The 72089-nt window shown below is 37.5% G+C and overlaps 1 protein-coding gene, 2 long non-coding RNA genes and 1 pseudogene across 3 annotated transcripts; all 4 read left to right on the forward strand.

Moving 5' to 3' along the window:
- Positions 1-10444: 10444 nt before the first annotated feature.
- On the forward strand, positions 10445-12071 carry LOC124315025 (annotated as a pseudogene).
- A 335-nt stretch (positions 12072-12406) lies between these two features.
- On the forward strand, positions 12407-13277 carry LOC124315101 (kelch-like protein 30). Its single transcript, XM_046780539.1, has 3 exons — positions 12407-12790; positions 12854-12969; positions 13053-13277. The coding sequence occupies exons 1-3, from the start codon at positions 12568-12570 to the stop codon at positions 13275-13277; spliced, it is 564 nt and encodes a 187-aa protein (XP_046636495.1). The 5' UTR covers positions 12407-12567.
- Positions 13278-38799: 25522 nt separating this feature from the next.
- On the forward strand, positions 38800-39435 carry LOC124338544. The gene is made up of 2 exons (XR_006917872.1): positions 38800-38859; positions 38925-39435. It is a non-coding gene; the product is annotated as an uncharacterized LOC124338544 (long non-coding RNA).
- An 11572-nt stretch (positions 39436-51007) lies between these two features.
- Positions 51008-51568, forward strand: LOC124329843. The gene is made up of 2 exons (XR_006916829.1): positions 51008-51094; positions 51167-51568. It is a non-coding gene; the product is annotated as an uncharacterized LOC124329843 (long non-coding RNA).
- The last annotated feature ends 20521 nt before the right edge of the window (positions 51569-72089 follow it).

The raw sequence follows: 72089 nt of genomic DNA on the forward strand, positions 1-72089 counted from the left end.
AGTACTATACTCTGTACAATGTCGTCGAATAAAAACTTGGATTATTGATTTTTAACATTGAGCCCTAACCAACGATTCTTGCGCGAAATTTTTTAAATGAGGAGAGAAACCAAGGAAACGCTCTCAAACTTAATTCTACAGCTCAAAAAACCAAAGCCATACAGCTCGGTCAAATCATCCAGCCCTGAGTTAATGCAGGGACATCAATCGGCGAGCTGTTATTTTACAAATCATCTATGTTGCTGAAATTTACGGAGAAAGCTGCGGAAACATTAACGCAAATTTGAGTTAACTTTCAGATTACACAGCACGTGCGGTATGTTATAATAGAATTGAAATAGGACATTAGTATATACTTTGCATTCGTCAGCAAGTTAACAATCATGGTCAATAAGTTTCTGATCGTGTTCCTGGTGAACCCTTGTCATACCATTTTATATTAGCCAGTCTGCCGTATATGTTAGGTCATAGGTATAGTCAAGTAAAAACAAAAATGACATCAAAAACTTTTTCTTGATGAAAATATCAAAATAATACGATAGTATGTGTGCAGTTCTTTTGGAAGCTTCTGTACTTTCCCATTAAGTCATAGCGATATAAATTTTTATTTTTCGTGGAATTTTAGTTTTGCTAGACAAATTTTAGAATGCAAGAACATAAGAAAAATAACGCTTCTTTATACGTTCGGGTGAGACTAATTTAATTTTACTTACTGTTCAAAGTTTATTTTATTGTTTCTATAATGAATTGAAGCTGATGATTTGCAAACAGGAAAATTAACATTCTTTGCGCCAGCTGGTCCACTTAGATCCTAATAATGTTCAGAGTAAAGGACCAAAAACCCGTAAAGACACAATTAATGAATATTGAAGAAAAACATCACCTTGATGCAAGGAAGGCAAAAATAGTAACAAACTCGAGCGTAGCCCTCTTTCCTTTTTGCTGGACCCTCCTAAGTGCAGGCCTATGTGACGTAACCAAGAGACAAAAAATTCAACTCATATGATTTCTTTTTCATCGACATCAACATCCTCTTCTTCCTCACTAGCTTGTTCGCATCTTCATCATCAACACCCACTTCTTCCTCACATTCTTCTTTATCAAATTTTCCATTCACCCGTGAGATGTAATCTTGGAATTGTATTTCTACCAAATATTGTTTTGTATTGGTGAAATTTAAAAAACAAATAAAACCTGTAGTCAGCTGGACACATCGTTGTTAGAACTTTGAAACATATTTTCAAATCTTCAATCGCCGAATCAAGGGTTTTTTACAATTGCTATATCGGATGACTGCATAAGAGCTTCGTAAAGGTTTTGCTTAGCAGTAGAATATTTTCGATTTTCCTGGAAAAATACAAAATCAAATAATAATTAGTAAAAAATTCTTAGTAAAAGTAACAAATATTACCTTTGATAAATCTGTTTCGTTTTTTTTCAGTCTCATCCCAATATAACTGAATCCCACGCTGGTCAGTATAGCTATCTTCTTCATCTTTTTCCTCTTCTTCATCGACATCGACATCCTTTTCTCCCATACTAGCTTTTTCATCTTAACCATCAACACCCACTTCTTTCTCACATTCTTCTCCATCCAATCTGCCATTCACCCGTGAGATAATCTTGAAATTGTATCACAACCAAATATTGGTTTGTATGTTTGCGAAATTGTTAAAAAAATTTAAAACCTGCTATCACCTGGACACATCGTTGTTAGAACTTTGAAACATCTTTTCAAATCATCAATCGCTGAATCAATGTTTTTCTATACAATTGCTGTATCAGATAACTGCATGAAAGCTTCGTAAAGGTTTTGCTTAGCAGAATAATCTGTTTCGACTTTCATGGAAAAATACAAAATCAAAAAATAATTAGTTAACATGTTTTAGTAGAAGTAACAAAAATTACCTTTGATAAATATTTTTGCTCTCTTAGTCTCATTCCAATCCAAATGAATCCAACATTGGTCTGTATAGCTATCATCTTATAATCTTCTTCCTCATCTTCATCGACATCAACATCTTTTTCTTCCTCACTAGCTTGTTCATCTTCATCACCAACATTCGCTTTTTCCTCACATTCTTCTTCATCCAATCTTCATTCACCTGTGAGATGTGATTTTGGAATTGTATCACAACTGAATATTGTTTTGTATCTGCTCTTTGGTGGTGCCTCAATTAATCAAATATAATTTGACTTTCAGGCGCAAAAGTCATCAGATTATTCCAAAAGAACCGAATATGATAATCTTGATTATCATAGAATTTGCGAGAATTTGGACTATCCTATGGAAAAATCCAAGACAATCATTATTTGTAAAACTTTAATTGAAATAAATCATATACTTTTAGTAAATCATTATTTTATTATACTACGATGTAATATCTCGAATGATCATATCAGATATTGCATGGAATTTTTTCCAAATTAAAAATTAAGAGGCCATTAATTATTCAAGTTGTTTATAAATTTCGTGCTACTACAATTAATGATTTAATGATATCATTTGTCATTCTAACAGGTAATAAAGTGTGATTATAAAGATGTAACACTAAAATGGCAATGTAATACAAAAAGGCAGAAGCAATTAATTATAATTGTTTAAAATAAACTTATTGCTATCACGATTTCATCGAACTGGGAGAAAACAGCTCATTTTCACAGCCAAAGGAGCATATCGTGCCTTATGGATACCGAGCTGACGATTGCAAATCAATAAAGCCACTGCTATTGATGTGGTTATTATCAAACTCAATAGCCAGATCGTGTCTTGTTTTTCCAACAAAAAATGAAATTTGCATTTGGATTTGCGAAAACTTTTGGCGTGTCAAACAACGTTTGACAATCAAATCATCTGACGCTATGATCGTCGTCGGACCCAGGATCGTAATTCCGCAATCCAAGCTCGTGATCATTTTGCGCGGTTTGTAAAAACTGCAAAGAAGTGCGAATAAATTCACTAACTTGCACGGTGTCGAGTTTACTGGCCCAATGTATCCATTCATATCATTTTAACGCAACAAGGAGATTCCAAATTTTCACCAGACACAAAATGAACCCGACGTTCAAAAGACTTACAGGTGGAACACTTCAACAGGAAGACAAAATCTTTAGCTTCTTTTGTTGTTTGCCGTACTTTATTCAGCACCTTCTGTCGTTACACCGAGTTCAATGAAATATTTATTGTAATCTGACCAGCCGCCGCTGATTATCGTGCGCTCAGAGTGAATTTGCCAACCGAAGCGAATTTATTTTTCAGAAAGCTGGACACAATAATTTTTATATGCACAGCATGATTTATTTCCCCTTGATACTGCCATTCACCCGTGTCAGTAAGTCGTTATTTTTTCTTTTCTCTACTCTTATGTCAAGTTCAAATTGGTTGTCCAGATTATAAAACGCTTTGTAAAATGTTGTTTTCTGTTCGTGAAAAAGGCGTGTTATGACGCCATCTGACAACGGTTTACCCACTCCAGACCTAATCTAGAAAGCTTAACCTTACCTTTGACTATCATATAACTTCAGGAAGCCGAAAGGGTCAGGCTTATTCTTGAAGCCGTTTTGCTTCCCTTTCTCTATTTAAGGGCCCCGCCCGGGTAACCCCACAGAAACTAGTTCATTGTATACTGGCGATACTTAAAAAATTGGTTTTTCTTCAAAGATTCTATCGATATACATTAGTTCACCATCTGATTCCAGTTTTAATTATGCATTCAAGGATATAGTAAACGAGTCAGCTAAAGCGTTGACTGAGGATCTAGATGCTTAAATTCGATTCCCATGATAAGAAACGATGCTTTTTGACTCCGGCCCTACTAAACTTCTTTTAAACACGCAAAACTTGAAAGTTTCCTCCTGGAATTATACCACAGTCTTAAATCATACAATATGAAGCCAATAACCTGTAAGGACTCACGCGTTCCAGGCAGTATAAAAGCCCATTGTTTCCCTCCAAAAGGCAGTCTGCTCCGGACTCGCCTCTGGTTATATCCCTCTTAACTATTTATCTGTGGTCTATTGTGAAGTGTATGCTTTTACTGTATGTCTAGTGTTTAAGTGTAATACATAAGCGTCATCCTCTGATGATTACTTGTGTGTTCATTTAAGATAAAGGAAGTAAGGTCTCGAACGACCCTAACAAACCATTTCATATGGACTGTTATTTTTCTAGCAAGATAATATACATTTGAGAATCGGCTTTTCTCCATGATGCGTAAATGTTATGCAATTACTGGTAGTTCCTCCACGTAGCACAAAAGGAATTTTCTTTAATTTCTTTAATTGTCCTGTAAATTTTCCAAACATTTTATTTATGCCTTATCTCTTGGTTTGGTATTTGTACAGACTCTCCTTCAACAGCTCCGGACCATCAAATAAATTGATAGTGAATTGTCTTTCCATAAATTACCTTTCCAGGTATTGAAGAATAAGCGCATAAAAATTTGATCTGGTGCAGCTGCTGCTGTTGTTGTTGCTGCTGCAGTTGGATTATGGTCGGCGCCGATTGTTGTTGCTGCTGCTGTTGCGTCATAGGATCGTCACGAACATAGATGGTGTAGTCGCGACGATTATTCCTATCACGAAACAGTTGGTAGGACTTGGCCAACTCCATATCCAACGCGGTTAGTGGAACAAATCCAGGTGTGCCAGATGCTAGCTCACCTGGATTTTCCAACTTGACGATCGCTTGGTTGGGTATAAGTAAAGGCCCTCCTTCACCAGCTCCAAGAACATCCAATAGATTGATAATCAATGGATTTAGATTTCTAAAATATAGGCCTAAAACAGATGTTTATTTTAAAAGTTTTAATAATTATATTTTAAAAAATTACCTTTCCAAGTACTGAAGAATAAGCGCATCACAATTGCAGTTCTGCAACTCTTCCCATAAATTGTAGCCTAGTTCTCGTTGCTGGGATAATTTACCCATTTCAACAAATATTCTAGTTTCCCAGCAGCGTTATATCTGTAAAAGAAAATAATATTTAAAATTATTTTGCCACTGCCATCACACACCCCGTTATATAATCCCCCGTCATACTAGGTATCCCAACTACGGTCGTGTGTGATTGGCAAATCAGAAAATTTTTCCCAAAATAAAACAAAAAGGGAGTGAGCGAGAGAGAGAGGGAGAAAATACAGTCGCTCGTTTCACTGGCAATATAAAAAGAAGAAAAAAAAGTAGGAGAGGTGCCGTGCCGAGCAGTGCCGTGCGTGTTGCAACGGACAGGGGGGTTTGCTGGTAGACATGTAGGGGGGGGGGGGGGTAGGTGCGCTAACACAATACACACAAATTGCGTTTAGCTCCTATGGACGAGCTTAGTCGGTGAGTGAGAAAAAAAGAAGAGCACCAAAATGAAAGAAAAAAAGAAAAAAAAACGAACGAACGACGTCCAGTTCGATGGAACACATCACGCTGTTCGTTCTCTCTTGCCTCTCTTGCAATTCAAAAAAAACCTGGCCAGCCATGACTTGTATGGATATATACTGCTGTCCCGTGCTTCCATCCCCCCCTTTGAAAACAGAAAGAAAAAAAAAACTTTACGTGTAGTAGCTGCTCGGCACGAATATGACTGGCGAATGGCAATAACGCCGCAAAAGCCAGGTTCAATCGACCTCACCTCCCCTTAAAACTCTATGGTGGTAGTAGTACTACTACTACTACACTCTCTACGGTGTAGGAGGTATAGGAGCTACTACTACCGGGTAGTGTGTTCAAATATCTAAAAAAATAGGGAGGGGAGAAGAAATTTACTCCAACTTTTCCGTCCCTAGGACGTAAAAATTGGATGCCGATTTTACGACATAATAAAGAAATCCAATTGATATTCTCACATTAGTTCCAAAAAAAGACGAAAAAGTTTGGATAAAGGTAAAACAACTGCATATCCTATAGATTAAGCGTGCTTGCAGGGATAAATGCTATATGGATCTGAAGCTGCCTTAGGATCTAGGTCTGGATTTGAAAATAGATAAAGAAGTTTTTTTGTCTACTATATTTTTAAATATGAGACAGTTGTTAAGTAGGTAGAATATTAGGCATACACAGAAAAAACCTATATTCGTGATCATCGACAATTTTGGGGTCTATTTCATTTGTCATCAGGAAATAACAGCAAATCATCCCAAATCGAATATTTTTCCCAAAACTAGCTATAATAGTAAAGAAAAAACTCGATTTTGACAAATTTTGATTTGGTTTAAAACTACTTCATCAACCCAAAATTTCATGCATTTATTACGATAACTGTGTGGATATTGAAGAAAAATTCAAAATTATATTCAAAAGTGAAAATCTAACATATTTTCTTATCATGTTGGAGAATTTTCCTCTCACAATGCGCAAGATCATTGTGAATTAGTGTGGGAAAACTTTTTTTGCAATAAAAATAAAATATTGCTTTTATGTCTGATAGTTTGCAGAGGTAATGAAGAAACAACCAATAATACTACACAGTCTACCCTAGTAGTGTATCCCTAAAACTTTTCCATAAATCGTGCTAGAGCCCTTATCTCTTTATACTTATAAAGTTCCTTATGGTTGTGGATGAGTGTGAAATTATCTATTTTACATTAAAACAAAAAAATACTCTTTTTATATATTATCTTTCATGGTGTAAAAGAAAAAAAAATATTGCCCAAATGTGTATCCTTAAAAAAAATTCAGCTCTCGGCCTCATCTCATATCATCGCATTTTGGTTCAATCTATTGCATCAATGGATGTTAAGCTGTATCTGCATCTTGATCTGGGTCTAAAACTGACTCTGGATAGGTCATTGCCCATAATTTAGGTTTAAAAATAAGGCAGTTAATTGTTTAAATAGCAATATTAGGGTTATGTTCAAAAGAACCAGATATTCGTGATTCCCCCGTCAAATTTGGGCCCTTTTGACAAAGACCGACAAGAAATTGTAAGAATACTGATGGCCGACTTGACTAACAAAACTGGAAACATATGTATGTCTCATCTGATGTAAAAGACGGAACACATCAGGATTTTAGAGTTTTTTTCACTGCCTTGCACTGATCAGGCCTGGAGTGTCTTCACACTCCACTTTCATAATAACAAAACAGGAGGTTTCTTTGATTAAATACTAAGAACAGTGAAAAAATAGGTTGCCGTCAAAAAGAAAACGGACACCAAGCAACAAATGTGATAAAAATACGAGAGCCATAACCAGCGAAACCTACTCATGGAAGAAGATATAGCTTTTTTTGTTTACTTTTATTAGAACTTTTCCACTAAATAATTTGTGTTTCTTTTCAGATTCACTGGCTTAAACTCATCCCGCAACCCAAAAAATAGAGGAATGATAATGCAGTACATGTCAATTACATTTGCTTGCCGTCAGACTGTGATTGAAGGTGAATTGACCAATTACTCTAATCGTGGAGAAATTCCCTTATTTTGTTGACTTAAAAAATGTAGCTCTGATAAAGTTGTTTTTCTTTTTAATCGTCTGATTTTTTATGTTTTGTTTGTGTTATAATCAGATATTCACCCATTTTGTATCCAATTATTCAATGGTTCAAAATTCAAAGAAAACTTCGTCGTTAAATTGGGATACAAAATTGAACGATTAGCAAAACGTGACAAAGTCGAGCTCCTAGTTAAGTCTTCACATCGTACATTTTTTACTTTCATATTGCAAGTTACATCCGTGTTTATGCATTTAAGTAATTTTTGAGGGTGCTTTAATTGGCTGATGATGGCCTTCCTTCTTCTTCCCGCAATAAAGAAAATCCAACCTATTCCCCTACATAAAGGAAGAAACCCAAATCCCCTAGATTTCTTTATTTTGTTAATGTATTTGAGTAAACTATTTTTTCTGTGAGTATACTGAAGCCCATTTTATTATTTTCTAAAAAAAAATTTAGAAAAAATTTAGACTTGAGTTTGACCTTGAAAGAATGAGATTTTCACATTTCATCCACGTCGTTAATTTTCCAAACAAGTTTACTGTCCATACCAATGGAATTCTGAAGGGCAATCCTTTTTTACCAAATAGGCAAATACGAAATAGTTATAGTTATAGTCTACATAAATCACAACAAATTCTTAGATCATATTTGATATTGATGGTTTAAACATTTTTAATGGGTTGTCAGCCAGTTAAACCTGAATGATGACATTAAGTAAAAAGATAATTTTTACAGCAACAAGGAGATAGCCAAAAAACGCTGCTGCATGAAGGGTATAAATGAATAGGCGCAAGAGCATAGAACTGTCTGTAAGAGAAAGAAATGATTAGGCCAGGCTCAACTTTAAAGTTAAAATTATTAAAATACTCATTGGATTACTGATCCTGCTCTTCTCGGAAATCTCTAGTCCCAAGTACATGGCAAATTCATGTCTAGTACTAAAGAGACACCACTGCAATAATAAAAAAGTAAGTAATTGGAGGAAACCGCAATAACAAAAGCAGCAGCAACTGTTACTCGGCTTATCTTCCAATGTTGAGCAATCGTTTCGTCAGCAACCAGTCCCACCAGGTCATTTCATTTTAATAGATTTTTCAAAGGACTAGACTTAGCCCACAGCAACAACCTTCCTATCCCATTTGCGTTCAACGACCTACCAACAAATTCTAAACTAATAACTGCAGTCATGAATATTTGCTTGCTTGCCTGCTGGAATGGACTAAGGTATGTACAATAGGCACCAAAAGTGTCCGGACACCCGAGAGAACCTTACGGGAAACCGCTGTTTTCGCAAGGCGAAAAAGTTTCTGTAGGTTCTTCTGCTGCCGGGTCTACGGAATTGATTACTCTTCCCCCAGTCCCTACTAAACCCCTTTGTTTCAGAAAAAAGTGGGGGAGAGTAAGCAATTCCGTAGACCCGCCAGCAGTGCACGGCTCTCAGAAGTGGATTTTCATCATCCTTTCACGACCTTTTTCCCTTGGTACTGGTCACTGATGAGAGGAGACTTTGGCTTTCAGTGCTCACCACGGACGTGATTTTCATCAAGTCTAGTTATTACAAAAAGTTTACAAATGAACATCAATATTGCGATTAGAAAAAAAACAGCTTTATCAAATGTAAAACTTACTTGAACTATTGAAAAATTCAGTTTCGGCTACAGGGCCCTCGAATGTTACCCTGTAACCCTCCAAAGGGCGAGATTTGTACCTGACATCCGAAACTTTGAGTTTTATTGTGCCTAAAAAAATTGAAAAAAAATTAATTTTTTCAATTTCTTATTTTAATTTAATTAATTGAAAAATTTACCTTTTGCTGCTGTTGTGCAATTTGTGGAATTCAAGTTTTGTCTGGAAGTTGTGTGTTTTGGCGAAATATATAAGCTCGCACTTTTCCACATTGATAAAGGATCTTGTACATCCTAAGGTAGGCATCTATTACTGCCTTTTCCTTGATTTGATCAATCGATGTCACCTTATATGCTGTAGAACAAAAAAAGAAAGAAATTATTACAAAAAACATAAAACAAGCAAAAAAAATTAAGACTTACTTAATCCAAAATTTCCACCAGTAGGAGGAAGCAGAAATCGTTTCCTATTTTAAAACGTATCTCCGTTTTCTTCCAGCCTTTGTTTTTTATATAGTTATCCAGGGTCGGCTGTACTACGTGAGGGTATACCCCACCCCCTGGAAGTAGGGCTTTTCGGATGGAATTTGATATGCAGCAAAATTATTTCCAGGAAGGAAGTTCCTAAATATATATGACTAGAATGATATATGACTGACAGAATGATGATATGACTAGAAATATGTATGACTAAATACGTATGACTAGAATGACGTAATGACTAGAACCGGAGAATATAAAAAAATCATACCAAGACATTATGTCCTCGCGGAACAGAAACGAGATATACCAACGGAGACACACTTCTTTCGCCTCTTCGATGGTATTCCTAAGTGCAGATTAATTTTTTAATTCATCACCTATGAAATTAAAAATAATTAAAGTAAATTAAATCTAAAAAAATTGAACGTAAAAATACCATAAATTTGAAGTATAACACGTTGATTTACATTTTCATAACGCTGATGGAATTTATATGAAGTTCCCAGATGCTGTGTAAAAAACACAAAAAGCTTTTGGCTGTATGTGTTTCCTCCCCTGGACATTTCGCTTGTAGAAAAATCAACAAACTGTCGAATGAAAATTAAAAATTGAAAGTCACGTTACCGTGTTTTTTTACAAGAAGTCAAAGAAAATTAAATTAAATAAAAATTAAATTCAAGAAAATTTTTTTCAGGTCGACAATAATAGAAAGGAAAAGGGGGCTTCATGGGGTGACCAGGTGAGCTGCAAGGGCTTATAAGGTCAGCAGGGCATGACGGGTGCAGTTGTAGGAGGGACAGAAACGACGGGGCTCACGACATTCTTGACCACTGGGGAAACGCCTAGACGTCTATAGGCGTGTGTTTGGCCGAGCGACTAGGGGACGAAGAAATTACCACCCAGTTGGTTTGGAATGGATGTGGTAGCTGTGGAGGATGGGAATACGCAGGAAGAACTCGTCAGGCGGAGTAAAATCGACCACCTGTGTGTACATAGTTGTTCGGAGGGAAATGTATAACAATTGGATTCAGAAATGACTTGGAATTGGGCGCTGAATTCAGAATTGGGCAAATCGTCGATATTTTAACAGTAAAACTAAATTGTAAATTTCATTTTTTTTTAAATTAACAAATTTGCCACAAATCCATATTGAAACTTTTATTTTCAATAAATCTAGTGACTGCAAAAGAATTGACAGAAACGAACATCAGCACCGGAAATTTGTCAACGGAACTAAAAGGTGGACTAAATCGAAAATATAATAGTAAAACGGAAGTGGCAAAACTAAAAGAATTTTTAAGTTACAATTAATTTGTTTGTATAGTTGCATCTTTTATTTAATGGAATGAAATGGTTCAGCAACTTTAAGTCATTCGAAAGGCATACTAAAGTCTAAATTGAACTCATTTGCAGCAACACAAAAGGAGATGGAGGCCACCAAAAGGGCATTGCAATAAACTAGGATCGAACTGCGTGACACGAACTCCATCGTCAATGATCTGTCGGAGAAATTAAACGGTAAAATTCTGATAAAGAAAAGGATAAGTTGAAGAGAGATTCGACGAAATCATTTTGATTTTCTTTCCACAGCCAGAACTATGGCAATAGCTGACATTGGTAAAATGCCTACCTCTTGTGAAGATCTTAATCGCATGGGACACGAAATCAGCGGAATCTTTTTGGTGAAAGGATCGAAAAAGATGGGAGCGGTGTATTGCAACTTTGACTTTTAAAGTGGAAATTGTTAGAAATTTCATTCCAACCTATAACGTTAACTAATCAATTAATTTTCAATTGACAGACAAGCAAAAATGGATCGGATACGCTGACGTCAAATCCCATCCCGTCCATTTCTACGTCCAGAGGAATTCAACATTTGAAACCAATGGGACCCCAGTCCCGTTCGATTTGGCGTGGGTGAATGAAGGAAACGCCATGAATTTAACTTCGGTAGTTTTCACGGCACCGCGTACGGGAACTTATTTCTTTTTCTTCACGGGAGTGGCGACATTTCCAGTTTCGGCAGGTCGTGCTCAGCTTGGTCTTCACCTGAACGGAGGTGAAATCAGAAAGAGTGTGATTGAAAAGGCAAATGTCCTCCTTCGTCAGTGGAGTGTCTTGTCACTCCAGTCAACGCTGAGCTTGAAATCGGGTGATCAAGTTTGGGTGCAGATGGATGTCACATCGTGGTTGTACATGTACGACAGCAGTGACCATCTGACACATTTCACTGGGTTCGTGTTGGACGAGGAAATTGTAGAGTCCATTTGAGAATTTTTCGTTTTTGTTTTTAATAGTTCTAAAAGCGCAAAATGGGAATAAACTAATACTGACTCGCAAATTCATTTTCTTAATAGAAAAATGCGAGGTATAGTTAAGGGAAAAGAAGAAAATGAATTTTACTCATTTAATTTTGGGATGGGATATTCTCTCCAAAACGTTTGCCTATTTTTCTAGTAGCTATAATGGATTGAAAAATCAATCACTTCTTTGTTTAAGAATGGGATTTTTTTTCTACTGCATGTGCATAGCATTTGTAGTTGAGTATTCGTGCAGAAAAATTCACGGCTTTTTTTTCAAAAATAAACGAAAGAAAATGAAAACTCGTGTTGATTGCCAGATCTAAGAATTTTTTTTAATTGCTTATCGCCTGTAGAAATTAATACGAAAATAAGTTATGTGGAAAAACATTTTATTTCTACGAAAATAACAAGATTATTAATGTGTCTTGCGGAGTCAATGTCAACACATGAGACATGACAACCGAGACCGAGCGTAGTCTGCTCTTGCATTCAAAAGTAAAACAAAACCTTTCACTTTCTTTTACAAATCCGTAGGGTGTTTATCTATGCAGTGAAGCATTTGACGGCGGACTTATATATTTTATATAACTCAACAAATTTATCAAAGATTAACGAGACATTCAAATCTTAGCATTTCTTCAATTCTACAAATCTCTGTCAAGTTCCTCAACTGGAATTGACTAACAAACTGACAAAGACAAGACAAATCAGTACAATTTACCAATTTAACAACATGACTGACAGTCAAACACGGCAGATTGAATTAAGTGGGGACATTACAACAAATGAAAATGAACCCACAAAACAAGTCACTGATACTGCTCCTGATGTTGTGCTGCTTTGTGAAGGGGAAAGAATCTCATGTCATAGAGCTGTTTTGGCCAAAGAAAGTTCTTATTTCAGTGCTATGTTCAGCTCAAGTTTTGCAGAAAAAGATGAACGGTCCATCACTATTAAGATGTGTAGAAGCAACAACATGCCATTCCAATACCGCTTGTCAATTACTATTATTTTTTTTTAGGATGTAGATGGTTTTATGCTTCGTATACTTGTAGATTTATCCTACGGCTATCCATTGCAGCTGGAAGATGAGAAAAGGATGCTTAAACTTCTTGAGACAGCTTCAATGCTGCAGGTATTAATGCATAGGCTTAATACTGCTTATTGTGAATCCTTTCAAATATTATGGTGTATTGATTTGCTTTTATCCATTAACAGTTTCTTGAAGTTCAGACCATGTGTGTGCAATTCTTACTCCATACTTTGAACGAATCAAATGCCCTAGAGCTCTTTGTATTGGGTGACATGATTGGAGTACCTGAACTTGAAGTGAACACTTTTTATGGTGTCATCCTGGGACTGGGCATCGTTCTTTTAATCATCATTGCAGTTGTGGCCGTTTACGTTCAACGACAAGTTAAGAAAAACCGATCTTCTAAATAGATGTAATGCATGTTTGTTGCTATGTCGTTAATGTTTGATCAGAGATACATATTTATCGAGGCCCTGATACTGATACGAAAAAGAAACTTAAAATTTCTTTAGCGTTTCCCATTTTGAAATTGAAATGCGTGAAAACAACAACCATTTTTATGTAAACAGCACAAATTGGATAGATAAAATCTTTGTCGGAGGCTATTTTAAAATTGAACCAGAAGAGGAGGTCTAAAGTTCTAGAATAATAGGTACACTTTTGTTCGGGATTTGACCTGGAAATTGAGTCCAGAAGGGATAATTGTTAATTCGTTTAGTGATAATTTGAAGGCGGAAAATTCCGAATCGAAGAGCATGGTTGACAACTGCACCGGATGATTGGATGCATGTGATGCGCGAACATGTTACCCAGCATGTACTCTACGCATGCCAACGACTTAAACTTTGATTTGCCTTGTAATCCATACTATGCTGCTCATTTGACAATCACGTTGTTAGTCTCAGAAACGGAGAGTATGGTTCCATCAATAAATCCTTATCGGGCTATAGGCTAAGAGATGGCCAACTTTTTTAGAGACGAACAAATGCCTGGCGAATGGTCTTGCGTGATGCACGAAAAAAGAGAGACATACGAACCGTGAATTAATTCCTCATCTCCGAAAATTAAAGGTGCATTATAATTAGATTGAAAACAATTTCCTACTTCTTCTTTTACCTCTTTGGGCATGACTGTGACTGTGACAGCTAGACGGCCCCTTATACTCCTCTAATACTCCAAATACAAATTTTACCTGCAGCAAGCGCTGTTTTAGATGTCCGTAATTCCTGGGCAACATTTACATTTTACAAAACGGAATTAGTACTCAATACTCATTAATCAAGTTGTATTTAACAAGTTGTATCTGAATTGGGAGTTAGAGTAGGTTTTATGAAAAGTAGAGGTATGAAAAACAGTTAGAGTAGGTATTATGAAAATAGAAGAAAAATAGGGAACGAGAGAGACAATAAAGCCAACTAAGTTGAAGGAGGCCATGGATGATGAAGCGATAAGATGACGGATAATTGCGTTATGGTGGGAGACATAAAACTTCACACACAAACTAGATAAAGAAAAGTAGAAGAAGAAATGTCTACACCTCCTTGACACAACAACGACAATCGGCAATGCTTGTCGAAAAAGTTAGTTTTCAGGTGTTGTCTTTTGCTTTTTCCTTGCTTGATGTGTTCGTATTAGTCTTGTTCCTGAATCTAAATTATAAAATATAAAAAAAAATGAGAACTTTTAAGAAAATATTTAGGAAATGTAGTTACCTTGTGACATTCCAATGTATCCCTCAATGGTTGCTTCTGTCGTATCTCGGAATCCCACAAAGTCAGTTCGCACAAGGGGTTCAGTTGTTTCTATGAAATCTTCACCCGTGAATAATGTAAAATTAGGCACAACACCTTCACTGTTCGTTACATAAACACCATTTGTCATAAAAACAACGGATGATGGCATAATCCCTCCCCTTTCTAAATTCCTGAAATTTCTGTACTGTAATTATTTAAAGAATTACATTAATTAAAGTTATAAACAAAAATAAATTATTATTTTTAATTTACAAGATTTGCCACCTTCCCAGTAAGCTCACCGGGCGAATTCGTCATATATCCAAACATAGACGTGGATGTTCTATGATAAAAGAAGATGTCAGATATGTGACTAGCAGGAATTCGTTCTTCATGATGTTTCTTGCGCACATGTGTGTCACTGTCTTCAAGTAGGGATAAAGAAGAGCCATTATGGCCTATTTGCGCAACGATGTGAATATCGTAATCCAATCCCGTTTTCATCTTCAGGAAATCCAAAATTTTTCTAGGAAACATAAATAGGATAAAATTAAAAATCTATGGTTAAAGAATAGATTTTATTATGCAAATTTTTATAATTTTCCCCTATTTATTTAAAACGAATCCGCCCATTCACTAGCCGGAATTGTCGTCTAACCGCTACATTTTTTTATGGCTCCGCCTGCCATTACGGGCTATTTCGACAAAGACGACAACGACAGACCTGACGACGGGCAAGTAGGGCTGGAAGACGAGGACAAGCAAATTTTGCTGGAAATCTTTAGCCACCATCCGTCTTATGCGAGTCAGGCTGGTCTGATGTACCGTCGACTCTTCTCCGCCACCTCGAGCGACGACGAGGTGGACGTGGATGAGGAGGACATGAACAACAAAACTAGGGCGATTTGGAGAGCGAAATGGATTTGGATCAAGTGGTCTACATTCTCATTCAGTCGAAAACCTCCAACGAAGTTAGAGAGAGACGGACGGACCCACACATACTGGGCGAATTTCTTCTCCCCCCCACCCACCATGGGATTTTTTCAATTTGTTTTCTTATTCTTTTTTTCTTTGATTGTTTTCTAGATGTCCAATTGGGAAATGGACCAAAATTGGACAAATAGGAAATGAATGATTGAATTTTTGGCATGAATAATTTCCTGCTTGTTGTGTGTTTTGGCAGGTGCAAGATGTTACTATGGGCTGCATCTAGCACTTTGTGCGCAAACTTTTGGCCGTCCGAGTGTTGCCCGCCCTCCTTGATAGGCCGCGTCTCATATAAATCCCCAGTTTGTAAGAATGTCCTTTCCTTTTCTTCTTTTTCCCCTTCCTTCTTTAGAAAATAAAAATAAGAAGACCCCAAAAAATCGGAATGCTATCAACCCCGCCGTCCGCCCAGGGGGAAATGCTTGTAAATGTCGTTTGAAATGTCGTGAGAAATGCGCAAAGCTATGCACTTTGCCAGTCTCGTCAGAGGGGTGGGTCGATGGAATGAAAAATGAAAAGAGGGACGATTAAGAGCAGCAACCAGTGGGTGAGAGAGAGAGTGAGACCTGACATCTACGAATAGAGAAATCAGTACCGCAGTCATTTTTTTGTAGGGACCGGGCAGCAGCGGCCGAAAAAAGAACGATCAACAAGAATGACAAAAAAGACGAGCAACATCAACGCCACAACAACAATGCAAAGTGGAGTTGAATGCCCAAAAATTCCGCACGTACACAAAAACAGAAAACTTGTCTCTAAGATTGTTGTGTCGTTGGCCATAGATCAATTAAATTGCAACGAATTTGTACAAATAGCGAGAAATAGTGACAAGTGGCGCCAATCGACCACACCCAAAAAAACCGAAAGAAGAAAACAGAAAATTAATTTACCTTTGATTTTCTTTGAAGCATATCCTCATGTCGTCATATATTTTCTGCTTAATTTCTCGACCATTGGAGGAACGTGAGACGAGAACCACTACGAAAATCGGTCTGGTTGAAATTATTGGGCTCAGTTGCAAATTCCATTGATTTCTACGTTGAGTCATAGGTGGTCCAGTGCGTTCACAGGGATCACACTCGAGTGTATCCATTTTGAGGGAGTGTACTGATCCTTGATGTCCAGGATTCTGACAATTCAATCCAGGTTCTTCGGCATTTACGTTTATTTTCGGTATCATGCCATTTGTTACTTCCGTGTAACCACTATTTTTTTTCGGCAAACGGTGCAGAACTCCATCGTCATCTTGCACTGAAAAATTTAAAAAAAAATAAGAAATATATGCTGTAATGATGCAGCGTCGGAAACAATAAATTTAAAAGAAATGATTGTCAAAGAGAATGATGTATTAGCTTTGATGATGTAAATTAGCTTGAAAAATAAAAACTGTTGACAGTTCCATTTTTTGTGCGTTGCCGACAGAAAGGGGGCACATTGTGCAGCGCGGAATGCAAGACAAGTAGTAAACAACCAATTACAAAGACTCTGCATCAAAGACTTTATTTTTATAATATCCCTTTTCTAACACGATTGAATCATAATGGCTAACGGGTCAATACTAATCCGAGAGTTCAGAGGAGTTTTTACTCATTATTATTCAAGATAATTTTATAACAAAAAAGAACCTCGCCAGTCATGAACGTATTGGATTTGCTCGTCTTTGTCCATTGCACAGCAGATATCCAGTGATTTGGTTTTACGCCATTGCTGATGTAAATTTTTTATTATATTAAAAAAAGGAAAACTTTATGTTAGTTTGCAGAGGTTCATAGACTAATAATAATATGAGATTCCCCCTCGCCCTGCCGAAAATTCTATTTCCATATATATTACTTCTATCAAAGGCATTTGGTTGGATAGAAGGGCGAAAGATTTGTGAGGATAGATTAGAAAGGCGCTTTGTGAAAAAGATGTGTTATATAGAACGGCGCCGGCAAATGAGTGCACACGACTTTTTTCCGCTCTCGCCTCCGTTATTTCGCGCCCAGCCTATAGATCTGCTGGGATATTTATTATACCTTATCGTTGCAACGAAAGAAGAAGAAAAAGGTTTTTTTTAGGTTTTGTGGGAGTGTCTTAAAGGCATCGTGTAAAATTTTCTCCTCGATTTTTTATTATTTAAATAAACAGTAATATTTTGTTGAGGAATGGGTGGGGTGGGGGCACTGCCTGATAGAAAAGTGGGCGTAACCGACGAGTGGAAACAAAAAATTGAGCGGGAATGAGCTTGAACAAACATCATTCATATGACTTGGCAACATTGCTCCCAAATCACAGCAGACAATCAACAGCATAGACTTAGAGTGTGTGTGATGTTCAAGTGCCTTGTTATAAAAATAAGAGAAATTGTGAGCTGTGAACTTCTTAGTTGTTTGACAGCTCTGTCCCAAGTGTAGACAGAAGTTAGTTGCTAACAGACAAAATAATTTCTATCATATTTGTTTTCAATTGTAAATAAGTTCTTTCTTTTGTACAGACATAATGGCCACCTATAATGGCCATGCTGATTCCAGAATTGATCACAATGATCGCTATTTCAAATACTTAGTGGTGGACCAAAATGACTCCATTGACTCAACCACCCAAGCTGAGTGGGCCCAGAAAAAACTGATATGGATCCCCCACGACCACTTTGGATTTGTCTCAGCTTCAATCAAAGGAGAAAGAGGAGACGAGTTTGAAATGGAAGTCATGGCAACTGGAGAACGCTGCCATGTGCCAATGGAAAGCTTGCAAAATATGAATCCACCCAAATTCAACAAGGTGGAAGACATGGCCGAGCTGACTTTCCAGAATGAGGCCTCAATCCTCTACAACATCGAGGAACGCTATCACTCTAGACTAATCTACGTAAGCATACCAATTAATTTAAACGCATCAGTTCTGCTAACTCTTTAGTTGATTCTCAAGCTCTGTACATATAACATTTAAGAACAAATCAATCTAGACGCACTGTAAGATTTCATTCATTCACTTCTCTTTGAAAGTAAATTTTTTTTTCTGCATGGAGAGACAATCGAATATACTCTACACACAAACAAGTGTAAAATAATGTAAACAATTAAAAAAGATGAAAAAGAAAAGAAGAGTAAAAAATGAATTTTGTGTCAGTGTCTGTGTATCCATGAGAGCAATTCTTGTTGTGGTAATGACCTCTAGTGGTTGTGCTTTCATCACAGAGAGAGAAAATCTCATGACCTTCGTTCATCATCACGGCAAACAAAAATTTTATTTTTCTACCAAAGATAAACTAAAAACAAATTTTTTTTTAAATAAAGCTAATTGGGAAATATTACTTGTTACCCGAATTATTAATCACATTTATCTTAAAATTTCTTGGTTTTTATATACAGACATACTCTGGCCCGTTTTGCGTGGTAGTCAACCCCTACAAGAAACTGCCCATCTACAAGGAGAAGATCATTAATTTGTACAAGGACAAGAATCGAAACGAAATGCCTCCACATGTCTTCGCCATCACCGATACGGTTTTGTTGAGGAATGAAAATGACTTACATATCTTGTCGAATTTAACAGCCATGGAACTTTGGTTATCACTTTCTGTATTTACTAATGCTCGATTCAACAAGTCGAGCCCTGTGGTACTAGCTACTGAAGTTTTTCTCTCAACTTGTTTTGCTGCAGGATTGCAAATTCTTTTCCAGTGCTTTTCCATTATTCACAAACGAAAATACAAACGCAATGTTGTAAACACGGAGAAAATAGGAATTTCACGTGGCATTAATTATTTCTCGCACGCACTACTAACACTGAGGCAAAACTGATCCACACTCGAGGAAATGTATGAAAACTTTCATGCCCATCCCCCTTTTTCTTCATTATTGGCGCCAAAAATGACGTTCTTCACCGTGTTGCCATATATCTTCTATTCACTTTGATTAGTTTTTATTCCTTCATTTGTCTCACCATTCCAACACTCTACTTCTCCACACACCCGCCGTGGCGCTTATCTTGTTTTATGTTTTTCTTAGTATATTCACATATGGGCAGAGGTGGCTCATTTAAACTATTCATTTAGTAGATATTGCACCTTTTATTCTTTAATTCTTGTTAACAACATGTTTTTCTGTGGGATACGCTTTGCTGTGGGATACGCTTTGTTGTGGGATACGCTTTGTTGTGGGATACGTTTTGCTGTCATTTTATATAGGAAAGCGTGTTTGACATGTGTTTGATAATGTGATGATATCACATTTATTTATATTTGTGGGATACGCTTTGCTGTCCTGTATACCTGTCCTGTATACCTGTCCTGTATACCAAAGCGTATGGAATACGCCTCGCTACAGCTCAGCCTCTTACTTCCCGAGCACAAAACCTCGAGACCTTCACAAGTTTTGTCAAAGAAAAATGAACGCCAAAAATAAGAAATATACAACTGAATTCTGCAGCAGGCACCATTTCCTTCATAAATACTTAAAAATAGTATTTCCCAACAACGTTGCTACTCAAACATTTAAAAAAACGAAAACCACGCACAAGTCTGTGCAGGAAGGCTTTAAAATCTAAAAATTGAGTTTCTGTTATGTTTCTCCGTAACGCGCAAACTCACGAAGCAAGAGAGCAGAGTGCACGCATAACAGCACATAATATAGGCTACCCTCCCGCCAGATTCATCCTCTTCGGACGAGGAAAGTGAAAGAGGAACGTCCGTTTTCTTTAGGAGTGCAAGGAGTTGAGTCGATACTCACTATCCAAATTAAAACCAAAGTCATTAACGAACTGATCAATGACCAATAGAAAGTAAAATACAAATTTTGAAATGAACTTTAGTGTCAGCAGCAGCAGTGGTCGAGAGGATATTGTTCTCACCGAGACTGGCCAAGTGTTTAATCCAATCGACATAGACACTATCTTGTTCGTCGGATACATCGTCTGCTGTTGCATCGGAATTCCACTCAACATGTCCATCGCAATCACAATCATCCGCTTTCGTCGGTTTCACAGAAAGCCCCGAAACATTTTCCTGCTGGGCATCATCTTCTCCTACCTCGCCTTTTTCATTCCGGCCGTCATTAAATTAATTTACTCCGGATTCTACCCGGATGAATCCCTGTGCCGGATCTACGTTTCCGTCGTCGGTGTGCCGCAAGGATTACTTTCGGTCAACATGCTCCTAGCCCTGGCCGACCGATACTTAGCTATTAATCACCCCTTGTTGCATCGAGAAAAGATGACGGTCCGTTTCGCTACTATCGCCATTCTCCTCAGCTCAATATCCACCGTGTTCTGTCTAAAATTTGTCTACATCGCCGGATTGGCTCCTCTCCGTTGCGAGGTGTGGCTCGTTCACGCCAAAATCATTTTGCTGATCCTGACTCTTCTCTTCCTATTGTGAACCGCATTGAATTTCATCGTTTATCGACAGACAAAAATTTTACTCTCCGAGTCTCGGATGATTTGCCCGTCGGCTGACGACGGTCGCCACCACATCGTCACAGTTGATGGCCAACAAATCGAGTGGATTGAACTGGCCACTATCGCCAATGAATCTTCAAACACGGGAATGTCAACTTCCGTTACGAACGATAATTCAACCACCACGACCGCTAGGTCGATATCCATTCACGTGAACCGACGAAAATTCGGTCAAATGGAAATCGAAGCAACTTGCACTTTGATCACGGGAGTCACTTCGCTCGTCGTCACGTCTTTACCGCCGACCGTTTTCGTGTCTTCTTTTCTGGCCTGTCGAATCATCAGCCAGACCGACTGCAGTCATTTCAACTGGCTGGCGCCGTACATGATCGAACTGGGTCTCATCAACATCGTTTTCAGCCCGTTGATATTTATTAAAAGAAAAGTTTACTGGGGGGGGGGGCCGTGCTGTGACAACCCGCGAGTGTAAACAACAACTCTTTCCAGCGCGGGAAAGAGTGATGTGACGACAAATCCTATCCCGCTATATCTCATCAACTATCAAACAATCAAACAGGAAACAAAACCGAATTGATTTCGTTTTCTTAAAATAATGATTTCCCTTTTGAATTTTCACAAGAGTTTTGGCTGCGTGTGTTCCGTTACTACGGAAAGTGTTCTCGTAATTAAATGTACTTGAGAAACGGTAAAGTTATCAGCACATATAAAAAATCACGAAGAGATTAAAATCAACTGCACAGATTATCAAACATTTTTAGAAAATTACGGATCATCGTTTGCTGAATAATTGACACTACAGGAAACAAAGTTCCATCCTATATAAGTAATTGAAAACGATCGCCGCCGAGGAAATAATAATCTCTCACGTAGACAGGATTACAAAAATAAAAATTCAATGCAATTTTCGTTGCTAATAAGGCAGGAATGATAAAACGCAACAAGTGTCGGGCCGAAAAGAATAAATTTTGAAATCCTAAAAGATCTTCGTTATACGTCACTTGCTATATATATATATATTTGCTTCCAAGTATAGAAGCGTATAGAAGCTGTCAGACTGAGAAGGAATCACGTTGCCATGACTAAAATAATCCGTATATAACATTAGATTGGCGCCCCACATAGCCGCGGTATATCGGGAGCTTCGAATCATTTCAAATGTTAGTTATCGACCGCTTTCATCCATGCAGGGCTATAACCCCCATAATCACAATATGGATCCTTGCAAAGAATCCCAACCAAACTATTCATCGATTTTTTCTTACGTCCTAACCCGAGTAATATGAAAATTCAAACGGCATTGTATGGTCAACTTACTTTTGATAGGATGGGTGTACAGTTTCTTTTCGTCAACTAGTGCGGAAGAGGGAGTTGAGTCCTTATTGGGCTTGGCCTAGTTCCATCTCCATTGCATCGGTCCTCCCTGTATCAAGTTAATAAAAAAAAGAAAGAAAAATAACAAAACTGTATACACCGTATTGGAAATACAGTCCTGTTGCGCCATCAACCGTCACACACACAAATTCAACTAAATCTAAACGTGAATTTTGAAATGAATAAATGATGAGAGCTAGCGCATGTCAAACATCAAAGATCGAAGAGAGGCGAACCTCCAAAAAGAGACCAAACTTGAAAAGCTCAACTGAAATGTGATTGTGCATTAATCCAAATTAGATTTCCCATTTTTTTATTTCGATACCAATCATAAGGGATGGTGGAAGTACTACTCTTTCCTCACATGATCTGTCAACCGGTTTCCACGTACTAAAGCGCTTTTCTTAATCGAGTAATGACATTAATAAGTAATAACGTTGAGCAGTTCTTTCGTCACTACAATATTTCAGATATCCATTAAATTACCTGTAAGAATGACAGTTCCAGAGCTTTATCCTTTCGCTGTTTACTTCATTGCTGAATTCAAAAAGTAAATAGATCTCCTAACAGATGTTAACATATAACCCAAACTACTTTTCCATCTACGCAAATATCTTATTTACCTTTTTTGAGCCGAGGTGGCGTTAAGTGCACCAGTTGTTCCATTTCCAATCCGACATCTGGTCAGTACTTGCGGATTCACAATTGAGCCTTCCTTACACCTGCCAAAATACAATGAAAACATTTACTATATTTAACAAGAAATGTATAGCACGAAATAATAGAAAAGCCTTGGGAGGACCGACTATTTACATAATCCTATAGCACAACGCTGTTTCTACATCACTCTTGTTTCCCGGAAAGGTTAAATACTTGGTTACACAATGTTATACAACGCTCGTTATTATTATTCGGTGCAACCCATCGCGCGAGAGTGAACTCAAACTTGCCCATTAAAGAAAACTATGACGCGATATCTGAACCCGGCACTTGGAATTGAAATGAGAAGCAAATATTCTCAGATTCAACATGGAGCAAAGATCAAACAGAGACAAACACGAGCAAACGGGAGATTCGTCAAATGCCTCCCAGCAGAGGCCAAAGTTTTGATTGCCAAGAGCAGGACAATAAAGAACTGAACAGCAGCAGCGGAGCACATTACAGCGATTAAATTCCAGGAAACTATACGAATATTTGGGAGAGAATTTCTGGTATTGAAAAGGACCTTACGAAAATAGCTCGCCCAATGAACTGGGTCGCATAACAGGCTGAGCTGGTGTAGAGCAGTGCTACTAGCTACTTTTCCTCATGAGGAATGAAACTAATAGGACTGGCCTAAAATTCTAATAAGAAATAACGAAGGCATCACATTTCAAAAAGGTTCATATCACGGAGAAACCTAAAATTTATAACATACACCAATAAGAAATCACGAAGGCATCACATTTCAAAAAGGTTCATATCACGGAGAAACCTAAAATTTATAACATACACCACCAGGACAGCAAAGCGTATCCCACAACAAAGTGAGAATACAAATAAATGTGTATGATCACATTGTGGCCTAACGGCCTCAAGAACGGCCTAACGGCCTCAAGAACGGCCTAACAGCCTCAAGAACGGCCTAATGGCCTCAGCGGAGTACCTGTACCTGTACCTGTGAAAATAATTGGTGAACTGGCAAAGCAATCCTTCGACTACCTCCTGTACAACTTTGATAGTATCGTCGAATGCAGGGAACTGCAAAGTCAACTACACATTGATTTGCTCTTGAAACTCCTCGAGCATCCCAACCTCAATTGCAAAGTGGAAATTCAGATCCTTGAAATAGTCGATCGCTGGATTATCGATCAAAGTGACATCATTCCCGAGGACAGAGTGTTCAAGCTCTTCGCTTGCACTAAATTCCGAGTCTTGAGTGAGGACGATTTGAAGATTTGATGTACAATTTCAAGAGTGAAAGCTTCAACAGTTTAGTTAAACTTTCAAAAATCCACGAAGGACCTGTCAAAACTTCCGTTTATAAAGTCTGCACACTAGGTAAGATAACTAAGGTTTCATCTAATAGTAATTAAATTGATCTGAGTGATTTCTGTGCGGCAGGGTCTTCATCTTTGGTGGAGAGTACATGTTTGGCTACAGCAATTGGCAAAATTCCGTTTGGCGATGGGACAGTTTCAAAAACATCTGGAACATTGAAACATCTTAACACTGTAGTCATTAATTTGTTTTTAAATTTTTTTGCAAAACCTTTTTTCTCTCACAGGTTGTTGTCATCCAGACGGCACCATTCGCTTTGTGTCTACGAAGAATTCATCTATCTAATTGGTGGATACGGGAAACATAGGATCATATTGGATTCTGTTGACCGTTACGACACTTCAAATGCCAGTTAAATTACGGTAGAAATCTAAGAGTTTAATTTGGATTTGGTTTGGTTTTTAATGGATTTTAAATCAATTTCCAATGCAGACCTTAAAACACGTGTATATCGTTGCTGGAGGAATGACAAATAAAACTGCAAAAAATTTGCAATTCGTGGGAGAATGAGGTGAACAGACATAAGTTCAACACTGCTTATCTACGTCGTCGCCTAGCAGATTCACAAGCTTCTTTACACGAACTCAAACTAAAATTATTTATCACTTTATAATTTACATTTATCACTAAATTAAAAATTATTTCGAATGTAAAGGGGAAAAAAAATTCTGAAATATAAAGATTAAAAAAAAGGAAGACAAAATCTTTTGAAAAACCCAGTAATATCGGGAACATGTATTAGTCTTTTTGGAAACTGTGTAAAACACGACTTTTAGACAAAACGTTTCTTTAAGCATAAAAGAAAGAAGAGTTTTAATCTTCTTTATCTTCTTCTTCAATAATTGCCATACGGTTTTGAATTCCAATTATTTCTTCTTTTGTGAATTGTTTGTTTACATTGCTAAGATTGTTTCTCCCTCCGTCCAATCCATTTATAAACAGTCTGGCATAGCAATTTAGTCGTAGCTCAACAGTACATGGTAAACTCTAAAATCATCAAAATTTGTTTGTAATTATAATTTAAAAAAAAAATTGTAATTACTATAGAAATACCTGCTTCTCATTGAAGATTTTTAGCATATCTGCACCGTTTAGAGTAAATGGATTATGGTGCATTGCACCTGCAACAGTCTCGTTACCAACAAGGAAAAAGTGAACAATTGATTTGGGATTTGGATTCCCAAATCCTCAAAATCATTCAACATTTCAATCTGAAGACAATTAATTAGCTTTAATGCTGTAAATGTAATTTTTAATAAATTACATTTACCAAATTCGATGGTTTACAGGAAATCGATGACATTTTGGATGCTACCAAAGTGATAGATTCCAATCGTAGAACGAACGACGCAATTTGACTGGTATACGATATCAGCAAGTGGCATGTAAGTTACCTTTTTTTCATCTTTTAATGGATGAATGAGGGCTTTGTAACTAGCAAGACCACTTCCACTTGACCCAATTGGCGGCATTGATACTTGTACGTGAGTCGCGATAGTTGGCATCATCCTGAAAGGAATGTTGAATATTAATACTGAAGGCAGTCTTAATATTTTTTTTCGCCATTTACCTATTGGTAGTGTAAAAGTTTTTCAATTCGTTGTAAACGTTGCTGTGAATTACATGTTTTCGTGATTGTCTAGCAATCGCGAAAACAAAATTTATAGCTTTCGAAGTCGATGATGGCATTACAAATTCGCTCATGGGTTTTTTCATTTTCAATTTGTTAGTTGAATGATAACCGCCATGACATGAAGCGCACAAATCTTCGTTTTTGTTTTTAACACTGCGATCAACTTTTTCGAGACAACGTGAACAAGTTAGACCAGGTGGCAAACCATTCAAACGGTAATCCAAAAAATTTTCAATATTGCAACTAAGACTAGTTGCAATATTTAGTTCACTACCCAAGTGGGCAAATTTATCTTATATAATAATTCGTTGTCATTAACATCATGAACAAAGAATACTATTGTGTTTTTAATTACCTTTGATAATCTTTTGAAATTCTTCAAAGCAACCTACTTTTTCAATTCTCTGTTTTACCAGTTGTGGATACGACATGACCTTTTTGGTTAGACTAATTATCGAATAATTGTAATCGATTTTAACTATCGATCAATTACTACACGTATGTGGAGAACCAGTTGAGGTCAGATAAACTTTTATTGTGAAATAAAGTGTGCTGGCTTTGTGTTCTAGTTAGTTTCTTGAAATGGATTTAAAGGTCAACAATACAACTATTCTGGATGTGGAGGTATGTAATCCTTTTTAACATTTGTATGTTGTAATTAAAATAAGTGTGTGTTATTTTAATTAGATATCACAGAAATTTGAAAGTGTTGTTCGTGAAAAATATTTGAAGATTTACACTTTAAATCAGCAAATGCAATCAATGGATTACACGTGTGAAACTGGAATTGGTTGTTTTCGAAGAGAGTTATTGCTGATTGTTGAGATGATGATGATGTGGAAAGTCACGTGCAAAAAAGATGAATGATTATATATTAGAAAAGTGGAAGGTAAAATTTTCTATATTCATTTACATAAATCTCCCGAGATTTATGTAAATTTTTTGTTAAAATAGTTGTTTGTAATATGACATTTGTGAAATATTCTATGACTAGATGTTATTCATAGAGTGCCAAAGGCTGTTTTATCTGAAATCTGCCACAATGGTTCTGGCAAATAAGACACAAAAAATGGTCTTTCAAAAACAATTATTTCAGTTAAAAAAGGAAATAACTGAAATAAGATCCAATTTTCCTAATGCTATTACTGCAAATGTTCTTCGGTGAAAACAGAGGTATTGGAATTATTAGTGTATTGTACTGTTTTTGGTTGAAGCAAAACAATACCATCGATTGTTAACCGGACGGCCCATGAGATTCGTGAACATAGCACTCCAAAAATTTTCCTTTGTGATTGTTCGTGGAACCTTGGAAGCAAAATACTGCTAGATGAACACTTCTCTTGTTTCCACTCTAGTAGTGATGTAGAATGTCACACTTCTTCAGCACATCCTGCCTGGTAGGCTACCTTGTGGTGGCTTACTGGTGGCTTACTTTTTTAATTACTATTTCAAATTTTAAATACTAATTATCTTTTAAATAGTGATGAAGCAAAAAACGACGTCGGTCCGTTTTTTTCCCAAAGATCCAAAAGAATCGAATCAACTTCTAGATGAAACTTGTCAGAACAAACAGTACATTTTATAAATATTTGCTATTTCATTTCAAATAACAAATAATTTTTCGGTAGAATTACAGAAGCAGTTTCACAAGTGGAATACAGAGAATTAGTGATTGATATTGATGGACACGACCGCGTTAAAATTTTAAAGAATAAAGACATGGAGCTTTTGTTGAAGTATGTAAACCAAAGCAGTCCGGAATATCAATTTGAAGTACACATCATACGTGCAAATGGCTATTACATTGGATCGATCGAAAAACGCTGCGATCTTTACTTTGGGATGTTTTATCCTGGAAAGAACCCAGGGAAGGTTACTATTCAGGTTGTACTGCAACCAGAATAGTACTGATAATAGCAGCTAATCCAATAACACTAAATATTGCATTAGTAAGTGTAACGTACAATTTTTTACACAACTTTTCTCCATTAATTTATCAACAACGATATTGTAATAGTTACGTAAAACAACAACGACTCAACCTACCTCTGTAATACCATCAACATCAACGATGTAATATCTAGCTGCCAACCTCAATGGACTTTAATTTCCTATCAAAGTCATTCGTAATGGTTTGTCGGGAGAACATTTGTATTAACGTTTCTGTAAATTTAGAAAATAAATTAATTTTCTAAATTGCAAATCAATTCAATTTTTAATAAAATGAAATAACACAATGATTCAAGAAAATTCTATTAATGTAAAAGGAAAGGTTTAATAATCTAATTATATTTAATACAAAAAAGGCGACCAAATAATTTACTAAATGAATTAAAGATTAAAGCCTACGTGGGTATGTAGAATCAAATTTGACAACGTTGTAGATATGCGCAAAAAAAATTTTTGGCAGAAAAATATTCTCACGTAGAGTGCAATAGATTTCAGCTTTCGTAAAAGAACTTCTGTGGCGTACTGTTTTTTGGTTTCAAAGAAGAATCGAAATTAATATTTTTTTCCTTGTAGCGTCTTTTGCCACAACAGCATTTTGCAAACAAATCACATAGCATGGATGATACAAATTACTCGTCTCCAGTGTAATCACAGGTATTGAGTTTTACTTTTTCCCAAAACGTTGAAGTTTTGTTTGAATTAACATTGTTTTTATAACTTCACTTGTTGAATAACTTGTTTCGTGTCTAAATTGTATTGTTCACATCCTTTATTAAAAGTATTAATCTAACAATAACAATAATAAAACAATTGATCTCTATGACTCTACCTACACTTGGTTGGAGTCTGTTTGTTGCTGCCTGCCCTCTTCTGATCATGTATATTGTTTCATTTTGATACTTAATTCATTGAATCTTCTGATTTACACACAGAATGTATGTACGACAATGAAATGCCATCAATGGAGGATGTCAATTTCGATAAGAATGTATGTGATGAAAGCTGGAGATGGTGCGACGTGGAGGTTATGGACGATGTGGAGATAATGGGCGAATCTGCAAAGTCACCGCTACTAAATGACAGTTCTGCTCTGTATGTTATTCAAATGCCCAAACTAAACGCAAAATCAACATTAACAACATCTACGCCAATTATTTCATACAGAATGAAATCTTGTAAACCAGAACAAAAGGAATAAACCTCATCTACTACGGGAAAGGAGGCTCACAAAGCCAGCAGTTCAGCAAATTCACCATCAACTCCCCAGTCTAAGAAAAGGAAGTTTGATCCAGAACCAACCACTTCAGATGACATCTATGATGTGTTTGGAGGAAACACAAAACCGAAAAATTTCCATAAACGTGTCAGATCCTCCAAATTTTCACTCTCAGGCAATAAAAAAAGCCCTTTTACCAAGAAAACATATGTTAAACCAACAATAGTTACTGCAACAGAATATTTAATTACATTTTGTATTTGAAGTTTCACCAAAAACTACGCATAACTAATAACTAAACACATATCCATAACTACATAGAAGACTTTAATTTACAGCCAACGGTTTCATGCTGCATCTCAGTTGTGGATTGACAGAAAGGAAGGACAAAACAAATTTTGTTTTTTTTTTGTTTTTTTTTTCTAAAATCTCTTTTTAAACTACGTTCCAGTTCAAAGTGTTTATATTTAAAAAAGTCACCTTATATTTTTGTAATACAAACGCCATAAAAAAAAACTTGATATAAATGTATATTAATTTAATTTATACGTTGAACAGGCGCAGGCCTCCCGATTCGAGTTCGAGCACTGGCAATAATCCCATCGGCATGTTTCGTAGTATGATCTCGGGTCCACTACCTGCAAATATCAAAAAAAAATTATGAAAAGGAGGAAGTCTAGGCCTAAGGTTTGTTTATAGGGGAAAGTGGTACTAGTTACAAGGCTTCTCAATAGTAAAACAGCTTCTCAGCAGCCAAACGAACTCTGACAGAACGGAACTCCGTAATCCATGCAGCGGGACGCCTAGACTTTGAGTCCTTTCTTGACGTGATTGAAATTGTAAATTTCTTCCCAGTCATTCATCCGCTTTTCAGCCGGGCGATAACTGACGAATTCGCGATTGTACTTCATAGCCGGTTTTTTTCATTCTTATTTGTTCTTGCTAATGAGCTCCAATAGCCGCTGCCACAACCACAACATCTACAAGAAGAGCTGTCTCGCTGCTAATACTGTAGACAATCATACAAATAACGAGCGCTGCCGAGCCTAGTGTCGCCTGGAAGAACCCTACCACCAAATAAACGAACCCAACAGCCACCTATCAATATTGCACGGAACTGTGTTTGGCTTTTAGCCCAAATTTGGGGCAAGGAAGAAAGTGAAAGGTGGAAAGAAAGAGACCCCCTCCTCCAAAATAAAAAATAATGATATGAAGCCAAACACAGTTCCCCGCAATATTGATAGATGGCTTTTTGAAAAAAATCGCTGTTCGGATTTTTTTGCAGGATACTGTTCCATCAACAGATTAGTACACGTCTTTGCAGAAGGATAAATCTCGTCTGTGCGATCATCTGGTAGAAGTAGTCGCTCCATCACCATAAGCCTTGGTCCATCACCATGGACCTTGAAGCCTAATTTGCACATTGTTTTAATGGCAACGTTATATATAAACACTATAAATAAAACTACAAAAAATGAAAAAAAATAATTTTTTTGTCAATTTCTAATATCAATTAAATAAATTAAAATGTTACCATTTGTTGCTGTGAAAGAACTAACAGGTAGCTGCTCAGCTGCATCTGGAAGTTGTTCCTTTTGGCGGAAAATGTATCCAGGAACTTTTCCGCTGCGATAGAGGGTTTCAATCATTTTCAGATACGCATCTGTGACGGCGTAGTCCTTTATCGAATCTATGATGGTGATGTTGTATTCTGTAAAATAAAAATAAGACATTAATACCAAAAATGTACAAAATAAATTTAAAAAAAATATTTGAACATACTTAATCCATATGGGAGGTACACCAGCAGTGTACATGCATGCTGGTATCCTTTGGGATACGTAGACTCACTTTTTTTCCACAAGTTTTTTTTGATGAGTTTGTCCAATTCCACTTGAGCAACGTGGAAGTATACCCCCCCCCCCCCGGTTTTAGTGTTTCCATGATGAAAAGTTGGTACTTATCAAAATTTTTGCCAGGGAGATAATCCCTAAATGTGGAATAGAAAGATATATAGAATAACTAGAATAACGAACGACAAAATAAATATAACAAAATAAAAACGACAACATAATTATGACTAGAATTACTATAAAGACTAGAGAGATAGATATAATTTTTGATAAGTTATATAACAACTTACCGCCCACGGAAGGCGAGGGAATCTCCTGTTGAAAATTGGAAAAATTTCTTTCTCTCGTAACTGTCATAAGTTGAAACCATCTCTGTCATAACTTGAGCTGGTCTTGGAGAGTGACTCGAGTCCCAGCTATCGACTAAATATTTAATCTCACACTCTTTGTCAATCTTAGGAAAGAACTAAAATCCATCTAGTAATTCGAATATTTCTTAATTATCTAGATCTCTTCTTCAAATATTTAACTCAGACGCCCCACAGAAAAGGAGCTCAAGTTCGTCAGATAAAAATAGTTTTAAAGTTTCGTATGGGTAAAACACATTAAAAACCTGCTTTCAAAGCATGCATAGGCTTTTCACTCCACCGGCCAATATCCAGTAGGAAAACAAATTGATGAAGTAAATAAATTATGAATTTAAATCGTATTAATAACACAACAAGAGACAATCTTACCTCTAATAGTTATCCAAATTGTGAAGGGAGACGGGTTCTGTCGTTCCGTAGTTTTTTTAGTTCTATGACTACCAAACCGGGTAAGGTAAAATCATGGTTGACTGCCTCAACTACTTCCGTTAAGCCACGTAATATTCTTTCTCGGGTGACCGATGTCACAGTAGAATCATGGGCAAAATGGTCTCTTTCGTTTAAATGTGCAATGCATTAAAATTGCTTTGCCAACTCAGTTTACATTAATCGTCATGTGGGGAAAAGTACCTGGGGCAGCAAAGAAAAGTTGTCGGTGTGTGGACCCCTTTGAGCTAAGCCTTTTTCACTCGCAGTGAAAATAATGCAGTAAAAACTTGTACAACTAACTTAAGGTTAAGGTTTGTGTCCAAATAGTTGCTGAATTTACTTGGTAAACTTGCAGTATAACAGAATAGATAAGTGCAAATGTATAGCAAAAGTGATGTGGGAAAGTTTTGAAGAACCTCGAATTGATGTTTAGCTAGCCTTTATGAATGTCCAATTCCTAAAACAAAATCAAGAGTTGCAGTAAATTAGCACTAATAATTCTCATAAAGCAACTGTAGATGGGAGAAGCTGAAATCCCCCAAGGAGAATTGTGTGGTCCTGGGATCGATTTTCGTTGCACGAGGACGTCACGTCGTTGTTTCCACTCTCTATCGGCAACTCTCACAGATTTGCAAGTATTTTCTATCGTTGTTAGCAAGGTAGAAGATAACACTGACTCGAACTTGACTCACTTTAATTCGAAGGACGTCGGTTCAAGGTCACAAATTTTTCGAACAATATGACATTGGCTTTTCCTACCTTTGCAGGCTAAACGGGCTAAACATGGCAGAAGCTGATTCTGAGAGACAAGCGAAATTTTCAACAACGTCCTCGACGATGCGGAGTAACGTCCACTTCCGGGGTTGCGGGCTAGACATCTTTCCCTGCAAATTAATAAAAAATGAAATTTGTTAGTTGATGTGATAGACCTGTACTTGAAGATGGAACATTAAGATAAACTTAAAAAGATATTGATGTCAGACAAAACTGGGAAATACCTATATGAATGCCTAGCAACCGGTTCAATTCTGGAAAGTTGACAAAGCCATAAATTTGAATCCCTTGATGCATTTGAGCCACTTGTTGCTGACGTGGTTCATGGCAATAAGGGAAAATATAAGGCAGGTAAATGAACGTGTCAATTAAAGTTAAAATGAGAAATAAAAACGCAACCAAAACCCGGAAGAGAGTTGAATCGATTGGTTTCTCACGTCCAGTTTACGTGCTTTGACACAGAATATCTTAAGAATTGGAACCCGAGATTTACGACAGCAACTTCAATAACCCCAGATCCGGCGGTTGGTATCCGTGGTCATACGGGCAGAGATCGCCCCTCGGGCATTCATGACGTTCTCGGGAATAAGCGCACTGATACACCTCGAGAGGGATGAGAGGGAAGGAATTGGCTGGGGCAGGGGCTACGATAGGCGTTTAAACGGGAGCCACGACAGGGGAACGAGGAGACGGACGTCTCGATGGTAACGGTGATCGACTGCGATCGTTTCTTCTGTTGCTCGATCCGATCGTTGCATGATCCCGGGACCTACGGGCGGTCCCGATCACGATTCGGACTGCGTGACCTGGAACGGCAAGTTGGACTCCGTGACCTTTTTTCGGTCGTATTCGATGTTGTGTTGGCGTTGTGATGTTGTGAGACCGCAGTAACTGGATTTGAAGCCGGATGAAAAATGACACGTTCTGTGTTGTTTGGACGATGCTTGCGCTCTTTGGAATTCTCTTCTGCCTTCAGCATGGCCTCTTCAGCTGATTGATCGTAGAATGCATCCTTGGGTGGGCGCCATGCACCATTTATGTCCATCAAATCGGAAGGTTTTGAAGTAACAACTACCGAAAAGTCTTTGAAGTTTTTCTTGGTGATGCGACAATCAATCATCTGTCCTGGATGGACACGTTCTTCCGGATTTGTTACTTCAGAATCAAAGAGGAAAATGACACGCCTAAAAACCGGAGACGGAATGATTTCGAAAAAATTGCTGACTAGAATCCAACAAATAATAAAGTATACGCTGTCTGTGTTACTGTTTTGTTCTTGTGTTAAGGGAACACTGTCGGTAGCTATCAAAAGTTTGCTCGCATTATTTCAGAGTGTTATCGCTCATCACGCGTTGAAATTGATTTCAGGCGTTACTTTCGGGATGCCACACTACCTGATCTTGTTATCGTGTGCCTATTTAATTTTTGGCTGGAGCCATCTGATATAACTTAATTTTTCGCAACTCTTTAAGCTGCATATCTTTCACATCTCGCCATCGACCAAGTTTTTTCCTTTTAGTCAAGGATGGGTAGAATATGAACAAAGAGTAATAAAAAGTTTCCACACAACAACTTAAATACGGAGAACTATCCATACTACTACTGATATAACTAAAACATTTCCCATACGGTTCATTTGTATCAAAGTATCGCCCCCTGCCCAAAAAGTTCTCTCGTTCCAATCCACTCATGTAGATTACGACGGCTCGTTATTTGAAATCGAATGTGCGCCAATAATAATGAAAAGAATTTCATCCGAAAGTTGACAAAAATGCATCACGATTCACGATCTATGCGACGCTGTTGTCTTTGACACGCTGAACTCCTATACGTCATATAACACTTGTTTTTTTGCACGAGGTAGGGCAATGATTTAGCAAAAGAATCAGTTTCGTCGAAGTTGAATTTTCCATTTCAGACAGATGAACACTATTGGTGATCACTTGAAATTGCAACAGTTGATTTGAGCAAAGACGTACCCACTTTCTCGACTGCCTTGCACGAGGATTTTCTTTTTTAAAATACACCAATTCACTTTCGCTATCACAAGAGTTCTTAATTTTACGACAATCGCAAAAATTTTTTAAAATTAATTAATACCAAAATACTGGAGTAAATCATCTCTGAATAAATGAAGGATTATTGTAAATAATCTTGAAATTACACTTCGCTTCATAAGTATAATCGATTGAAAATTAAATTCACTTCTTAAATGAATCTGTTAATGTTAATTGCGTGCGCAAACAGTATCCCGATTAATACTCAATCGGAACACGGTTGCGCAGACAATCACTCCCATAACATGAAGATAAATCGGCGCATAAAGTAAAGAAAAAATAAATAAAATTTATCAAGAGACTTAATAGTTAAAATACCTTATCTAATTTATAAAAACAAAGAAATTATCTACGTTACGCAACCGGCGTTTGGCAAACGAAAAAAAACTAAACTGAATGGAATATTACGAATAATAGTTATTTAATCGATCCTGTCAAAAATCACTTTCTAATTAAAAAACTGAACACTGCAGGTACAAACGCTGGCCTTCTTTAGAATGACAAAGATGTACATTAGCAGCCTAAATTTCAAATTTCTACCTACTTCGCCTTGACACGATAGGGCGGAGATCCTCTCATTATTGTGGAAAACGACCAGCATTGACGATAGCTCGCATTTGGGAATAACCAATAATCTTTTGTTTAAAAACTCTGGTTACCGTACCTCTTCTCAAGAATTCCAGTCCAGACCAGTCATTCACGGTAGAGGAGGAATACATAAAGAGTGTCCAAAAAGAAAGAATATTAAAATATAGAAGAAATTGCAGTAAAAAAGTAGAATTGTAAAGGTATGCAGCTGCTCGTATCTGCATATTAAACGACTACGTCGTACATCATGACAATGAAATTCAGTGACAAAATTCTTCTGTAGACGCTGCTGTTTGTTTGGATTGGCCTCATACGTCATTCTCATCGAGTCTATAAGTCATAACGTCAACGTCTCCCGATAAAGAATAACAAAGAATATCTTACAGCTTGTTAGATTGACGTTTCGAACTACGCTCTGACGATAACGTGATCGATCGTTACACAGATTCGCAATATTTGCAAGTTACAAAAACCCACATAACGGAAATTCACCTCAAATGTTGCGTAAGATAACATTGACTCGCACTCGACTTGAACTTGCCTCGCACCAGTTCCAAGGACAACGTATAGGTATGCTACCATTTAAAGCGATGTGTTTGTGTCACAAAGCCTCCCGGCACTTCTTCTCGAACGCGTAGACACTAAATCTGTTTCAGCTTTTATTCGGAATTTTAACCAATCGTAGATGACTGATCTTGCGAAAGGTGAATTCCACGAAAGGTCTAAAGAAGCCAACCAAAGCCGCTCTTCAGTACCAGTCAGCGAGCTAGAAAGCAAGGAAGCTGAAAGCCCGGATGAATTAAAGTGGAACACAAACGAGACAGTCAAGCCAGAGCAACAGCCGAAGCCATGAAAAACTCCAGTTAACCTAGAGTAGCACCGCACTTGAAAATAAACGGGCCTCCGAACGGAAAAAAAAGAAGACTCGGTAAAAAAAAAACACGAACGAAACAATTTTTTTAAAGGGTTAGGTGTGTGTCTAAATAGTTGCTGAACTTACTTGGTAAACTTGCAGTGTAGCAGAATAGATGAGGGCAGTGTAGCAAATGTGATGAGGGGAAATATTGGAAATCTCGAATTGATGTTACCCAACCTTGATGAATGTCCAGTTCCTTAAAGAAAGTCAACAGTACAGTAAAGTAGCACTGAGAATGATCAAAAAGTAACAGCTCTTGCATTTGATTCATGAAAAGCTGAATACCTATGGTGAAGCTGTAGATGGGAGAACCTAAAATATTCCGAGGAGAAGTTTGTGGTCTTGGAATCAAGTTTCGTTGCACGAGGACGTCACGTATTTTTTCCCCTTTCTCCTGACAATTCTCACAGATTTACCATATCATATCCGTAGTCGACGGATATGAACGGAGTCATCAGAACCGCTGGCCGAAAACCAAGCTCATACGGGCACAGATTTCCTCACACTCCTGTCTTTTATTTGCACATGATTAGTATCAAATCGGGTTCCGTTTGTTCGATAAACAAACACCATTCTACATTCGTCAGATCTTTTAAAAAATTAATGAAACATATTATTAATAGTTAGACATTTTAGTATAATGTTAATCGTCAATCATACCCAAATGTTTTTTTTTCATCTGAAAAAAACATAATCCCAAAATTATTCGGGTTTTTGGGCAAACGTTAGTGCAAATTCCAACCGTAAATTTGCTTGTGCTACGGATAGAAATAATTTACTCGGAGCTCTCCGAGAATGAATGCCTCCTTTTTTTAAACGCGTATGATAGTAAGGGGACCAACATTGTCTTATGTTACATCTAGCAATGATTTAGGATGTTAACAAAAAATAAAAATGAGGTAATTTTTAAAAAATTACCGGCTAAAAAATCTCCTGGGCGGATGTTATTGGTTTTGCCGTTTCGTCAAGCACAATATCTTTTTCATTAGCAGGGGTTAATTCTTTTGGTCCCTTTGCCTCATTACATTGACGGTTTCGCAGAACCAATGTTGCCATAAAGACATGGTAGCATTCCCAACATCTAAGCGTTCACTAATAAAAGCCACATAGTTTGACCGGCTTCAGTAAACACAGCAGTGGCTGCACGTTCTTGGTCATTTAAATGTTTCCTCCCACGGTCAGCTCGAAACATGTTGAATGTTTGAACAATTTACATATACTTTTTTTTTGCACTCCCTTACCATTATGTCACCATCCCCCCCCCCCCAACCATTATCATTCCCTTACCTATATTTATGGGGTAAAGTCCTTGAAATCTGGCGAGATCTAGTCAACTGTATGGGTCATGAATTCAATGCAGGGGAACTATTTTAGCGTGCGGCGCCGATTCTGTGGATTGGCCTAGAAGTTTACACCAATAGAAAATGGACATCTCAATAGCTGTAGACGAGATTTGAAGCTGATCGTTATGTCGGCTACGATGAACTAGACCAAATGTGCCGATTTCTTCGGTAATTTGCTCGTTTTCATCATTCCCCGTCCAACTTTTCTTGTGGGTCTCATATTCAGTAAGAACTGTGCAAGGGATACGTGAATTTTGCGGTTCAACAGACCATTCGAGTCCTCCTGCAACCAACTCAAGGTTAGCGTTTTTAAATGGTGAAATCTAGTCCATAGAATCCATTTAATGCTCATTTCATTGGCTACAGGAGACATTTTGATCTTCATGACCGGACAGGACGACATAGAATTCATTTGCGAGGTAATACAACAGCGATTGGAATGAATTGCGACAAATTGACGACGCACCGCCGTTACTGCTGCCCATCCACTCTCAACTTCCGTCCAAATTGCAAGCCCAAATTTTTCTTAAAGTCCTCCGATGGGATCGTCGTGGCCACCAACATCGCCAAGATGTCGCTGAAAGTCTACGGCATTATGTTTGTCATTGACAACGGATTCTGGAGTTCAAGTCATCCGCGCATTGGTATAGACGCCCTTCAAATTTGCAGGGGTCAATTTTGTCGGTCTACCAGATCTCCGTTTCCTCATAATGTTGCCGGTTTCGCGGAACCGATGTTGCCATAAAGATACGGTACCAGCAGTGAATCTAAGCGTTCACTAATAAAAGCCACAGTTTGACCAGCTTCAGTGAAGGCAACGATAGCTGCACGCTTTTGATAATTTAAATGTTTCCTACCCCGGTCTGCTCGAAACATCTTGAATGTTTGAAGAACTTAGGAATACTGTTCTTTTATTTTTGCGCTCCCTAACCATTATGTCCCTCCCCATATAGTATCATACCCTTACCTCTACGTTTCAGAAAAAGTCCTTGAAATCTGGTAAGATCTGGTCTAACTGTCTGGTCATGGATGCCATAACATTTAATGTAAGAATTTAATTGCGAGAGAATATGCTTTCCTCATATCATTTGTTATAGCATAAGAGACCCAGACAGTTTGACCAATAATTCAAGGATTTCTCCCATCCCTAAAAGCAAATAACGCGCCTATTTAAGTGGCCATTGTTTCCTTCCACCCTTATAAACAGAAAGTTTCCAAAAAAACTGTATCATTTTTTTCAAAAAATCAACTTAGAATGACGCAGAGAGAACTCCTAGCGGTTCGTCCTTTTCATTTTGGAGAAACGCGATATTCGTCGACAAAAAGCGGTTTGGGTAAGAAAACATTTAGTGGTGTAAAATTTCCGCTTATTTATGCGCGCCTTTTCTTTCTTTTCCAGATTGAAAGCTGATAGGGAAATATTTTCCACGTGCCCTCAACGATCGCGCAGGGGAACTATTTTAGCGTGCGGCGCTGTTTCTGCTGATTGTCCAAGAAGTTTACATCGCATAGAAAGCGGACATCTAAATACTGAAAATTACTTAGCAGTCATGGACTCGGTTATTTCCCCCGGAAGAACCATTTTTGCCTCAAATAACTCGGCGCACCGATCTATGGTGGCTACCCAGTTTTTCTCTTCTCGAAAGGGCGTCTTCTATTCTTTGGCCTCCTAAGAGTCTTGACATAATGCCCATGACGTCAATTTGGAATAAGTTTGTTAGGAATTTGAATCATTCGACAAGTATTGTTTCAAATACTGTTCAACTTTGGGGGGATATGGAGGATGTTTGGGCTGATTTTATTTTCAATCATGATTTCATTGATCCTAAAACTGTTGGTTACGTCTGGGTAGACCTTGGACGAATAGTCGATGATATTGGCTAATACAATAAAATTTCTTTTTAGATATATTTTTTTATATTATATTTTTTTGTGTTTATTTTTTATTGTATCATAACATTTTTTCAAAAGGGAATTTTAAAAAAAAGCGCTATGGGCACATTCCTTTTTTTCAAATAGTGAATTGTTATCTCGGTTTGGTGTTTTTGTTTACTGTTTTTCAAATATATTCCGAGATATTATTGGGTTGATAACCCTTCCCTTTTCCGTCTGGTAGATAATAGCTAGTTGCTCGTCCTTGGTTATCACCCGAAAAAGAACCGTTCTTGGCGGTAGCTTTTTAGGCCTACTACTTAACTCCCCCCCCCCCCCTAAACAGATGGCTTTGGCCAAAAAAATCGCGTTCGGAATTTTATGAAAGCTACTTCGTACGTCATTCTGAGCTGTTTAGACATAAAGAACTTTAATACACTTCTGACAATAGCCTTTAGGGTCTTGTTGGTCCCCACAAGAGTCAGGGCTTTTCTGATTTGTATTTTTAGCGTTGCATCATGCCTCATCTTAACTTTAAGTTCCTCGAACAACTTCTGAGTTGTCACAGGCAACTCATCAGCACGGTCAATTGGGAATGGTGGGCCATTTATTGGTATAGACAGGCTGTTATCGATTTCAAGTCTCATCGCCATGAACAATTCAGTCAACTGCTGCATTCCCATTTTGATCTCAATAAGTATTTTTGCAACGTCAACATGTACCAACATTGCTTTTTCTGCTTGCTGGATTGCCACAAAAACAAAATAGTAAACAAAAGAAATCTTCAGTAGTTGTCACATAGGTGTAGCAATAAAGACATTGTCCTTATCCAATATGTCTTCATCGCTTACAGAAATAACATCCTGTATTACGTCGCCGTTGTACACCACAAATTATCTGGTTTCTCCAACTTGGGTGTTAGCCACACCCCCTTCTATCGGTGGAGTTACCGTTCCATCTTCTCTGGTCTCTTCATCTTGTGCGTGAAACTACCCCCCCCTCCCTTCCGGCGCTGGATGAGTTCCCGTTTCATCTGTAGGCGTATTGCAGCCATTTGAATTCCTTTCTTCCGCCTCGTCCTCTGGCGTAGATTCTTCGGAGCTATTGTGATCTAGATTTTCAGCATTCTTTCTAAACGGACTGAAGGGTAGGCTTGTTACAAAACTGTCACTGCCATCTGCTTCAGACGAATCAGACTCTGGCTTTTCTGTTGGAGTTACTATACCATAAATATAAAAAAATATAATCTGGACTTACAATTTCATAATTCAAATTACTACATACCGTACCTTTTGACTTCTGGGCTTTGGTTACAGTCTTATTTGATGTTGCCGTTGTTACTAGGTTTTTAGAACTTCTGCAATAAAGAAAAAACAGTATGTTATTTCACCATATTACCTTCAAACCCCGTATAGAATCACCTATATGGTTAGGTGGCTTAAAACAAAAAAATCGCTGTTCGAATTTTTTTGTTGGGTACTGTACATCGCAGATAACCAATGTGACCAACAAATAATTTCTAATAAAAGGATTTCAAGATTACTTTAGAATAGGGACAAGTTCAAATGTTCACCACTAAAGTTTCAAGTTTCTTATAGGTTAACCAACATTCCGCTGACACCGATTTTCTCAGCTTAGACCAAAGCAGACATAATGATGAAGAGTTTGGTACCGCATTTGGTCAAACTTGCCAGTCCAATGCAACAATTCTAATCGTAGCCAAAATTCAGCCAACATCACATATTAAAGTGAGAATTATTCGCAGCAGTTGAATTCCTTCATTGGTTTACCATAAGACCCAAGCTTGAAAATTACACCGCAAAATAAAAGTTACATTGGTAAAAAAACTTTCTGAAAATACTGCATTTCTGTATGACATTGATCAATGAAATGACGAGTACAACATTACGCCAAACTCTGAAATCCATATGGGGAAATACAAGTGTTATTTTTTATTATTTATTAGTTGTTATGATTGCAAATGACGGAATCCAATTCTTGGCTATGGCAATGAGCGAATTTTTCGCTGCAATCTGAGTGTATTGTTTTACAACGGTTATCAAGCAGAACACACATGTATTGAAACAGTGTAAACGTCTTTATTGGGGTGACGATGACCTACCGATATTTCGTCAATATTGGGTTACGAAAGAAAATCTAGATTGGTTTACAAACGGCACTTCGTCCCATCTAGAAAAATCAAACTTTAAGAAGGGTGTTAATATTCAAATCTTGGAGCAATTGCAAAATAATCTGTTACATACTTTGTCGTCATATGTGGTGCAGAAGGTATCACCCAGCATTTAGACATCAACAGCAAATCATCGATATGAACACGTTTATGTAGCTATTTCATGCCCCTCGATTTGATGTTGTCTAGGTTTTCGGACTTGATACTCTAGTATTGAAGAAACTCATAATTTTGACAACCATTCCAGTGTCGCAAAGGAAAAAAGATTCTTTCTTTGTATCAAGTTTTACATGATGCTTGAGTGTTCTCAGCGAAGCAACTGGACTCCCATGGATAAGAATAGAATTCTTGATCGTTGTTTCCATCTCAGATACTTTTCAAGTTCAGATATTCTCTTAAGGATTTGTGCGAGCACTTTGTTCGGGGATCTCACGAGCATCTTCACCTGACCCAAGAAAGTTTCAAATGGAAAAGCAGAACAAGAATCAAGTGAGCCATCGATCTCACAGTCATCAACTAAATGAATGAGTGAATGAACATTATAAATGAGGTGGTTCTTGTCATAAATTTCTCCAAATTGAAAAGTAAAATATTGCAAACCATCTTGAGCCAATGGATAGTAGGTTTTAGTTTTTAGACAACGTATAGTAGAGCAGAGAATACGAATTGCCAAATGTAAATACAAAAAAAGGGTGTACTTTTCTCTTGATAATATTCCCTTGAAGATTACTGTTCCAATATTAAGAAGAATTTTACGCAGTTCGTTGGCTTTTAGCTGTTTGGGATATTTCAGTGTAGTAGTAATTATGTGAAATTCTTCTGGATACTACAGACGACTCCTAAGTAGTCTTTATTGCTCCAGTGCTAAGTCGATGTTTAAAATGCTTTTTGTTCCAGCATCCTGTCCAAATCGTCAACAACCGTTTTGAAACACCAAAAAGAACAAGATGCATGTAGTCCAAAGGGAAACTCGATATTATGTTGATCTTTAAAAGAAGCAGTTGACTACTTCTTTTGTGGTGGTTCTTGTGTACCTGATTGCGTAGAAAGTACCTTAGCGTCTGTTCAAAGAAAAACATCGACTAACTCCGGGAATGTAAGGCAGTGATAGACTAGATCAAATACACCGGTTTTTCTGCAACGTTCGCAGCCACCATAGCCCCCATGCCTAGTAATAGTCTTTTGAAATTGTCTAGCAGGAGCGTCACAGACGAAAAAAAGTTATTTCGACTGCATAAATAACTTTGCCTTCAAATTCTAAAACTTCACTTTGCAGTTGGATCAGCTCAGTAAGAAATGGTCATAGAAATTCTTCTAAATTTGAAGGTTTTCCTTTACCAGCAAAAAGGCTTACCATAAAAGGCAAAGAATCAAGTGCATTGGTTAGGCGACATAGTATTGGCCATAGGTCAACGGAATTCCTTTTGAAGTCACTAGTACCATCAATGTTTATTTGGATTTTGATATAGTAAGAATGTTATGGTCAACCAAACCTTTCTTCAACATTGCCACGAGACCTGTTTTTAAAGAGAAATGATGGAGTGACTTGCTATTTATTGGAGTATTGGTTGTTTGGAGTATAGTCCTTGCTTGGGTCAATCAGTATCTTTGTGACCCAGTGCTACTATTAACTTAGAAATAGCTCCAAGGGTGCTAAGAGAAAGTCTTTTCTTTAAATATAACAAGGCAAGTTCTTTCAAAATTTCCTCTTTGCTAGAAATATAATGAACATGATCGGCACTATTCACACCACTATCGGTAGTTTCTGAAGGCTCAGTAATTTCAAGAATATTACCAGAACTGAGACTTTGTTATGTCATCCTGGTTTCCAACATTAATCTGCAGTAGTTGGCCTGCATCATCATCTGCGATAGTAGGGTTTTCAATACCTCTTCATTTCTTTGCACGCAATTTAAAAAGTTTACAATGTAACGTTTTGATGTAATGTACACAATGTAATTTTTTGAAAGTCCCGACCTGTAGTGTCCAAATTAGTGCATATTATCTTGTTACTGGAAAACTTATCGGCTGCTCAACAACAGTTTGACAACTGGCTTCTTTTGTAGTTTTCAACAATTTTGACAATCCTCGGTCAACAGCACGTTTCCTTGCGAATCTTGACACTTTCTTCATGTTCAAACACACGCCAAGGAAAATACCAGGAGGCTATATAGTAGATCTTGTATTCAGAGTAGTCAAAATATCAGTGTAGTGGTGACAGTTTACGTGATCTGGAAAATTGTAATCTTGTGATTAAATTTTTAAGAATAATGGTTGTATGTCAACTTAGTGTTGGAATTCAACTACGGAAAATGATGTATTGAAAGTGTATTGGTTATTCGATGTAAAACTACACTCATCACTTAGAGTTGACAATCTCTTAACTATAGATTGGACCAGGACAGAAATTAAACAAAGCAGTAAATAAGCAGTAAGGTACTCGCAGACGAAACGTTTACTCGCAGAGGAAACATTTAGAAATCTGAATTGAAATAGAAATGGCGCTTTGTAGAATGGAATAACCCTATTCTACACGAGCTTACCAATGCAACGATAAACTTGACGACACTTATTATCGTGATAGTTATGCACTTGTGTTCTGACATAGCCCCGTTCCTACACCTTACAGCTGTATTGGTGTTGACAAAATTCCCTATCCCATGCTAACCAATCCTAAGATGTATGGTTTCATCCCAGTATTCGTTTACGAGGTGAAGGGATACAGCGACACGGAAAGGATTCGTAAACTTTACGGACGTGTGTTACAGATGGGAAGTAGGCGAGACTGGACCCATATTGGACAGTTCCGGTTTTTTCACCATATCTTCCATCCCCTTACGCGAACCAGAATTTTTTTTTGGCAAAAACACACGGAAATAGTTTCCGCACACCCATGATTTTTTTTCAGTTACGTACCTTTTTCCTTTTTTTTTCCTTTTTTCGTGTTTTTTTACCAGGCCGGGGTAATATTGGACAGAAGCCTGTACCATGTTAGACAGGGTATTAAAAGAGGGAGAGGATGAATAAAAAATTATGAAAAAATCAGGAAATGTAGATAGTTAGTAGAAATTTTGGAAATGATATCTTTAAAACTGAAAAAGTTTTCTTATAAGGAAAGAATTACAACTTTTATATGGGGCGAGATAGGGAAAAAATGTAGGTGGCGCTGAAGTCTCTCGTTAAGATAGGACAATTTCCCTGTCCCAAATTACCCCGAGAGAATGTCCTCCACTAAAATCTCTATATCGTCTAAACCACCATACTTAAAAATAAAAATTTGGGTGAATACTGTAGGCAAATGACTAGCCTATGTTATTATGTTAGCAGATTTTACTTAACCCGTGAAACTTGGGCACAATTGCATCGTAAGTGAGAAAAAAATTTGCGCATTTTTCCCGTGTTTTTTTATTTCTTTAATATCTCAGGAAATAACCATGAGATTTTCATTAAACTTATAACAGTTAATGCTTACACTACAAAGAATAAACTGTAGAAAAATTGGATTTTTAAAATCATATTTACTATTTCTACTGACCCTGTCTAACGTGGTACCGTGTCCAAGATGGGTCCAGTCTCCCCTATGCACATTTACAAATTAGGCAGTTTTGACATGAATTTATTTTTTCATACATTTTGAAAGATGATAAGAAGATTCTGAAATTCGTTGCCGAGGAGGAAGTGCGTCGTTTGGGAGAGTTGTGTTTTTCCAAGCCAAATCCGGAAATGGAGGGCGATGGAGAACTTGTATTACATCAAAAATTATACAATCGGTTTATGTAATGATTCAGCCCTGTTTCAGAGTAAAGCCAATTCTCATTGTTTGAAATACATTTGGTTAAGGCCCATATGGAACATTTAGTTTCATAACATTTCCCAGCTTGGTAACATACGTTATTCAGCTCTGTATTCAGTCATGAAGTAAATGTAATGTAGGTAAAATCAGATGTGGAGTCTAACCTTTTTTGAATGAGTTCCTAATCTTGGTTATATGCTGTTTAAGACTTTTTATTTTATTATTGAAATAAGTAAGACAAGTTTTTTATTGGCCAAATATTGGTTTACCGATAGAAGACTGGTAAATGCTTGGTATGATTTCCCAAACTGGGTCCTATGTTAAGTAGTAATCTAGTTATTTGGATCATTGTTCACAAGAAAGCTGTGTTGGTAGAATATTGGTTAGTCGATGAAACTCTTAAATTTTCAATATAGGGTTCGTAAGCTTGACCAAACATTTCTCCAATCTCGTAATTGAATAACTTTTTCAGCTCAAAAGTTTGCCAATGCAAGACTTTTGATCTTGAGGACCAATTGCTAAGTTTGGCCCTATGACTATACGTAATGTTAAAATTTGACTACTGGTTGTAAAGTGTTGGTTGAATATTGGTTTTATGATATGGAATAACAACACAAATTTAATATTTTTTGGATACCAAAATGAATCATCACGACTCCTACTTAAGCCTATGAAACAACTCTTTCGGAAATAAAAGCACTATTTTGTGATTCAAGAATTTTTATTCTACAATTATGTTGCAGTGTACAACTTGATTCATTACGGTTTTGCCTTGTTCGCTTCTAATTGGCTTTTGGTTTAGACTGCGAATGCTATTGTTGATAGTATGGTGAACAGGCAATAATGCATTTCCAATGCTACACTTTCTGTTTCTTTCAATTTAATTTCCTACTTGGTTATAAAATGTACGTATTTGACCTCGCCATTGTGCTGTCAAATTGCATTATTAAATACAACAGCTGATACCCAATTTATAGTGTCACATATTTCCCAGTTTGATTACCTAAATTTTGCCAAAGTAGATTTGTAATTGGTATTATACTGCAGTGTGAATAAGTGGGAAACAAAGGTTGAAAGTGTATTGGATATGTTATCCAATGCCGAGACTTTTCTTCATGCTTTTTAACGGTTTTCCTAGCTTGAAGCTATGCAAAGTTAACCTCAGAATTCCATATTTGGTTTCCGCTGTATGAATTTTGAACTGGTTGTAGATTAGGTAATTAAAACGAATCCAATTTCCAACTTGTGTTTTTACAATCTGATTACCTTGATCGGTGCTACGTTTTACTTGGTTATCACCAATTGATGTTGGTTGGCCAGTTCAATATCGGAGGCGAATTGGATATCCAGTGTTCACCTAATTCATATATTCTCAACCTTGTTTCATTGTCATATTAGCTGCGTCAAAACAATTTAGACACACATATAAATATCTTAACGCGGCTCAATATCTATTTACCTTCGGCTTTCTACCATGGGATTGTTACGAGAATGTTGATGCTGACCCAATGTTGATAACAATCGAAAGAAGAAATTATACATATTAGGTCGACATATGCTCCATTCATTCATTTATCATTCTATAAAATGTATAGTGTTGTCATTATAAGTACATGAAATTCCAATTAACGTTAGACTTCGACTCATTTCGGTGTGATACCTTGATTTGTCATACATTTGACATAACTATTAGTTACAACTGTGAAAATGATTGTTGGCAGTACATTGGAAATGCAATTAAATGCTGATACAACACTTGTTGATATTTTTATTTCCTAGCTCGGTATGCGTATAGTTAACATCTGAATTTTTCTATCGAATTTCATATGCAAATGCACTGCTGGTTGTAAATTGAAAATCCAATACCGAGTTGGAGGTAAGAATATTTGTTTTCCAATAAATTCCCTGTATTTTGGCCCAAGCAAATCTGTGGTCGGCATTCAATTATGATGGTTTAAGGTGGCGCAGGAGATTGATGGGAAGACACTGGATTTGTGTGCCAATGTCGATGCGATACCTTATGATAATCTTAATGTGATTGTCTAGCTGTATCCAATGCTTAATTAATCTCGGAATTCTACTGTTGGTTACCATAAAATATTTTAAGATTTTTTGTAGATTGGGTAATCAATGCCAACCCGATTTGGGATTTGTTTTATTACAACCCATTATCTTTATCAGCCTTGTCCAACGTTTGACTTGGATGGTAAATTTATTGATTTTGGATAGCCAGTTCAATATCGGAGGTGAATTGGGTATCATCATGTGTTTACCAAATTCATTTCTTCTCAAGTTTGGTTCATTGTCATATTTGGTGCGTCAGAACAGTTCAGAAACAGATATAAAATCTCAGTGTGGCTCAATGCCAATTTTCTTTCGGCTTTCTACTACTTGATTGTAAAAGAAATCTGGAAGCTGACCCAATTCTGATGACATTCAAAAGCAGCAACTTTAAATTGTAGAGATTTGCTTAATATTGGCAATCAGTTAATGGATTATCGCTTATTTGTCTAACGTGTCCCAAGCCGGAATTGAGCCTGATGTTCTTAACATTAAAATGCCTACCATTGAGTATTGACCATCCCTGTTCCATACTCATAATCTTAATATCGACAAATGCATCGACCAATGCAAAACGAAGTTTTATGGACATTGGATGGATATTGGCCAATATAGCATGCTGCCCGGGTTAGCAAGCAATAAATATGAATTGCCTATAGATATTCTTACATTTCTTTTTAGTGTCCTCAGTTTAGGATCCAGAAAAAATCGGTAATCCCAAACTGGTGGAAGACAAGATACCAGAAGCAGAGTTGATTCTCTCTCTGGATGCTGGACTTGATGACAGCCAATTAAAGGTTTCGTCCCATCAAAAACGAGCAGCCAAATCGGTGAGCAAGTTGTCAGAAGAGAAAAAACATCCGTGTCGAGCAAGGCGCACTAATCCTAAATGCCATGTCCAAGTAATAGTCGAAGAAAATTCTGTGACTATCGACGTCAACTAAACTCACAATTTCTACTCAATAGTCGACCAGCGAGGGATAATAGGTGAATTCTTCGACAAAACCTAGACGAAGCCCAGGTCAACCACGGCATCCCACAAGACTGTGAAGAAGACCTCTGGTTAAAATAACTAAACTTCATTCCGGTTGCTATTTTTATACAAGCAGTGTCGCAGTATTATTCTGAGTGTTGACTTTGTTTAAATTCGAAATTCAGAAACCAAGTTTGATGCTGTTTAAGCACGAACTATGTAGGGGAGAGTAGTAAGGGTTGCCACCATTTTTTTTATTTTCTCTCCCATTTCCCTCCATCAATAACTTTTTGATATCTTTTGGTCTTAAAAAAAGAGCAAAAATTCTTTGATCTTGAAAATATTTTCTGAAAATATTATGAGTTACAATTCCAGCGTAATTAAAGTTAGAAACCGAAATAAAAAATGACACAACATGCCCCTACAACGGGGCTAGTTGCCTTTCCCTGTAATTCTAATGGGAGAACAGCCGATACGGGGGTTGATTTCAAACCTCGATTTTAATAAAATAAATTATAATAACAACAATTTATTTTTTCAGTGTGGTTTTTATATAATTCCCTTGATTAGTTTTTAATATCCATAAGTAATTTGAGCTAATTCAAAAATTCAGGTATTCTCAGCAATGGCAATTTTCCATAAGCCAACTAGCCCTACAGTGAAAGGCAAAAATAGCCCCAACAAGGTCGTCTACACAAAAATATATTTTAAGCCACTATAACTTATTTTTCTGTTTACGCCCTTACATATAGTCGATAGAGGATACCATTTTCTATTTCACTAGTATTTTTAAATATTTGTATCATGACTCCAAAAGAAATTATCTGAAAAAGCTTTTCGAAAAATCTTATATCAGAAAAGTCAAAAAGTGTTTTTATTTTTCTTATCTTCAGAACGGCTAGTCATATATTCTTGAAATTTCCAATATAAGTGCGCATGATAATAATGCACACATGGTTAAAAGCTCGAATTTTTTAATTAAATACAGAGCTAAAATAACTTGAGAAGAGGGACCTGCCTTTTAGCCCCACTCTTCCCTATTCAATTTTGAACTAAATAAACTTATTGAAAAGGCTATTTGTAGATTTTATGTAATGCAATTGTTTTTAAGTCTTTATTAGGTCATGTGCTAAAAATCGCAAACATTGCTTCGGGTAACGGGTACCTTGCTAACGGAGATAGCTGACAAATTGAAAAAGTTTTAAAAATTTACTACTAGAGGGCACTGCCGGTCGGATAGACCTGGCGAGTTTTTCGTCAATTTTTCTTTTTGAATTCGCAGGCAAAACTTTCGTTAATTATTTATATTTTCCATTGCGCAATAGTATGTTTGTTGTCTATTTATATTTTCATCATATTTTTTTAATCTGTACGCAAAACGATTGCCGTTGGGAAGAGGAATTCACGTTATGTAATGCCAAGAATACCAAAAACCCATTCGAATATATGGACCCGATTAAAGTTTTGCGCTTTTCTATCCAAACGAATGCCATGCAAACTAGAATTATTCTAAATCAATATCTCATCAAATTACCATAGAATCGACTCCAGTTAGTTAGATAAAGGAAGCTTCTTATATCATCAAACTATACGATGCGGAAATAGCTGTAAATATGTGTCCCAAATAAGCACCTGGAAAGTAGCTCATCCATCAAGTTCTATTCCTCGACTAGTCCTTACATAGTTATGCGACTGAAATATCTCCAGTAAACGTGTCTACCTTATTATAAACTTCTGATAACGATGCATTTCTATTTTTTTTTTTTTTTACCAACACAAGTTTCGACCGCAAAATGTCCAACTTTTTCCAAGAGGTTGGTAACAAACCCGAAAAAGTCAAACACGGTCCTTTCAGACGTCAATCTATTACCGACTCCATTTTTTTCTGCTCGACCATCCATATTTCCCATTGGAATCGGTCAGTCAATAATTATTTCAATCGATGAACTTGCTGAAATTGTTATTCAGTTGTCATAGACGGACATGCGCCCAGCAGATATAACTCTCTGGTTGACGGTTATGTCGACAATTAAATGTTACACGATTTGCCGATTATTCGTCACCTTTTCTACATCATCAACTTGAAGTGGGGAGCTGCAAAAAACATTTCGAGGTGAGCAGACATGAACGGCACGTGGCCCTTATAACTTATGCGTGTCTAATGCAATGGGTCAAGTGATGAAAGAGTTGTTGAATGTACACTCCCGAAATAAGAAAACCGGTTCTGATAATAACGTGTCTGGCGACTTCTTGTTCTGCTGGACATCAACGGCGTATAAGATTGTTAGAACGTCGTCTGTGCGCGCATAGCTATAATAATAATGAATTGCTTCACAACTCGTTCTCATCAAACAGCACGACGAATAAGTCCTTATAAAAACGAAGCAATTTGAAATAACAAAGTGCAAGTGATTCTTCTACTAGAAGACTAGCGTCAAACGTGATTGGGTTTTTTTCTCAGAAAAGCTTCCAGCGCATCCAAGCAACTGACCGAATGTTCCAATTTCCCTATTGACGCGATGGCCCATTTGAACGAGTCTGGAAAAAAAAGGAGGCTATATAACTTGTATATTTTGCAGTAGTCTCGATCGAACCATCTACGTATATAATTGTTTGCTTCGTTTGTTTCTCTCGTCTATAGAGTCATTCACGGGTATATTCATTCATAGAATTATACAGGTGAATAATTGATGTTCATCCTCATTAATTAAATTCTGTGTTTGTTTGTTTGTGGGGTGTGTTTTTTTATAGTTTCGCCATGAAGATATTTCTGGCCGGCTGCTTATTGGTTGCGGTTATAGCGGGTGCCCCGCCGAGTCATCGTGATGACGTCATAATGTATTCCAGCTCCAACGGCCAGGTGAAATATTGGCTCAACTGCGAGTTCCACGGCAATGACGTCGAGGAGAAACCCAGCACCTTGGGGCAATGCGGAAGCGTCTGCCTGGCCAACGCGGACTGCATCCATTTCACATGGACCGACGGCGTTTGTTACATGAAGAACACCAAAGACATTGACTTCCGCACTCGACTCGACGGCGCCGTTTTCGGATTCGTCAAGTGCCGAATTTTCGACTGTTAATTCTAATTCTAATTCACAATAATGTATTGGATTCTCTTGCTAAAATAAATGGTAATTTATGCCAATAACCACGATCTCAAAACTTAGATTTTTGTCAAGGGACAAATGAATTAGCCAGCAGTTAAATTCTACAGCTAGACCTACTACAAGCAAATTGAATTAAAATAAAATAGGCCCTACAAAGGACGTTGCATTGGACAGTTGCGGGGCTTATCGGGATTGAAATTTCGACAAGAGAAATGTGAGCAATAGCCGAAACATTTTGAAATGGTTTCCTATTTTTCCTTTCAATAGTTTTTTTTAAAATGCCATATGTTTTTTAAAAATCGTTCGATTTTTAACTTGGGAAATAAGATGAAGCCGTAAAAATCAAATTGCTTTTCGTTCAAGTCGAGATTGTGCTTAAGTAAATTTACTGCTTAATGAATTCCCAAGTAAATGGACAATAAAATTGCAATTTGAACTTGGTGAAGGCCGCCCGCCGCCGCCCAAACTTGGCGACAATTTCTGCAATTATACGGAACTTGACGGGAGTTTGAGTCAAACTCCGTTAATTGCTTTTGCACTTTTTTGTTCCACTTGTCGGCGTGAAAAGGTCACGCAATCATTAGGCGGAATTATAAATCACGACGATAAATCTGGGCCGGTCATAAAACAAAAAAGAAAAGTCTATATATAACGGATGCCATCTTCCGTTGGCCGATGGAATAGGATTCACCGCGGGACTCTCTTTTATTCTTCTTCTCTCCTGGGCGCTTGTGTTAACATTGGACGACCTTGCCTCGTTTAGTATGCAAATCCACCTCTGCTGTACACCGGGCCCGCCACCGCCAACAAACACGGAAGACACATTTTTCACGTCGCTGAATGTGTCCAAGTTGTACACACACCAGCAAAGGAGCCCGCGTGTATAAATGTGGCTCCTGCTTGTGCTGTAATATAATAGCGTCCCATAAATCTAAACTTGGGCGCCATATGTCATGCTGTAGGTTGAGCGTGTATATATGCAAATTTCTCTCTCTCCCGGGTTGTATAACTTTAATATGTCAATCAGTCCGAGTTCCGTAAATATTCCCCTCCCCCATCTGTATAGCATACGTCGTCGTTCCAGTTTGGCCAGGAATATCTTAAAAAAACGGCCGTCATATAAAAAGAAATGATTTTTTTCGGTTTATATAGTCTATCGATTTTGATTTAGTCAGTCCGTTTTTATATATGTTCAATCAAAGCGTCACTGCAGATAGGAAAGAAAAGGGGGGCGATTTCAAAAATATATAAAACGATCGGCTTCTCCTGCTGCAGTCTAGTATATTATCATCCAATCATCTCGTGACTTATAAATACGTCAGTTGCCTTTTCTTGAACCAACAAAAAAAAGAGCACAGCTGATGTGTTTTTGTGTTGTCCAGAAAAAAAGAAAAGAGACACACAAAGTTGTTGAGCTGCACACAGCAATTACTCGACGATAAATCCAATCTCTATCAAAGACAGAGCCAAGTTTCCCTTTTTTTTTTATTTCGGCTTGGCCTATTTCTTTTTCTTTTTTCTTTTGGGGTTCCGGCCTCTTTTCACCAAAACAAAAATTGTTCAAAGAAAAAAATATAGTGTCGTCCCTTCCGCTTGACCGTCTTCCACTCCCCCCCCCCCCCCCCCACCATCTCTGCACGGAGCGTGCCAGGAGATATTGCGGTCACGTGATTGAACGAAGCGCGCTCTGGCCGTTCCTCTATCGTGTCATTAAAGTTTTTTTTTTTCTATTCTTCTTATTCTTTTGTTGTTTATTTTCGTATTTTTGTGTAGATACCCCGGTGCTGGTATACACATGTCGTCTACCATTTATGTACCACCGCCACCATTTTTGCTCGGATTAATTTTTTTGATAGAAAAAAAGATTTCGTTTAATCCAATCAGAAATGACTCTAATCCATTACGTTGTTATTAATTCAATAGACCGGGAATGGATGTCATTTTTCCTTTTTTTAAAAAGGAAAATAAATATCTTAGCGCAGATTTCTTTTGAGCAGAGAGAGGAGAGATGATTGATTACAACGTCACGGTCTCCTTGTTATTATTGCACGATAGGGTGGGGCCGCTTTTCGTGAAAAAAAGAAGAAAAAGAATAAAAAAGGAAAATTCCCGTGATGAGGGATGACGTTATATTGTACACACACAAAATCCAATCCAGATGCGATCGAATAGTCGAAAAGAATTAGACAGACATGATCATATCAGATTTAGACCAAACATCTTTTTGTTTGCGGAAAGAGCTAGAGCTCAGTATGTTTTTCCGCGCTCTTTCCCGATAGTTTGTTGAACGAACCCCGTCAGCGGGAATCCCGGGACAGCGATGAAAGAGATCCGGCCTTTTTAGCTTGTTCCTTATTTCTTTTGCCTATGTATTTCTTTTCTTTTTTTGAGAGATATATATTATACAAGATCTCATCTGTTTCTCTCATTTTCTTGTGTATAACCATCACACAACAGCCGAGCTTCGGGAGAGGACTAAACCCGCTCCACCCCCTCACAATATAGAGGGTGGGGGAAGGGATAAGAAGTCCTTTTCAATTGTAGTATATTCCCAGCCTATTTTTCTCTGCGAATCCAACCACAATCCCGCAATAAAAAAAAAGAGCAGGATCACAGGATCCTATGACTATAAAAGATGCAGAAACGACCCGTTGAACCCGTGAAGTTCCGCTTAGATTCCAATCTCCGTGAACTATAGACGACTATATTATTACCGCCATCGGGGGGAGAAAAAAATCAATCACCATGACGTTTGTGTATCTCAAAACATGCCAATTTCTTTATATAAAAAAAACCCTTAAAAATAAAAAAAATAAAAAAGCTGATCATAAAAATGTTTGTGCTGTGTTATATATGCGATTTAGACGCGAGTATATGTACAAAAGGGCGGCACATGTCTATCAAAGTCCCGTAGGGCTGTGTAGACGCCATTGTTCCATCTATACAAATAGGGATAGCGCAGCAGTGCTATACTACTACACCACATCATTATCCGTAGAGTATACTCTACAAAATACATAGCCCTCTCTCTCTCTGCAGTAGCAGCACATCGTATATAATCATCTCCATCCTCTTCTTTTTTTTTATTATATAGTTGCGATCGAATAATATTCCACAGCCCGCGAAATTCAATTTTCCTGTAGTGGTACTACTAGCCTACATAGTAGTGTTCACCTGGTTACCATATTTCGCTACCGCGCGCCGTTTTTTTAAAGAAAGTTGATTTACCCTGCTCTCTCAAATTGTTAGGCGTCCTCCCTCCCTCCTCATTTGCATCTCTTTATGCGCGTTTGACTCGAGTGGATATACTCTCTCACCGGTAATGGCCGCCCAACGACGGATGGGCGGAGGGAAAAAAAGAATAATAAAAACAGTTTTCCGTGAATTGAATCAATTTGTTGTTGTTTTTTTTTTATAGGCCTTTTATATATTTGTCCAAGTGTTATTTCGGTGTTTGAATAATAGTCATCGTTTCACTCTCGTTGTTATATGATGCCCCACAGATGGTTTAGGCTTATTTGTTATTGACGGATAGATGCTGCAGCTGTTGGGACGCGAGTGGTTAGGTATAAGCGGTTTTCCCCAAGTCACGAACTAGTGAGAGAGACTTATGGATTTCCGATGGCTGCGTGAATAAAAAAAAGTGAACAGGAATTTTTTGGGGTTACATACACACAACGGCCGGCTGCATATATACACGTTCAGGCTCCATTAATCTAAAAGAGATTCTCTTTTTTTTAAAAGGTTTATTTTTTATTCTTTTTTTACACCCTTGTCCGTCCAATTTATTCGCTTTTACTTTCGTGTCAATAGGAGACGAGAGAAAAAAAAAACCTGACTGCCCTTGCATATTAGAATGTCCGTCCATCACACAGGCCAGCATCATCCAACCGGGCAGCCCTTTATCTTTTATATATGAAAGCGCGGATCTCATATATATGTACTATACAATGGGCCCTGGGACATTGTGAAAATTTCCATCTGCATTTAGACAACAACAACTGACTTTTGAATTATTCATACAGGGTAGTCGTCTACGTATATATATAGCCGGAATCTCCTCTCATCCGCCTGGACGTTCCCGCTGGCCTACCCACACATTTGATGTGCTGCACAGGACATTTCCGATGACTGGTGATATTCAGCATTAATAATCTCTTATATATTTGTTGGCCTTTTACACACACACACGTCTAGAGATCTATATTGCACATGTATAAAGTGGCTGTGTGACGCACAGACCTATAATAGCGAAATCATAGGCCTATCGATCGCTTTTAAAAGAGATTCCTTGACTATATTTCCAAACAGTATTCTATTACCGCAGCCGTTGCCCCAGCAGTTTGATAGATCTTATTCTCTCCTTTTATTATTATACGAATAGACGGAATAGATAGTTATATAGTCTACATGTACTACCTGGATCAATAGGTTTAATTAGACCCTGGTGGCTGTTTCATTTGGTGGATTTTTTCTTGTTCCTTTTCCTTATATTTAGCTGTTCCTTGCTGTGTGCTGTTTCGGCGCATTATTCTTTATTTATATGTGTGCAGACATGTTTTTTCCTCACGTTGCCTCCGTGAGAAGATAAAAGGAAAACGGGCAAAGTCCTTACAGTGTGTATAGCAGTAGCACAGTCGCTCCGGGGGAGAAATCAACAACACACCAACAATTGGAATAAGGAGCTATATAGCTGCTGCATGGGCTCCTGCAGCAGTCTAGGATGTAGCCTATAGAAAGAAAGGAGGATAAAGGATGGCGGAATATAACGATGCGCATCAATCGCCCGGGTCCAACTGCTGCTGTGTATATCACCTTCTTCAAGTCCCATCGCAGTCGTTTTTTTGAAGTAGTAGGGAGCGCGCGGGAGAAAATAGAAAAGGGACGCCGCCGGTCAGATCCTGATTCAGTCGTCGACGGGATCGCGTCGCACAACGACGTGTGCACAGCCCGCCGTTGTATATGTGTGTGTGTTTGTCCTATGGTTCGTGAGTGGGGGGTATACAACAACAACAAGAGAGTGAAGTTGTGCGTGCAAATCATTTGGTCGTTCATCTCTCCGGAAATTATAAACCGCAGGTAAGAAACAAACAATGTAAGACAGAATAAGAAATAAAAGAAAGAGAATAAAAGAAAGAGAGAATAAGGATTTCAATTTGTAATTGATTGATTGTGTCCCCGGAGGGCAGGGTTATTAGAGAGGGTGGGATGGATGTATTCCCGGACAGGGAACTCCACTTTGATTCATGATGGAATAACCAACGAGCTCTAATATAATAGCCAGTGCTGCTGCTGCTGCGCTGTGTGCTGTGTGACGGTTTCACAATTGATTACATTATAGAGCCAACTGGCTATGATACAGCTATATAGGATCCCATTCTCTATCTCATTATAGATCCTACGGATATGCATATCTCTCACCACCATTTTATTTATTTTTTTTGTATTTTGTTCAAATAAATTCCGGAATGACAACTCACAGAAAGGCAAAGTTTTCTCCCGGGAGGATTTTTTGGGGGTTTTAAAAATAATTGCAACACGGAATTATATATTATGCAGATTGAGGGACTCTTTTGAGTCGAGGATAGAAAAGAAGCAGCACGTCCTATCCACATGCGCCCGTCCATTTAGACTCCAAGTGCGTAATAAAGGCCAGCAGCTTGAAAGGGAGGACCCCCAACCCTATAGCCTACTATACAACACAACATAGATGGGACTTGATTGGATCAAATGGACTCGGCCGTTTAGAACGTTAAATGCTTCTTTTTTTTCTTTGCAGGTAGCTCCTGCTGCTGGCTCCTTGCCCGAATGTGTAACTCCCGTTGATTGATTGATTGATTGACAGCTTACAAGCTTATACATCTGGACAGAGAAGAAAAAGAAGAAGCTAGCCAGCCCTTCTTTACTTTATTCTTTACTTTTCTCTAGCTCTCTCTGCCCGGGTAAATAGTGTGTGCACACTCGGACGTCATTTCGTGTCCGATTATCAAAGGAAGTCGACCCAAAAAGCCTCTCCTTCCTCTTTTCTTGTCTATAGCTTTTCTCCGCCAGCTGAACCTTTTGACAACCCTCGCTGCTTGAAAATTTCTTTCTTCCCCAACTTACTTTTTTCTCCTTAAAGAATTCCCTTTGAATTTATTCCTTAAATTAATTTGAAATAGTACAGTACCCACCAAGCTATTAGGTACACCCCCTTTTATTTTTCAGTGCATTCTTATGGCACTACGTGTCTTAGAAAAAGTGCAAATACTACCCGAACGGCTTGGGCTAGATTTTGTTCTTTTTTTTTCCTGTGTAGATCTAATGACGATCTACATTTTTTACACACACAAAATTGTCGTAGGATTAACCCCCAGGGTGCTACGGCATCGTTCACTTTATTAGGTACACCCGTTTTCCCTCATATGCGCCGTGTTAAATACGGCGTTTTCAAAAATATACAAAAAATACTAAAAATCAAGCTAAAATCTTTTTCTTGGTGCCAAAAGATGCAGAATTCTTCACTCTTTACGAATTTAAAGAATGCTTAACAATAAAACCAATTCATAGAACCCTTCCCTATACCTCAAAGTTTTCCACTTCAAAATTTGTACTTTTTACTACACACTTGCACTGTCGCCACCAGAGGCATTACAAATTTCGACTAATTTTGAAGTGGAAAACTTTAAGGTATAGGGAAGGGTTCTCTGAGGATTTTTCCAAAGATAATAGTTCATATTAATCTACTATTTAAGCTTGATTTTCTGTCTTTTTAACGTTTAAAAAAATTCCCGAAGGACATTCCCGAAGGAATCTTGTTAACTAGAATTCACCATTTTTTTTACAAAACAAGATAACAGATATTTATCTACTTTAATATTTACAAAAAACCATCAAAATAGGAGGATAAGTTCTTTTTTTTGGTTGTCCAATTGATCACCCAAACCATCCTGTTTTACCCTCTTTTTTTATTTTTCGTAACTTGTTACGATTTTTCTAAACTCTATAACTCGGAGACTTCTCAGAACCTTGAGAAAAATAAGGAATATGAGGGAAAGAATAAACTTTACTTTCAGAATTTTTTTGTCAAATCGTTATCAATTTCGTAATAATCGATAAAATTCAAATTTTGTCCAGGATACCCCCCCCCCCCCCCCCCTACGGTATATCGGCCACCGATATGAGAACAATATCATTACTCGACATGAGCTAGCTTTCACATACATATTATATACAGTAGGTATCGAAAGTTTGGGAAAGCGAGAGAGAACCTTATGTAAAAGGAGATTTTCGTGGCGTTCCCAAAAATCGCATTTTTGACGGGGAAAGGCAACGAAATTTTTTTAAAAGTAGCCATGGGAATTGAATACCTCCTGAAATTTTTTCAGATTTTTATTGTTAAGGGCAGGGCATCCATAAATGGATGTAAAAGTTTAGGAACACACGGTAGGAGCTTATGAAAATCCGGATATTTTGCCGGTCTATAAATATGGAACCAAAAGACGCGAAAAGTTGTAAAATTAAGAACTTTGTTAGGTCTACAACATATGCCATTTTCAAATTTTTCGAAACTTATTTAATGAGATGAATTTCGAATAGAAAATGGAATTTATTATTTTATCCCTTTTCCCTCTTCTGTCCCATACCGCGGTGTTGTCGCGATTTCTCCTTTGTTTTATTTTCGTAGGAGGGGTAAATATCACCTTCTAGAACAAAGGCAAAATTTTCCACCTCCAAAAACAAGGCAGGGCTCCAGAAAACTCTCAGCGCTGCCTCATTTGGTCACCACCGGCCACGGGGAGCGGACGTGTCACCCAATTTTCCGTTTGAAACATTTGCCTGATTTTGATTTGAAGCTGTTTTTCATATCAAAATTAGGCAAAAAAAGAAAAATTGAAAATTGGGCAGGAAAAGTTATTTTATGTTTTGTCAATTTTCGGAGTTAGGGAAACTAGAAACCGGACAAAAAGGGTGGGCCTCACAGCGTGATGTGAAAATGAAATGAAAATGTGAAGAATTACGAAAAATTTATCGCGAACATAACGCTATCCAAAACGCTTTGAACTTTGTTAACCTTCAAATGTTTTTCGATTTTGTTAAACGATTAAACATATGTTTCTTCGATAAATGGCATGAAAAGCATATGAGGAAAGGCATCGTAAGAAACATTCGCATATAAAGAAAACAGTTTAAGCAAAACGTTTTTTCACGTTCAGCGTCGAGGTCTTCATTTGAAGGCGTCTCCGGGCTAGCAGGGGGATTTGCAACCTCTATATTTCCTTCTTCTTGATTCTGATCTCTTCTCATCTTCTCATGCATTCATGCAGTTTTTTTTGTACGGGTCCGCCACCCAGTCTTCTTGATTCGGTATTATGTTGGGTTTGGTCCAAGCTCATGGATCATATTTCACACTAAATGTAAGCTGCTGATCAAACCTCGTTATTTAGAATTTACATGCGTGAAGTGAAAACTGGAAACAATCTAGCCTAATAGTTTGATTACCGAACACAGTCAAGACTAGGCATTTCCTTTACACCAGACCTGTACTAACTAATAGAAACGTTTTTGTTATGTTACGTCTGTTACGTTACAATTAAATTGAGATGACTTATTGCTTTTACAAAATTTCCAAGTGAACATTGCCTTTCAGTGCAACTGATTTTCTAACTTGGGCACTGTAATATTCTATCCGCTATCAGGAGAAATTTAAACGATTTTTTATCAATGTATTTTTACAGTTGCTCTTAATTCGTCTAATAACGTTATATTCTTGACTAGATTGTGATTTGATTATCATCGCGTTATATCAATTCACCCTGACTGACACTCACCATGTGAAACTAACGAGGCAAATTCCGGCAGTGGTTTTTTTCTCTGAGACCACAAGATTATGCCTATCGTCAAACGTGTGCAGGAACTGTTAACTACATAAATATGAATATATTATAAAGAAGAAGGACATTTTAAGGACAATAGTAATATCGCCCGAATCCATCCCTTAGATAAATAGCATAATTTTGATATTTTCATTCTTACAGTTGAGCGTCACAGATGTACACTTTGTTTTAATTACAGCTCATATTTCGATTACAACTATTAAAAACGGAATACCTTGTTAATCCTTCCAAACATGAAAAATATTTCAAATAAAAAAATCTTCGGCGGATAGAGCGCTGTACAGTAGCCCACGACTAGTCCCTCAGCTAATGTGTTTGGCCAGGGTTTAGAGTAATTGAAAACTCTCCGTTCATTTATCGGTTCATTTTATTAATGAGCACGAATATAATTTGTTTACGGAGCGTGATTACGTTATCTAATATTGTAATTCTAATTATAAATGATATTAAAATGGAGAGAATTATTAGATAGACGCCATACTACATATCATTTCCGAAAATTTAAAATTAGTAAGACTATGGCTTACTTTAATAGATTATCAGGGCTGTTCGGAGTCTGATTTGGGTGTATGGGCAAGTTTTATAGCGGATATTCTAGTATGTACTCTCGTGCGAGTTCCGCAATCCGATTGACAAGCTACACTTACATTTCGCTCAATAATAGATTTTTGTTGTTGCAATCAGCACAAACTGACAATATCCTTTAATGAACTTTATTTGTTACTGTTAAAGCCGTGATCTTTTAATGTTTTCCTTCTTTATCGTCGTTCCTGATAGCATCTATCCGCTTTATTTTTTTTATTTTTTGTTACATCACTTTAAGAAGAAAAGTTTTTTAAATTCTGGATTCCCAGTTGATTTAGATGCATCCGTCAAGTTGAGATGGAACGCAAAGGTTATATAGCAAAAGTCTACTGACAACAGACAGCCTTTGGCGAATGTGCTCCAAGAAAGGTTAAAGCCTGTTAAATAGAATTATGAACGTGGTTAAACTTAATACGAGAGTAAGTTCTCTTCACACATGCAAGTGATGTTCTGTTAAGGAATTTATTGTCTTCGGCATAGAATCGTCATTGAATGTCAGAATTACTTTGAAATTCGGAATTGGTACGTATTATAGCGGATTATCTCTCCAGTGTGTTAAAGGAGTTCCATATTCACATCGACAAACAATTTTATCAATTAAACGTAATTCTCTTTCTTTGTTAGAAAAAGGTGTGATCACGATATGTCGTCAGCCATCCGCACTCCGCAGCCTTAACATTGTGAACGTTATTAGAATTCGCTTGACTCCAAGATCATTTTCTGCCGCTGAACAACGAAAAAAGGTAGGATAAACTGAATGGGTATGTAAAATCAGTAGTAGTGCTACGACTGTACGTGTTGTTTGAATGACTGCTATGTGAAGTTAAATTTAAAATAAAATGCATTGGCCTCTAGCGCTTTTCGCATGCTACTGCTTGCAAACAGTTAACATTTAATTTACATTTCGCTCAATAATAGATTTTTGTTGTTTTTATCAGCACATACTGACACTTTCCATTAATGAACTTTATTTTTTACAGTATAAACCATGATTTTACAGAAGTTTCCTTCTTAATCGTCGTTTCTTACAGCAACAATCCACCAAATGTTTTAATATTTTCGTTACATCACTTAATGAAGACCAATTATTAAAATTCTGAAGTCCCTCCAGTTTAATTTATCACGATTGTAAAGGGCTGTTAAATTGGGAGTAAACGTGAATAATAGGAAGCAACCTATTATTTTTTCGGTTCTCAGATAATTTATTAAGCTCTTCACCGTAATTTAATGTGGCAACTGGCAACTTATAAAGAAATGTCTGCTTACTAGACTGTTGACGAAAATGCTTCTGTAAAATATTCAGGCTAATGAAAAGAAACGTACATGTAGTTACACTAATAACGAAATTCAGTTCTCTACACTTATGCACGTGATGATAACTGCCGGTAAACGTCGAAAAAAACGTAGGAGAAACTGGATCGATATGTAATATCAGTAGTAGTTAGTGCATTGGGTGTTGTTCAAAATTTTGCGCCCTAAAGGTTGATATTCTTTGTCTTTGATTCTATGAATCTCGATTTTCTTTTCCAATAACAGTGGAAGTTTAAAGTGAAACACTCATATTTAAATTTTTTATACATTATTTTGAAAAAGAAAAACTTACAGAGCATTTTGGTTTGACTGGAGCTTTGACAAGTGGTGATGATAGGTGCGGTGAAATACGCTAGGGGGCCTCTTCCGGTGATATTTGAATTCAGCCGAAGCTTGAAATTGCTTGTCATGCCGATATCCGATTTCACGGGTTCCGGACATCTCGTACCCAAAAATTCTCGTACTCATTTTTTCAACCATCTCGTACGTACAGTACGAGATGGTGGTACGAGGTGGCATCTGGCGGTAGAGAACAGCACCGGCTGGTACGAGGTGGCTGGCATAATCTTCCGGCTGGTACGAGTTGGCTGGCAGAAGTTTCCGGCTGGTACGAGATGACTGGCAGAAATTTCCGGCTAGTACGAGATGGCCGGCAGAAATCTCCATTCTAGAGGGAGCCAAAGGGGAGCGCCGAGCTGGATGTCCGGATGAAGTCCGCCTTGAAGAGCGCCTAGCCGGTGACTGATAACTTAGTACGGCCGCGGCGACCTTATATACTGCGGCTCGAGCATGGGCCACCTTGTGGTCAGTACGAGATGGCAGTACGAGATGGCCGATAGAAAGGCAACCGGCTAAGTATCCCAGCAATTATGCCATGGTATAGGATGATTATGCTTGTAATTATTCACCCTTCAATAAATTTTTTGATCGGAAGAGTTGCGTGCTAGCCTCGTGAAGCTCAACGACAAACGGGCCGAAGAAAATAAAGCTATTAAAATAAAGCTATAGCTATTCTGTTTTCGCCCCTTGGCATATTTTCTACGAGCTGAAAATTATGCAAATTATGCCAACAACCAGGACTTATTTTTAAAGTAAACCTCAAAATTTCCAGTATTTTCAGTAAAGAAGAGCCTCTAAGAAAAGATCGTTCGACATATTGTCCATCGAGATTATTCAATTGTTTCATCCATTTTCAGACATGGTTTGAATCTTGCTACAAATAAAAGGAAGAAAATAATCATTTAAAAAATATCTAAAATAAACTAAGATTTATTGTAGTGATCGAGTAGAAACTGTAGAATCTAGAAATTCAATTGACGTCGACAGCTCGTTGATAGCAATGGTTCTTTAATGGATTTCGGAGAAATCCTCTCATTAACAGATTTCCTAGGATTAGCGCAATCGTCAGTGGTATTATTCGTGGGCACTAAATATATCAAAACAACAAACTGGTTTCTTCCAGGTTTTTCTGCAATTTTCTGAACAGTAGATTTTTTGCGCCACCGAACGTTTTGATGACACCCAAAAAACCTTTTTAAAAGTTTTATCGTTTAATAAACGTTGTCACAATCCAGAACTGAAACCCACAAAGCTGAAATCACAAGAGGGATTCAGTCTACATTATTTTCAAACAAATCACTAAACGTGTTGTAAAATTGCGTTCCGTTAAATTTTTTAAAATGACTTTTGAGAAGCTTTCCCCAGAACTGGTTTTGAGATATATATTGGTTTATACTGATGTGTCAATAAATGACGTTTTTAATGTTGCCCAAAGTTCATCGCGACTAAATGAACTCATCAAAAATGAAAATTCTCTTTGGAAAAAGAAGTACGTTCAAAGGTAAATCTGGATTTCTTCATTTCCCAAGGACAAATCTGTTGAAATTTAATGGTGAAATTTCAAAATTAAACAAATGTACTTTAATTATAGTGAAGTAATCTTCGTTAAATCTTTATAACAATTGAAATGTGAATTAACATATTTTTCATAAATTGAATATAGGACTATTATGTAAAAAAAAATTATAATATCGGATATTATCTCGCTCATTATGTTTGTTTTTTTACTCAAAAGCTTTCTGCAGTAAATTAGAATAGTTAGCCTACATTTTTAACTTAACATGCAATTCATTTCTTATTATATTTCTATTCTATTTAAAAAATAATTCAGATGGCCAACATTAGTGAAAGCAGTGGAACATGATGGTAAAAATTGGTTGCAACGGGTGTAACATAAGACTAGTATTGAAAATGAGATGAATAGGATTGTTAAGCAAATTGCCAAAGAATGTGGCAGCGTTTACCAACCCACTTTGGAATCTGTGGTGGCTTCATTGTCAATCAGTGAATCATATGAATGTGTTGAAGACTCCATTTCAAAGAAAGCCTACAAAAAAAAATCGGTAATAAAATTAATTGACGAGAGATTGGTTTGCATGTTAGCGGGTCCGGAAGTTAGTGGTCATGGAAGTTAGCGGGTCTGGTTGAGTGTAATGGATTTCCTTCCACCAGAGATCAGAAAGGATTGTTGTAGGTTGTAGGTTGGTACAAAATCAAACAATTGTTTTGTTTATTAGCGAAAGAAAGAAGAAGAAGAAAAAAAAAAACGTTTTGTTTTGTTTTATTCAAGTCATCAGGTCTCATTAGTGGTGCTTCCACATTTTCAACCTGGAAGTAATATTTCCCTTTGCAGAGTTTGATGCGTCATTTTGACACTTTTCTAACCAAGGGCGTATCATGGTAACTGGAGTTCGAAGAACTGTAGTCTGCTTGCTTTGGTGTCTGCTTAAGCTTAAGAAAATGTTAATGCATCCACTACGCGGAATTTTGGCGCTGGCTACCCGGATTTTTATCAATTCCCGGATAGTCGAGAGAGAATATTTGATAAATCGAGCACACAGGACGCTACTGCGTTTACATGAGGCGTAAACTAGACTGAGCCCGGTCGAGCGGACCATCGGTCGGGAGGGGAGTGATATCTAACGGTCGGTAGGGGAAACTCGCATTGCGCGTACATAGCAATAAGTTATATTATAACTTACCACCCACCGAAAGGTGGGGGAATCCGGTTGAAAACTGCAGAAATTTCCGTCTGTAATGAAAATGATTCTTTGACATTAATATTCAACACTAGTAAACTTCTTTTAAACACGTAAAACTTAAAAGTTTCTTCCTGAATACCGCAGTCTTTAATAATACACATATCAAGCCAACTACAATTTCACCTGAAATGTTATTTTTTAGTGAGATAATATACACGAAAATTGGCCGCGCTTTTCTCTATGGTGTATAATACAATTGCCGGTAGTTGCTTCACATAGCACAATGAACGCACAAGGAATGTTTTTTTTTTTTACTTTATATGACTGATTCGTAAATTTTGAACACATTATATTGATATATATCAACTCAAACCGCAAACAAGATGATTCGAAAACACAGCAGGAACATATTTTGAAAATATAAGATATTTTCTAATTTTTTTTTTCTGACCACTAGATGGCTCCCGTGGGTTTACCCAGCTGGGGTGAAAAAAGAGGAAGGGTGATCGAAATCAATTTAAATTTTTTACTTGGCGGGGATCCCATTCCTTTCGGCTTCCTTAAATGTAGTAGGCTATGACCTAACGATCCCCCTACCTTTCTGTAATTCTCTCTCTTTCGCGCTCTCTCTGATAGAAGGTTGACGTGTAAACTCTCCTTATTCAATACAGATCGTTCTTATCCAAGCATCCAATGTAAAAGCCAAGGGTTGAAGGAGAGATCAAACTTTATAAAAATCTACATAGAACTTTACGTAGAATGGTAACTTTTATTACTTCCAAAAACGCCTCGCAATTTGCAGTCATTTGTTTTGTTGGGAGACGACCAGCAATGTTAGCGATCCTTTTTTTAACGGAATCAGCACAGTGCATGAGTTACTGCATAGAACGCTCACGGTCAAACGCTGTGATGTAAGACGCAAGTTTTAGGTTTAGTTTTTTTCCCTGACTGTCTCCCTGACTGTCCCTGAGCGTCTGAAAATGAATTGAAAATTTTGCTTGGCGAAATTTTTTTCAAATTAAAAACCTGCTCTCAGCTGGACACATCGTTGTTAGAACTTTAAAACATCTTTTCAAATCTTCAATCGCTGAATCAATGTTTTTTTATACAATTGCTATTTCGGATAACTACATAAGAGCTTCGTAAAGGTTTTGCTTAGCAGAAGAATCTGTTTTGACATTCCTGAAAAAATACAAAATCAAATAATAATTAGTAAACATTTTTTCAGTAAAATTAACAAAAATTACCTTTGCTTTGGCAATAATCTGATTTTTTCATTTTTCATCTTTAATAGGCGACCAAAATCCAGCCAAAAAATTAATAGCAGGTTCTGGGCAAAGTAATATACCAGTAGTGGTAATATAGATCTAATCATATTATTTATTAGTTCAGAGTTATTTGATACTCTTATAATATAATACTCTTCTTATAACTCACAACATGAGCGATGAGCCTGCCCATACTCTCAAGGAAAGGACCAATAAGTTTTTTGTTTTTTTGTCGAGGGAAAATATTTTCCGTGCCTCAATGTAGCGAAAATGCAAATCACGCTGATGCCCTATCATTACCATATCTGTAAAAATAAAATACGAAAACATGATAACAAACATTGTTTTATCCGGCAAGAAAACGATGTAATTTGATACGCAGTATACCTCTGACTAGTCAGGCAGTGCTATCCTTATAATTTTAAATATTCAAATCTCTTTTATGACTATTCGAAGAGTACTATACTCTGTACAATGTTGGCGAATAAAACTTGAATTATTGATTCTTAAAATTGAGCCCTAACCAACGATTCTTGCACGAGATTTTTTAAATGAGGAGAGAAACCAAGGAAACGCTCTCAAACTTAATTCTACAGTCCAAAAAACCAAAGCCATGCAGCTCGGTCAAATCGTCCAGCCCTGAGTTAATGCAGGGACGTCAATTGGCGAGCTGTTATTTTACAAATCATCTATGTTGCTGAAATTTACGAGAAAGCTGCGGAAACATTAACGCAAATTTGAGTTAACTTTCAGATTACACAGCACGTGCGGTAATTGTGATCATGATGTCATTTTTGTTCACGAAGTAAAATCTTATGGTGCACACCAAAAATTGCCTTCTTCAGATTCCGTCTCCATCCATTCTTCTAAGACAGCATTGGGGCCAGCCGATTGCCAGCCATATCCTAAGATTGTTGTGAATGTCAATGCGATTCAACAGCTGTTGAAACGTTTCCGGCTGCCACCGAGAATGAAATGTTTTTGCTGTCGGATTTTGTTTCTGTTGATACTTTGGATGTTAAACTTCTTTCTCCCGTTACCACTTCCACCATTAACAATAACTTGACTGTCGTTTCTAACGTATCGAAAGTTTCGAACGTTAAGGAAAAGTCTCTGTCGACTCGATTCTGTCTGGAGCGACAACTCCATCAGAGACAGGCTGTGTATCTGGTTATTCTGTCCCTTCGTCGTTGAGTTCGGGTAAAATCATTTCGTTTGAAGAGGAAACCAAAGTGGAATTGGTCGAAAAACGACGTTTATCCCTCGAGGAGATGGAACACTATTCCGAAAGCGATCGCCTAAGAGCTGAGGAGGATCGTCTTCTTGAACAGGAGCGACAAAGACAGGAAGAGCTTGAACAAAATTTGGCCGACGAAGAATTTGACCGGATGGCGATACAAGTCCTTCAAGCCGAAGAGGAATGCTTTCAAAAGTATATTTCTAAAATATCAAAATGTATTTTTTTCAATTTCTTGTTTTCAATACCATTTCTCTTTTTCAAGTGCCAATGAGGAATTGAAGCGCCGTGACGAGGAACAGCGATTTGATCACAAAGACCTAGATCTTCTTCCAATTAGAGCATGTTTAAAGCCGAAGGTATTTAAAATAATTTGTTTTCAAACATTTTCCAAATCTGATTAATTTTTGTTTGTAGGCAACAAAACAAATAAGCCTCAATTCCCATGTTACAACGGATGTAATTCCTCATTCGACTACTGGTGGATCTCGTCTTGCCTCTGCATCTCCCGGTGTTGTCATTCAGCCATCCTTAGCCAACCGAAAAAATGTATCTTCCGGAGCTTTACCAAAACGAGGACTTGCTATTCAAAGTGATCAAGTATGTAATGGTCAATTACTGTCATGCATATGTGGGATTAAAGATTGTTTTGGATTTACAAATCTTATCACATCAAAACTTCAAGAACTCGGTTTGTCCTTTGGAACAAATCAATGCATTTTGGATTAAATTGCTGGAAACAAACAATTGAGCATAAAAAATTACATCGTTGGAAATAATAACGTTTTTTTCTGCAATTGTTGTTCACTAGTGCAAATTTGAATTTATGCACGAGGTTCTAGATATGTCAATTGTTCTAAGAGGTCAGTAAAGGATAAAAGATGTAATTTTTGTTTTTTTGATTAGATTGCCATGATTCCCATTTGTAATTCTTTCATTCATTTTTTATTCACCCCCTTTTTTCTGATACTGCCTATTAATTGTAACCCTTACTGGTTATTTTTCGTTATTTCATTGCCATTCTTCGTTATTTCATTCATTTTTCATACTTGTTTTTTTCTTCCTAAACATGAAATTTAAACCGAAATACACAATAATTGAATTGAATAATTCATTCTCAAAAACTTGTCCAACGCGGTTTTCTCTTCTCCATAATTACCCAAGAGATTTATCTAATCTATTTTTAAGCAATTGTCACGTCAGATGGTTATATTGATTATCGGTTAATCCTAATGTCCACATTGATACAATACATCTCAAACATATCTGGTCCCTGAGAGTTTGGTGAGACGATACAGTTACTGGCTTTCATGGCAAAACGTTAATTAACAAATAAAATGTCTTACTTAATTAGAAAATGCCTTGAAAATTATGCAAATTATGGCATTGATTTCATTTTTTAATTCGTATCTCCAGTCTTGCTATCCCACTGACATCTTTGCAATCTATGTCCTCGGTAACTGCCCCGCAGAAATCTGTCTCATTTTTTCCATATTTAGGCCTTTTGCAAAAATAGCGACCAATGGCTGGCGAATCTACTAACACAGCTTCAGCAGTTGAACCACGGCAACAAAAATATGTCACTCCGTCGTCTGGCATGGCAAACTTGGAGATTACCGTGCATCCAGCATTAACAGTAACCTTGGAGCTCCGGCACCACACCCTTTGGCGCCGACCTTAACTCAGCCAACGACTAGTATTCCGACGCAATCGGATTCGATGCATCCAGTCATGCTGTTGCCTCCATCGGCTCCATTGCAACAAATGGTCACACAAACAATTCATCCGGACACATTCCTCTTCAATCAACATCAATCACATCATCATCCGATAGGACTCCAACCACAGTAGCAGCAGGCAAAGGCGGGATTCCTTTCCAATTCGTGGGTGAATCCTCTTTCGTTTTCGTCAGTGGAAGATTCGGATGGAGAAGAGTAGTCCGTTGAATTGGTTTCTGACCAACAAAGTTTAAGCTCGTTCCCTCGACTGGCTTGGTAAGGCGAGCTCTTGGAGCAGCTGACCCGGCTACCTCCCACTTTATTTCGTTTTCGTCGTCTGGGCCGATTACCGGCTTAGTTGGAGCCGATGTTTTTGCCACTGGCTCCTCACGAGCTGGCTGAAATTATCTTGGAGCTGGAACTGGTGCCACTATTTCAGCTGGGGTTAGATCCGGCAATGGAACCCGAATTGGAGCTTGAACTGGTCGAGGGTCTGGGTACTCTATTGGTCTGTAGCGTATGTCCTTGTAGTAGCGCGGGCGAAGAGCATCTCTCAATGGTTTCGCGTTGAGGAATCCCCGTGTTATTGGAAGAAGGCCTTGCAAGTGTGGAGTCAAGTTTTTTCGTGGCGATTCGTCATCCAGAATTGGAGTTCGTACTGGTGCGACGTCACGGGAAAGGGAAAAGAACGAAATATATTGGTCGGGTGAAGTCATCCGAGTGTCGAAACGGGACAAACTGTTGCAATGGGTCGCTCGGTTAATGGTCTCCGAGATCTAGAAAATTCAAAGAATTGGTTGACGGGCAAAATTTTCGGAAAATAAAACCGCTAATTTTGCTGTTGAGCAAAAATTAATTGAACATAAATTAAACAAGATACAACTAATAGAGAGTGAAATTGTGCAAACTTTCAATTCAATTTCAAGAACATCTATTCAAATCACAAAGTCACAAACTGTTTTCTATTACTTGTTTAGGCAAGTGAACAGTAATTTGAAACATCAGCAAAGTTTTACCTCAATCTTCTGTTGGAAAGTATTTTGCATGCTCTCTATTGGATGGTGGAAGCTGTGTGCTGGGATGTAGAGTGTTAGTAAATCACTACTTCATTATAACACTATAAACAATAACTTCTTCAGAAGTATCATCAGTTTTCCAGAATCAATAGGGAGCCTGTTAAATAAGAGAAATATTATTTCCTTGATAATATGAAGTATTCAGGGACCTTTTGTTGAAAATGAGATTACTCATTATCCATGACTAGAACCTTATGAGACAACACACTATTTCTGTGAATAGTAAAATACTGGATTTGCGTAACAATACTTAACTTTTGGTTTTGCCTCGTGGTTTTCTTCATCAAAGCGAATCTGTTTAAATTCTGCTATGACTTCTTCAATAGGCGATTTCTTTTTGAGGGTCTTGTTAGGAGCCTAGTTTAGCAAAGTGGGGACAGGGGAGATGAATCACCTATATAATGACGATCCCATTGTGGCATTGTATACCATCAACAAAATAAACCAGAAATAAATTCACGGCAATATCAAGTGATCACAAAATGTGAAAAATGAATCTTTTAACCTATTTTAGGTGGTGGTGGTGGCTTCATCCAAGGAGGCAGAATCCCTTCTCGACGCAGCTGCGCCTTCCTGATTTTCTGAGACTTCTTGCCTATTTTCGTTGAGGTTTGGATTTCCTTTCAATTTTCATCTTAAACATTGGCGAGAGACAGAGAAAGGAGAGTTTGTTGCTGGTTACGGTGCAATAATTTAAGAAAATTGAAAAAATGGCCGTCTTTATGAGAGACGTCACACACCCACAAAAATTACAAATGGCCTCCTAAATTTGAGAGACGGCTCACACAAAAAAATTTGCAAATGGCCGTCCAGAAGAGAGACGGCACCGAAAAAATACAAAATTTTCGGCTTGGTTGATGATTTTAGCCATGATTATTATTGTCCTCAATTGTTACTGCCCAAAAGATAGTATCTGCCACACCTTCAATGAAAATGATTTCGTATATCTCGTGGGAAAATCGAACACGCTAAAGATTTGAGAAAATTGGAGGAAGCAGAAGGTTAAGTGTTGCATGTTATAGGCCAAAAAAGAGATGGTGTGCTTGATCGTTCAAAGTATTATCACACTTCTGAAAGTGGAACTATCGATATAATGCGTATTCTTCCAGAGGACATTTATGAGTTGTGTCCTTTTCGAGTTTATACAGGTAAGAAAAAAATAACGCTCGAAACGCTTAACACAAGGCGTTTGAACAAATTTTCTGTTCGACGTAGAAAAGGGAATGCGACTAGTCAGCTTAATGATATTAAATCCCCTGGCATTGTTTTATCTCCTAAACTCACCACAAATGAAAGATTGTCTTTGTTCCACCAGCTTACCTACATTTTGTCTGATTTAGTCGAAGACAGGGGTACCGATAACCACTGGAAGTTGTTAATACAATTACAGGAGATCACAGCCATCGTTTTTGCCACAAAATTAACAGAGGGTTTGTTAAATTATTTTTTAAAG

Source organism: Daphnia pulicaria, chromosome 1, assembly GCF_021234035.1.
Source record: "Daphnia pulicaria isolate SC F1-1A chromosome 1, SC_F0-13Bv2, whole genome shotgun sequence".
In the NCBI taxonomy this organism is placed as follows: domain Eukaryota; kingdom Metazoa; phylum Arthropoda; class Branchiopoda; order Diplostraca; family Daphniidae; genus Daphnia; species Daphnia pulicaria.

Coding starts and splice junctions, on each gene's coding strand:
- LOC124315101 (XM_046780539.1), top strand. CDS start 12,568: ATGACTGACAGTCAAACACGGCAGATTGAATTAAGTGGGGACATTACA. Junction 12,791..12,853: donor TGAACGGTCCATCACTATTA/AGATGTGTAGAA, acceptor TTATTTTTTTTT/AGGATGTAGATGGTTTTATG. Junction 12,970..13,052: donor AGACAGCTTCAATGCTGCAG/GTATTAATGCAT, acceptor ATCCATTAACAG/TTTCTTGAAGTTCAGACCAT.